General features: G+C 40.4%; 5 protein-coding genes across 11 annotated transcripts in view; all 5 read right to left on the bottom strand.

Annotated features, from left to right (window-relative positions):
* Positions 1–16,701: 16,701 nt before the first annotated feature.
* On the bottom strand, positions 16,702–28,715 carry si:dkeyp-69b9.3 (myocardin). 2 transcript variants are annotated; one of them, XM_041986850.1, is made up of 16 exons: positions 28,466–28,715; positions 27,417–27,555; positions 24,739–24,792; positions 24,029–24,084; positions 23,778–23,844; positions 22,930–23,055; positions 22,623–22,813; positions 22,388–22,528; positions 21,711–21,876; positions 21,421–21,613; positions 21,138–21,282; positions 20,360–20,959; positions 20,153–20,251; positions 19,866–20,003; positions 19,730–19,784; positions 16,702–19,629 (listed from the first exon to the last, which is right to left on the bottom strand). In XM_041986850.1, the coding sequence occupies exons 2-16, from the start codon at positions 27,454–27,456 to the stop codon at positions 19,208–19,210; spliced, it is 2,493 nt and encodes an 830-aa protein (XP_041842784.1). In that variant the 5' UTR covers positions 27,457–27,555; positions 28,466–28,715; the 3' UTR covers positions 16,702–19,207. The 2 variants fall into 2 exon arrangements, with proteins under 2 accessions (XP_041842784.1, XP_041842786.1); XM_041986852.1 differs by having other exon boundaries at positions 27,417–27,558.
* Positions 28,716–35,448: 6,733 nt separating this feature from the next.
* LOC121642288 (transcription factor Sp1) lies at positions 35,449–43,154 on the bottom strand. The gene is made up of 4 exons (XM_041988932.1): positions 43,129–43,154; positions 39,691–42,165; positions 37,641–38,055; positions 35,449–36,105 (listed from the first exon to the last, which is right to left on the bottom strand). The coding sequence occupies exons 2-3, from the start codon at positions 42,145–42,147 to the stop codon at positions 37,693–37,695; spliced, it is 2,820 nt and encodes a 939-aa protein (XP_041844866.1). The 5' UTR covers positions 42,148–42,165; positions 43,129–43,154; the 3' UTR covers positions 35,449–36,105; positions 37,641–37,692.
* A 207-nt stretch (positions 43,155–43,361) lies between these two features.
* ntd5 (ntl-dependent gene 5) lies at positions 43,362–50,864 on the bottom strand. Its single transcript, XM_041989047.1, has 8 exons — positions 50,732–50,864; positions 49,448–49,582; positions 48,852–49,043; positions 45,646–45,769; positions 45,139–45,215; positions 44,428–44,610; positions 44,042–44,239; positions 43,362–43,961 (listed from the first exon to the last, which is right to left on the bottom strand). The coding sequence occupies exons 1-8, from the start codon at positions 50,796–50,798 to the stop codon at positions 43,879–43,881; spliced, it is 1,059 nt and encodes a 352-aa protein (XP_041844981.1). The 5' UTR covers positions 50,799–50,864; the 3' UTR covers positions 43,362–43,878.
* A 681-nt stretch (positions 50,865–51,545) lies between these two features.
* Positions 51,546–59,756, bottom strand: dbpb (D site albumin promoter binding protein b). 2 transcript variants are annotated; one of them, XM_041988069.1, is made up of 5 exons: positions 59,144–59,756; positions 58,693–58,952; positions 57,558–58,007; positions 54,760–55,019; positions 51,546–53,849 (listed from the first exon to the last, which is right to left on the bottom strand). In XM_041988069.1, the coding sequence occupies exons 2-5, from the start codon at positions 58,880–58,882 to the stop codon at positions 53,634–53,636; spliced, it is 1,116 nt and encodes a 371-aa protein (XP_041844003.1). In that variant the 5' UTR covers positions 58,883–58,952; positions 59,144–59,756; the 3' UTR covers positions 51,546–53,633. The 2 variants fall into 2 exon arrangements, with proteins under 2 accessions (XP_041844003.1, XP_041844002.1); XM_041988068.1 differs by having other exon boundaries at positions 58,693–58,980; positions 59,144–59,750.
* Positions 59,757–61,316: 1,560 nt separating this feature from the next.
* Positions 61,317–71,196, bottom strand: part of si:dkeyp-69b9.6 (zinc finger protein 628) — an 11,116-nt gene continuing 1,236 nt past the window's right edge. For 4 of the 5 annotated variants that reach the window (XM_041987390.1, XM_041987388.1, XM_041987389.1 and 1 more), the window contains exon 3: positions 61,317–67,676. In XM_041987390.1, the coding sequence (XP_041843324.1) occupies positions 62,559–67,232 (4,674 nt within the window). In that variant the 5' untranslated portion in view covers positions 67,233–67,676 and the 3' untranslated portion in view covers positions 61,317–62,558. The remainder of the gene's footprint in view (positions 67,677–71,196) is intronic. The other variant, XM_041987392.1, reaches the window with a different exon arrangement.

Below are 71,196 nucleotides of genomic sequence, written 5' to 3' on the forward strand. Positions count from 1 at the left end.
CTCCATTTCACAAACGAAAAAATAGACAGCATTTTTGGACAGTTTCAAAACCCCGATTACAATGTAATACAAAAGATCCATAACCGCTATTACCAAGTATTCACCTGTATTCTGTGACAGAGTTTAACTGTCTTACCTAACCAAGTCTTTTTGAACATCTAAAAATAACCATGTACATTAATTATAATCTTATATACAACTCCTAATCATAACCTTTTGTGGGTGTAAGCAAAGTAGAAAAGTGAAAGGACTGTGGACCGTGGAATTTTAACCAGAAATCTCACACAGGTATAGCATCACCCATCAAACCTTCTTTACCTCTTTCACATGTCAAGAGAGGCAACTTTCAGCATCAGTGTTGTCAGTGGTCAACATCATTCATGACAACAGGAGTGGCAACACCATCAGTAACACAACAAGAGAGGTGAAATAGTAGAGAACTCAAGAAGGACAGCATAGCAATCATATGTTGTGCAGCTGAATGGTTTATTTTGCTTAGGAACCTTCCTAACGGAGTGAAATGACCCAGAAGTATCTAAGAGACAGTTGTTTGAATTCTTCAAATACCAAGGAAAAGAGCTTCTCTTGGTATTTTGGGACATTACTCTGTCCCACAATTCTTTCTAACTCCAAAGTGATGCTCTTTTATGTTTATCCAGGTGTACAAACAGTGATTCATAAATAAATAAATATGAGGACAGTAGGGTGAATATAAACAGTACTGAGTCATATTGTTCAACATCAAATTTCTCATTTTAAAGTAAAACCAGATAAATAAATAAAAAATACATAATTAAGCAAAGTCAGTAGATTTCCTTTTCTGGGAAAAACTATGCCAGTTCATAAATAATATGCTGCATTGTAGGTATCTGTCAAAGAAAGTGCAAACTGTTACCTGAGGCCGTAGAACAAAATTCAGATGACACAGAGAGTAAATTGGATTCATCCTCTGGAGACTACAAATGTCATGGCAATCTAGGCAGTTTAGCCAATAGTTGCTGAAATATCTTGGCAGGTGGTTCGTAGACCAAATCATTCTGTGGATGCCCTGAGGGTGACAACCCACTGAGGAACACCTACAGAGCTGCATACATTCAGGAGCCTTTCTTTTTGTGTTTGCCTTTACACTGCCAATCGGATCACTGACATATCACATATTAGGTGACTTATTAGCCACTATACAGCAGCATATGTCACTTGTGTTTGACAAACAACGGCAAAATGAAAAGGAATACACGGTGATAAAGAAGTCCAGGCTAAATACATGTGGCTTATCAATGGCAAGTATGAGTACAGCATGAATAAATAATGTATTATTATTATTATAATTATTATTAGATCAAGTAGTTTAGAAGTAATTAAATCTAAACACATAAGTTGCTTATTGTATGAGCTGAATATTTCCCACTCTAGCCGTCTTTGAATACATGTATGAAAACTGTTGTCTTTGTACCTGTCAGGCTGCTATAGTTGCATGTCAGTGCAACATGGTCGCAAACAACAAAAGGGACTAGTGGTGTTTTTGAATATAAATAATTTCTTCTACGATAATTAAAACACAAAAGTTCTCATTTTACATGATTGTACACACATACTGCAGTTCTAAATATTGCTGCATTTCTGCCAAAAGATCTCCATAAATGTTAAAAGCAGGAGCTTTAACAATGCTTTTTTTTCTCTCTTTTTTGGACATTACAGTTTCTACAACTATATTGACTAAATAATTCCTTGATAGTAAAGTTTGCAACCATTAAAGCCGTCCTAGGGTGTGTTTGGTAGTTTTGTTTTCCTTCAAGCCCAATAAATTAATAATTAGATACTGAAAATAACAAATCGTGACTTTTACTTAAATGAATTATATTCTGGTGAATCCCTCAAAGTCATTAAGCTTGGGAACCTGTGAAGCTCTATTACTACGGGTTGCTGCAATGTGCCGGCGTGTCTACCTGCTTTAAAGGCCTATTATAGAGACATCAGGGGAGTTACAGAGGCCGACAGAGACAAACAGGTCACCCTTACCTGGGCTGTTGGATAAACAACCCCCCCCCCCCAAACACACACACACACACTACACACACACCTACACTACTGTACCTTGCTTGTTTTCCCTTCGCTCCACCTCCATTTAACCCACCATCTACCCTCCTCACCTCTTCTCTTCTTGTCTGCCATCTGACTGCTTTTTCCCACCCTCTGTTCCTTATCAAGCACACCCTCTGTCATTCCAACCACATCTCTGCCATCCTACCTCCCAACCCTCAACACTACAAAACTAATATTAAAAGGGTGGCTGCAAATGTGTACATGTGTGTACATGTTTGAATTGTGGTTGGAAGAGAGCAGGACCATGTTACAATGACCTTACTCGCAAATCGTTGCCTCATGTACAGCAAGCATGTCCTTGTTGCAACACCATAATAGCTCTGAGCCCCAGACCTCAACACAGCATAAACAAACACACAAACCTCTCCACCGACTGTTTTTCTCTCACTCTCTTCTTCTGCAGCAGTGTAACATGCTCATTATCCACAAGTTAAAAACGTCTTTGTTTGCTTGACTTTTACCAGAGTGAAGCCATTATTCCATTTTTGTAGTTAAACGCTCCAGCTGACTATATCACTGCTTTGTTGTTTCGGACACCTTCACACAGGTGGATGAAGGAGGAAGAATATGCCTGCAGCTTGTTCTTATTTAACTGTCATAGAAAGGGACAATTGATGTCAGACTGTCGCCACAGCTTCAAAGATGCACATGTCCTTTTAAAAAGCCCTCGAGCTTTGGCATTTAACTTTAAGACAGGACAGGTGCTGTCATGCATTCAGCCGTGTGTCAGCAAGTCCTTGCATACTTTTATTCATGCATTCTCGTCTGCTGATGTATTATCACGTGCATACAGTGTGCGTGAATGCAAAGGTGTTTGTATATGTGAGTGTGTGTGGGTCTGTGCTACACTCGCATAAATCACTGGAGCTGAGCAGGGTGCTGGTGCTGTTCTCTCCATCTGTCTCTGTCTGCAGGGGTGAGGTATTTTACACTGATGATAGGGAGAATGGAAGGAGGTGAGACAAAGTGAGCCATGCTTGGGTCGTGTGGGATGGACATAAAAAATAAATGCTGTGGTATTGAAGGGCAGCGTGTGCATCATGTGAGCATGTGGAGAGACATAGGGGAAAGGATGCGTCAAAGCCTTCAGTTCACATAATCCGCATCACTGCAGGGCCTGTTACTCACTACCTAAGATCTGCTTTTGTGAAACAGACTCTGCTATCCAGTACTGAGAAATGATGCTCCATAAATGATACATCTGCAGGCAGTCCTTTGACTCCTGCAGATTGAATACTGAATATATATGACTGAATGCAGCTGTAAGCTCAAAACTCTATATTTTTTGTGTCTCAATGTACATTTAATCAGCAATTTGTACACATAAGCCTGATTCTTAGGCTAAATTCTTTGTTCCATCTGCACGCTACATAATCCTTAAACTCAGGGATTGGCTTTCCACTGGTTACACCTACCATCAATCCTGCTCACCTGCTCTAAACAGGATGAACCCAAGCAGAACAGCTCCTGCACAAATATATCTAGTACTTCCTAATCAGGCTTTCACAGTGAGGAGGAAAATTTCTTTCAACTGTATTCTAGTACAGAGATTTGTTCGCCCATTACAGACGACTGAGCCAATTCTTCTGTTTATGCTCCTTGTAAAAAGTGGTCAGTCTAGTCTTTACATTATGCAGCTTCAATAGCAGTAGAACTGGAAACGTTGCCCTGTTTCCAGCCTCTCCCTCAGTTATAAACACAAGAAAACTGAGAGAGTTTGGTGGGAAAACAATTCAAGACCTGGAACAGGTTCTGAGTCCTGTTTTATGAGTGGTGTTGCATCTCTCATCCCTCCTATAAATTTGGATTGCTGAGTTTAGAGAAAACTGAATGGCAGATACAGGAGAAACTGTTGGCTTATGTGGATGTCCCATCGAGGGAGAGAGGGTCAAGCTTGGTTGGTTTGGTTGTTGAGGTAGAGGGAGCAAAATGTCTCTAGACAGACAACCAGTTACTTGCCACTTTCAAGATTTGGTTCTGGGTTTTGAGATTAGCTCAAGCATGGAAATCTCTCCTTGGAAGCATTCTGGAGGGCTTAAAGAGGCAGCCGTGGAGCAGGAACTGTCGAACGGACAGAGCAGTGCCAGGATGTTTCTTATACAAAGTCAGATTTGGCAGCTTAACATTTTATAGCGACACTTTTACATGTCTGTTTCTGCATTTGAAGTCAGCCTCTGGTTAAGAGATTCAGTTTCAGTTATGTGAGATAATCACTTTTTTTGTGAATGGATGAGAATGCCTGCTCATTTCACAGTTAAATGCAGGAAATATTAGACCTGGCTTTGTCACTAAGTTAAGAAAAATCAGCCTTTCTACTTCTTTTTTACATTCTGATAATTACGTTACTTTATATCACTCCAGCTAGTTAAATGGCTGTTTTGGAATTTTGACGTGAGCGTTGGTGTGCTGACTAAAAAAACAATTGGAAGATAACAATCAACTTGCCCACAGCTCTAAGTACAGGAATGCTATTGTCAAACTGTGCACCTAAACAGGCATATTTAAGCCCACAGCAGTGATTGTTTTAGTGGCTACTAAATGACAAAAAGTGGAACATGCTTTTGGCTGTTTCAACTATGCATGGCTTTCCTCCTGTTGGCATGTTGGCATGGCTACACTGTGTACACATCTGTGTCGACTTGTCCCCATGAAACGACTACAACAATGCTATTTGCATCTGCATATTTACAGACTTCTGGTAAAGAGAAAGCTAACAGATTAGACACTGCTCATCATTCTTCAACAATCCTGCTGAAATTCAAAGTTTGAAAGAACTATTTATGTGATTCAAATTAGCATAAATCCCATGAACATTTATATTTCAAAGAATATTTCAAATTCGGAGAAACCATTTATAATATGTACAAAATGGTTTGTTCATATCATTATAGGGAAAGATACTGGTGTATAAGTGATGTATAGTACAAGATAGAAGAGACGCAGGCATGTAAATTATGTTTCATAGGGAAGACTCAGGCAGCTAAGTTGGTCTTTTGGGATTGTTTAGGGCTCACCCTTCACCTGAAAACTGATTAGAGGAAGCAATGTCGGACAGAAGCTAGGAACACTTTTAATGTAATAATAAATCAGTCTGATTTTAAGTAAGGTAAGTAAGTGGTCCAGCACATCACCCAGTGCAAAACTAAAAGATAAAATTTTTACACTTTGTTTTTTTGTGGACAGATTTTACCTTCAGACAGAGCCAAGTTAGTTCTTCTCAGTTTTAGTTAACATACGAATAAAATTTTTGTTTTATAAAATGTAATATTCTGGAGGTGGCTGCAGTATTTGTATTATGGACCGTTTCACAGCTGCTGTTGACAGTATACACAGGTATGCTCTTCAAATTTAAATTTAACACATCAGACGTGTGTGATGCTCTGTGGTGTGAAATCTGAATTAATTCCTTCTTACATTAAATAAAGATACAAAAGATCACTGCTGATTATTAGAACATCTCAAACAAGTGTTATCATGTACAGCATGTTTGCTCAGATAGAAACCCTGCATGTTTCAAGGTCATTCTAATCTGTGAGTGTCCAGTGGTGTTTCCAGAGCATATGGAATCAGGATGCAAGGGGTTTCTAATCCCTACAGTGTACGACCTTGAGAAATGGGAGCCCTTATATCCTCATTAACATGGATGAAGCGTGGCCATTGGGTGAACAAACCTATCAGCTTGCCCCGAGTCTCAACAAACAAACACACATGCATACATGCACTCACGCTAGAGCAAGCAGCCAGACATGCACAAACCTCCAGCATCTATTTTTCATTATTACAATGCTATCAGCTGGAGGCAAGGTTGGGTTGTGTTACGCTGCAGCTGCACGGCGGCTGAGTGTGTGAGGTGGGCTGTCATTGACACTTGGCCTCAAACACGAGTTGTTGCTACGGTATACAGGAAAGACCCAGCGGGGAACAGGAGTGGAGCGCTGAGCGATGCAGTCTAGTACACATCTTGCACTGGAACTCAGCTGTGTCCTTTGCAGGTACGAACACACAAAGATAAATACACACTGGCTAAAAACACACAAGACGGTTTCCAGCAGAGGCTTTGTTTTATCTGATTCGACTGTAATCTTACTTCAAGAAAACAATAACTCTCAGAAGGAAGAATCTACAGTTCAGGTGCAGGCAGTTGGATCATTTTATGTCAGTCCTGCCCTTTGTGATTTCATATCTTGTTCTATGAAAAGAGATTGATTTAATAGCATTTTTCTACTGTGAAATACTCAGTCATATTTATCCAAGGTTCTGCTGTGTAGATAAGCTGTAAATTTCTATTTAAAACTATAGAAGAATATGTCTGATTTGCAGTGGAAGTTTGTTGTAATGCAAAAAATATGCAGAACATCAGATTTATTCTTTACACATTTTTTTTATATCAGATGCTTTTTTAGGGTTTTTTTTTGTTGTTGTTCATTTTTATTTGTTTGTTTTTGTTTGTTGGGGGGTTGCCTTTACAGTTTAAAATGTGATAAATGGTTAAGAAAAGTTTGATTGTTCTATAAATTCACACACAGATGCAACATGTCAAGAATGTCAAAATAATAGCTGCAACCCCTGTTGGTGCTTGACATTTAACAAACAGGACAACACCGTGAAATTAAAGAAGACGAGATGCAAAATGATTTAATCATCTGCCAAAATGCAGGAGCATTTCCAATTCCTGGAAACCTTCAACATAAATAGCACCAGCATCACACTTTTAAAGCACTATTTTACATGAATTTTCATGACCAGCTGGAGGAGATACTGAGGAATGAGATGGGGTTGGGGGGTGGGGGGGCATTTTTTGTTGTGTGTCACACCATTTTAGATTTACTGTGAGCAACCTCAAGTGCACTCACACACAAGCACACACACACACACACACACACACACACAAACATACAAATTCTAGAAAAAAAAACAACCGAATGCTCTCTAATGTGATTCTTTTTATTTGACTTAAAAAAGATTTCTGATGATTCTTTTATTATAAAGATAAAACAGCACATTATTACGTTTGAATTCCACCTTTGACCAAACTGACACTTGTGACCAGGTTTCTAAAATTAATTTCTTTGTTATGTAGAGTAATCTAACAAAAACAACCTTGAGAATAAGATGATAGTAAAAAGTGCTTTTGAGGCAATGCAGCACTAAAAGAGGTATTTTGAGTCATAATAACTGTAAATTGAGACAGAATTGGCTTTTTTTTAAATTATTGTTATTAATAGAAAGTGTTTATTCTGTTTATGTCAAACTTTCATTTTATCTATCTATTAATGATAGAGGTCATAAGCAAAAATATTGATGTTGCTTTTCTTCACTGGAGCCAGCTGTCGGACAATATAGGTACAGGTACAGGTTAGGTATGCAGTTTATGGTAAAGCAATCATTTTTCTCACAGTGGTAATAACGAAGAAAGTAGAAAAGAGATTTTGTTTCTCTCTTCTTGACACCTGATTGGCAAAAAATAAGAAATACACACTTATGAGCAAGCGTATACTCCACGTAATCACTCTGACGGATGATATCTGACCATTCTACAATTAATAATTACAAATCAAAAATTTGCCTTCTCTGAACCAAAACAGATCATTTAAGGTTTACAAGAATTTAAAAAACCATCTGGGGTCATTGAATCCCTTAAAAAAAATTTAAAAAAAAGATAGAAAAAGTAAAATGGGTGTTGTGTCCTCTAGCCTAAAGAGGTTATCTGGCTGGTTTTAGTGCATAGTAGAACAGCCAGCACTTATGATAATATGGAGGTGGTTTGCAAGGGTCACTGTCACACCTGTGAGGGCACTATTAATACTAAACAATATATACAAGTTTTGTAGCCATGCATGTGGTCTTCCAGAGGATATTTGAGGCCTTGTCTGTGTCTACAAGACAATTCCAACCCACATTCATCACATAAACTGGCACGACTGCAGTAAACTGTTAAACAGACAAAGTCATATTAAGCAAGAATAAAAGACATTTTAATTCTGAAAGAACAGCAATTGGTCTTCTCTGTTCTCAAACACTTTTGCAGTGTTCTGAAAAGAAGAGGTGATGCAACACAGAGGTAAACAAGCATGACCCCACCGCAGCTTTTGCTAAACATCTTGTGAGCTTGTGAACTAAAATGAGTAAATATTCAAGTCAGTTGTTAGAAGATTAAACAAGAATTGATAATAACGACTGCATGGGTCCTCATACTATTTTAAATACAAATGAATAAAGAACTTTATTAAAACATTAGTATTTTACAATATAAAAAGTTAAATACAGTTTTGTATTACATCCATAAATTGACATATTAAATTATTGATTAATATGACAACCTACTACTTCTAGCATCATTCACCTATGAGCTCTTGTAAATGGAGAGATGTATTAAACAACACTTTTTCATCTTTTCACATTTTAATATTGAACATTCAAAAGATCCACACCAATTTTTGCCATAAAATTATGAGTTGCTTCCATAAAAATACAGTCCAGTAAATAGCCCAAAGTAACAGCCAATGCATGCTAAAGCTCTAAAGATATTTTCAGGAAAGGAGCACTTAAAAAGCCTCCAAGCTACTTTTTTTCTGTGTGTGTGCTGGTACAAAGTAATGTGTGAGCTGCACAGAGGCGTCATTTCAGGGAGATAATGTGAGAAACTGCAGCAGCAAATGATGCAAATGAGATGAACAATCTTCAGATGCCCCTCAAGTTCCTCATAGGATCCGACGCAGAGTTCAACATAAAGCAGACTGTTTGGGAGTATTCTTCTACTGTGTAGGGAAATTAAAACATTCTCATGTAAGAATTAACTGTTTCGAATTGATATTTTTGCAGAATGTAATTTTTAGCTAATTTTGAGGTCTCCAGGTGTTGGGACCATAAATGGAAACTTTAAACATTTTGCCGCACTAAGCCTTGACAGTTTGCCTTAGAAAACTGTAAAGGTGATTAAGCTTTTATTCACAGGGTGTGGTGAGGCTCAGCTCAGGGCTGCCAAGAAATTCATTTCCAGTTGCTGAGGATCCTGCTTTTGTGGCAAGAGTTAGTTTAAGCACCAATCCATCAAAAACAAGTTTTCCCACCTGTGTTGTGACTGCACGGAGCCTAATAATGCCACATTGGGTTTGTCTTGAAAATGAAACTACTCTCCCTGCTTATTTCTGTCCAAATAAAAAGAGGCTAAATATATGTGGTATAGAAAGACTACTTAGTCAAGCCTTGTTTTGGTGCTAATTAGTCCAATTAGCTTCCCCATCTCACACAGTTCTAAACAAAGGCAAGTAGCATCTCTGCTCAGCTTAACCAGCCATGCAGTTTGATATGTGGTGGTGCTGAAAAGCTACAGAAGCCTCTAGTTACAGACACAGACACAGGCTACTTTAAACAGTTTCAGGGCATCCTTCCTTCAGAGGATAAAGATGCATGCTGCCTTGTCTTTTGAAACATTCTGTGCATGTCCCTTTAGCAAGACTGTGACACAGAAACACGGCTTTGTGCATTAAGAGTCAGATCGCAGGGCGGAGGAAAGATTCCCACAGAAATCATTTCATAATAAGCTATGCTCAAGGACATGTTCCATATTGGTCTCTTGCACTGTGTGATAACAGATTTAGCAAATAGGTGTAAGCGAACCAGTTGGATACAGCTGAGCAGAGAACCACAAGCAAATTAGTTATTAGGAGGATACGAATAGTTAATTTTACAACAACAGCATCTTTATAACAGGGGTTTGTCATCATGAAACTGTCCTCATCTTCTCACAGCCCTTGCCCTTTTATGCATAATGCATATTAGAAGAAATTGGCATTCAGGTATATTATATATTTACAGAAAGATATTGATACTTAACTGTCTTCACAACAAATATCTATAGCAGACAAAAAACAGCATTTAAATTTTTCAAGTATTTCCACTTCAGGGTAGAGCAGCAGAAATAACTCGATAGTTTTTACTTCAGAAAACAAGATTTCTTTAGTTTCATTGAACTGTCATGTTTTCATGAGGTAATGATCAAGACATGTTTTTTTCTTTCTGAAGATTTGAAGCTGAGAAAAGAAATGAAAGACACTATATCTATCTATCACTATCACCATCTTTACACCGGCTGCTAAGACAAAGGTTTATTAAAAACCTAAGAAGTCTTTGTTATTTCTTTACTACATCTTTCTGAATCATGGGAAAATGGAGTTTAATGTCCCTGTTTTCTAATAACACCTTTTTTGGTGTCTTGTTCCTGGCTACAGCTGTTCCCAGAAACCAAATCCATTAAAAACAGTCCAAAAAGTAAAATAATTTTTTGTTTGGCATGCTAGAAAAGGCAGTAGTCTTCTGCTGGCTGTCTCACTAGGGTTGTGTTTTCTATAGCCACCGGACTAGAATGCTTGCTATTAGCTTCATATCACTTTTCTTCTTTTGCTGTAAGGTCTTGTTTCTCTGGCTTGAGTCTCAAAGAAAACTAGCCAAACAGTTAACAAGTTCACAATTGTGAAAATGTTAAGGTACTTACCTAAATAACACATTTATTAACATCAAGCCACAGAGTAAGAAGAAAGGACAGAAGTGTTATAAATAGTTTAACATTTGAGGACACTGGCTCTTTAGAAGAACAAGTAGAAATCATGAACTGTATAAATGGGGACACAATGCTTTTGTGACATCCACTGTTTTAATTTTTAAGCAAAAGAAGTGACAAATCTGGAAAACAATGAGTGGGTAATGCTAGCTTTTTTGCATAGTTAGCATTGTTATGTCAATGCTGATTAAGCTGGATTTGTTACCTGTGTCCAATCTTCTTCTTAAAACACCAAGAAAAGAAAACTTCCAACATGTTTAAGTCCTTTATAAATTCTCTTCATAGTACCTAAATTGTACTCAAAATAAATTAAAAGTGTTTCAAGAAAATGTAAAAGTACCTAGTAAAGAATCTAGATGTCTTAGCTGATGGGCCATTATGAATGTTATCAATTCCACATTTTCTAGGAAATTTAATATAAATGCTTTGTCTGAAATCACTCCCTCCAGTGAATTATTTAGCGTGTTTGCCATTTTTGTAATGCTTCCTAAATGTTAAGTGAGATTTTTTATATGCCCTTTACAGTGCACTCAAAGTATCCAACAATGCACAATGAAAGTAATGTAGAATTGATGGTCACTAATCCTGCAGAAATATACCAAACTGTGCTGTACTAAAGAAAAAAGGCTGACAAACAGATTTGCTGTAGCTCTAAAACCTAACTACAAATATAAATCATTTTCTTTTTAAATTTTTAATGTTTTTTTTATATTTTTCCTTTTCTTTATTCTCATCTTGGGAATATAAATTATTAATTAACCTGTTAAGCCCGACGGACCCACCGGTGGGTCCAACAGGTGTAAACACAAGTTCATGTGTGTAAAAAAGTTACTTTAGTGATGTTAGGATATTTTATTTATCTGTGTCTTAAAGAAGAATACCTAATGCCACTAAATCAACTCTTCAAGTGCATTTAGTCAGCAAAGAATTTGTTTAATAACAACTTTAAAATACGTATGCCACAAACAACAGCGCCACCATAACCAGTAACACCCGAAACAAAATGCAACACAACGCGTGATCCGTTCACTCCACCCAAACATATTGGGTATCAAATTAAACTAGAAAAGCTGCACTTTCATATCATACCAAGCATAAAAAGATATTCGCCAAGCACCTCACGTCAGTCTCAAAACAAACACAAAGCTAACCGTCGCATATCACAGCAGCCTTATCAGATAGCATGTTTATCACCAAATCCCAAAGCTATTCTCACAAACAGCCACATATTTTATTTCCTTACCTTTTTGTGGTCATTTTCAGTCTATCCACATTGTTCTTCGACCAAAACTCATAGCGTAGTAATCTATAATGGTGAAACTGCGTCATGCGCTAACATGTCATATGCTCCCATTCACAACCATTTTCTTGTCTTGTTGTGGGTCTTGGCAGTGTAAATAAAGTTTGGTCGAATTCTACATCTTACAAGCTTTCCGACGATATTTTACATTTGAACGACACTTTATCTGTCAGGTATAAATACTTGCGCGTAAACAAAGGAGCATCATTGCCATTTTGCTGTAGTTACGCACGTGGGCGCACCGGAAAGAGCGAATATCGAACAGCGTTCATTTCTTTGCTTCATTATAACTTTTATCCATTTAGAACGAAGGATAAAAGCCATGAACATGTCCAAGAAATTACAAAGAACCAAATACACCGTGTTGGAAGTTCTGGAGGAAAGACAGACACAGCACAATTTGGCACAGTTTGCGTATCCAAGTGGCCAAATAGAAAGTCCGCCTGGTCCAATCCACACTAAAACCTGCATAAAAGCTATGAGCTTTGTTCTGTTCTCATGAAACCTTGTACAGTTGTAGTCAAGGAGTTGCTGAATCCATGCAGTGGTATCTTCATGCACAGAATGATTTCAGTAATGATGTTTTCATCGGTGTAAAAAAAAACAAAAAAATTTGCTGAGGATATTTTTTTTTTACCTATGGTTTATGACCATTTACACAGGCATAATAACATTCACAATGTTTCTGACACTGGATTTATATTCCATAGGGTCTTACCTATCCACTGAGACCACGCTTATGTATATTGACCTAAAAATTACAGAGTTATTGTTGATTTAATTTGGGTAGGTCTGTTCAGGCAAACCACACCTCCAAAAACCCTTGGGCTTAAAGGGTTAATAATGACATATAAAAGGAGTAAAGGGTTTCTTGTACAAAATACCACAGAAAGATATTTGTTTCTACATGTAGATAATGTTTTTTTTGTTGTAAAATGCATAAGTACTCCGTATTCATTTATTTTGAGTGAAAATGTTGAAATACTCATGTTGCGTCACAAAAATACCTGCCAGTTTTAATTTTGTGTGTTAAATTACATTTCACCAGTCACATCATTTACATAATTTTTGGAGCTCATAAAAAAGATAGAAAAAGAACTCCTTTAGTGTCTTAAAGCATTAATTTATTATGATGACACATAGACTGTACAGTCCTCCTAGTAAAACTCCATTGGTAGTCAATTAGGTTATTGAGTGTGTGATTTTTGACACAGCAAATGCCTGCTATGAAAAAGTCTTCTTATAAGTCCTTGCCACACTGGAAGGGGAAGCCAAGCATTACTCTTCTCTAACTTTGTCTTGAGTGAGTTTCCTGTACAGGCAAAGATGAAAGGAGCCTAAGTGTAAAGCTGTTCTTACCACAAAAATCCATGAAGATAGGTAGATGATGGAGGCAACAATCCAGTCTTATCTTTATTAATTACAATTTGTCCAAGAAAAATCAGTTTTGAGAAACAAATTTGATTATTCCACATGTCTGAACTTGACAATTTACCACAAAAAAACCTAAAAATGAGTGAAACGCTCTCATTCTAGAAAAGGGGATATTTTTGACTTGCTAAAACTGTTTACCAGGTGGCGACAAACACAAATCAAAGTGAGGAATTTAGAATATCTGCAATATGCTAAGGATAAATATGTTTAGGGCTTCAGGCTCTTACATGTCCTATGTGAGTGTAGTATTCATACAATTCTCAGAAGAGATTATTTGATTCATTCTTTATCGTTTGGGTTTATTGATGTGGCATCCACTGGCTTTCTTCCACATCATACTGTACTCATCATAACTTCTCTGCAAGCTAACTGACACACAGGCTAAAGTAGCTGCTGAGAAATTAACATCCACCTACCTTCTCTCACATAGTTTATAATTGCAGAGCAAACCTCTCAGAGGAGCACCACAGAAATCGAACCATAGCGACCCTCTGCCAGTGATCAAAGCCTACCCAACCCTGGCCCTAGAGACGAAATGAGGGGGCTAGGAGGGAAAAGGGAGAGGGAGAATCCACACATACCATATCGCGTCTCAGCCAGAGCTACCTGCTTTACATATGAAGCACACCCTTTAATTCCCATGAAATCATGCAGGAAGCAGTTATTGCAACAGAGAGAAGAGGAGGAAGTGATGTGGAACGGCTAGAGGGGCCATGACAGAGAATCTCTCATTACGTCCTGGTCACAGATTTGGAGTATTACCCTTGTGAAAACACACACTCTCACCCTTAGGTGTAAGCGTCAAAGAGAATAGATAGGCTCATCTTATTTCATCCTTTTGTGGCTTGTCTCTAGACAGATATGGCATTGTTAGACTTATCAACATGTGCAGGTTTAGTTTGCTGTACAACCAAAAGACATCTTGATTAAGACCATACTGAGTCTTAGAAGAGTTTAAATGGGACCTGATACACTCATCCCAGCTCTGTATTGTTAATCTAAGCACTTTGAATGATTCACAGTTAACAAAGAAAAAAGACATATTAATCTCATTATGTATAGCCTCAGTTCATCCAGTGTTGGGACAAGCATTTTTAGTTACCATCACTTTTAGGCCCTTTCCCTAATAGCCCACTCTTTTCTGTTTGGTTGGCTTTGAGGAAGTCTTTACTTGTGAACATCACCTCAAACTCATTAGAGCAGCACATATATTAACATGAGATAAAGATCATTGCAAGATGCCTCAGGTAAATATTACACTCTTTGTTTACTTGTTTATTGCTGGATAATGATGAATTTAATCTTTCAGTCATGCAAACATAGCATTTTTTTCATTCATGTCCCACATTAGTGATGCACAGGTTAGTGATACTGTTTTTTTAATGAACAGAAACAGGATAAATGAGTAATTAAAAGAGAAAGTGAAGGTGGAAGGAGTGTCATTGCCATCCATTTTAAGTTTTGTTATTTTCTGTGTCACTTTTTGACCCAACCTGCCTGATATACAAAGTTGACTCAGAATGCCTTGTTTCCAGGTGTTACTAAAGGTCGGATAAATACTCACACCAGGCTGAGATCCCTGCTCAACCTCTGCAGGTCTTTGGTGTTGTAACATCCGTTCTTTCTTGTGGCTGGTTGGCTGAGTGCATTCCTATGTACAACCTGTTCAAGAACAACTAAGAAGGATGTTCCTTTTCCCACGAACAGCTTTCTTTGTGCAGCTGCAATTAGCCTTGTTTCCACCAACGGGTCTGGGATGGGATGGTTAGGGTGCAGAGATAATTTGTAAACTGTAATCTCGTTGTGTTCCCACAGCTAACCATAACCAAGCCTCAGCCGGATATTGATAGATACCTGGTCCTCTTACTCTGTATATACAAGGGCAGGGGGGGGCCTGGTTATTCCTCCAAAGGGGGGCGCAGTAGAAAAAGTTTGAGAACCACTGGGCTAGGCTAACATTTCTCAGCGGGGCGATACTGCCCCCCAGGGGGCATTCTGAGACCATCAGGGGGCGCTAGGAACATTTATCTAATTCTAATTCAGATTCATTTATCTAATACTTTATTACCAAATGGATGCAAAACCAACAATATTTGGGTGGACTTTAGGTGCAAAACTGTTGCTTTTCTATATAAAACTATTTTTAATAAGTAAAAATACTCACTGACTTTTGGATTCAGCTAAAATATTATCAGCTGGTCTGTTAAAGTAGAGTATTTTGTTTTATTCTTACCTTTACTATTTTTCATTTGTGCTATGAATCAACTGGCCTATACCAATACTTCATTTCTAAAAAGATTTTAAGAGTATGTCAAGGGTTTGCTTGATGTCTGGCTCAGACGGTAGAGCAGGTCGTCCAATGAACAAAAGGTTGGCGGTTTGCTTCCCTCTCCCCCAGTCATCTGTCATTGTGTCCTTGGGCAAGACACTTCACCCTCCTTGCCTCCAGTGTTGACATTACTGGTGTGTGATATGAATGTTCGGTGATGGTCGGAGAGGCCGTAGGTGCGGATTGTCTGCCCCCTTTCCGTCAGCCTGCCCCAGGGCAGCTGTGGCTACACATGTAGCTTACCATCACCAGGTATGAGTGAGGAGTGAATGAATAATGGATACAATGTAAAGCACTTTGGGTGCCTTGAAAAGCGCTATATAAATCCAATCCATTATTATTATTATTATATCTAATATATTTAGAATGAAATAAATAGTTGTCTCTGTAATTACCCTGTAGAAGTCTGTTTTATTTAAATGGAAAAACAAAACTGATAAAGAAAGTTGGCTCTGTGCTTGGGGCTACCCTGGAGCTGAGTGTGCAGAGAAAAATGCTGCACAAGTTGTAGAAACTATAAAACAGTTCTGCACACATTATTCAGCTAGTGATGAAACAATAGCCATTCACAACAGGAACTTATCTCAGTAAATAACACTATTATTTTGAAACTTTTCATTAAAAAATAATAATATTTTTCATTTAATTAATTAAATTTTATTCATCTTTTCTTCAATAGTCAAATTTGATTATAATACTGACATATTATGAAGACAAACTATCAGGCCTTGTCAGTGTTAATGTGGTTTCATGGTTATTTAAGAAGCACACTGGTATAAGTAAATATTTAAGTTACTTTGTGATCATCCATATTTGATAAGACATAATTTGGGACAGTTGAATCAAATAAGTGATTTGTAGCTTTCCCGTCATTCATTTGTTAAAGCTCTCAGCATGCCTGGTCACAGTCATGAGCTGTGATGAAAGGAATAGTGAAACAAACTGAAAATCTATTAAGACTTTAATTTTCTTGAGGCTTTTTAGATACATTTTGGACAAAAGTTATGTCTTTTGCACAAATAAGTTACATAATAAATAAAAGCAAACATTTCATTTTGTCTCAGGTTTTTGCAATGAGGCATTAATAGCAGCAAGTGGGGAACTGAATCACAGTTACCTAAAACGCTCCAGAGACTGCATTTGATGTTTCACATTTGTTTTCAAACAAATGCATTAGACCAGTTTAACTGTCTCAGGGGTGTTGCAGGAAACTGCTTCAGTGTTTGGAAATTAAAAAAAAGAAACAAGGAAAACACAAGTGTTAACACCAAAGCAGTAAAAGTCACAGAAGGTAGCATCTTACTCTCCTGTCAAACAATTTTTCTTTTTTTTTTTCTTTTTTGTAGAAGGCATTTTTTTGATTGCTATGATTTTCATAGCCATCCATACATATTTACATGTTTGTTTTTGGAGGGGTTCTGTAGTAAAAGCTTTAGAAGAATTGCTTAATCATAAAGCTGGTGAGCTGTGCTGAATTTGCCAGTAAACAGATAATCTGATTTTAATGATTCTCTATTTGTTGGTAGTTTATCATTAAAGGAGGCAACATAAAGGCAGAAACACAGCAATGTCTGAGCAGAAACAACATGACATAAACATATCTAGTATTGTGTTAGATCCTACAGTTCTGTGTCCTTGACGCAAACCTTATTGCAAGAAACACTTGACTTTCAATAATTAGGCAACAAAAAAGTTTTAGTGGTATTACACAGGGGTTTCCAGTTAGTTTTTAAATCCTAAAAATCATATAAATGTTTAAAATATTGATGGATCAATAAGAGCTCTCCAAAATGATTGATGGTAAAAGCAGCCGATAAAGGTCAGAGTATAATTTTTTGGTAGATACAATCCTCTATCTGAATTACATTTATATGGTACAGAAAAGGTTCATGGCAGCTAACCTCTGTCAGATTTTGATTCATTAATATCATTTGGTTCAGTGAGGCTGAGAATAGACATAAGTCACTGAATGTGTATTATGCAAACAATAATATATAAATATCTGCATGGTCAATAAATCATGTAGAATATAAAAGCAATATCACTGTCACCATTTAAAAAAATGCTATATCAGCTGTGACTGAAAGGCACCTGGTCACAAGTTTCAATCATTATTCTCTGCTAATTCTACAATGTTTTTACGAGAGACAAAGTTGGTCTTTTGGTATCATAAAATGCATACCAGCAATTTCATATGTCCAGTGACATATTTGTGGAATTAATTTACACCACAGGAACAGGTGTGGCCTTGGTGTTGGGTTATAAATGTGCTAAACTGACTTTGGTTGTAAAAGGTTAAGCACCCAGCATGGGCTACACACTGTTGGGGATGTTAATCAGGGAACAAAATGACCACCTGTTTATGCAAAGTGATGAGGAAACTCTCCCTCTGCTGATTGGTGTATTTGTGTAGGAGCTATTTTTGGTTGTGGATGCCTGATTTATTTCCTGGACAATGGTGACTTGAGCAAAGTATTGTGGTTGTTTTGATTATTACACTTGGTAACTGCCCCAGAGTTGCTGCCTGCTGGCAGTGAAACAACAGTTAAATGTCCGCTACAAAATCTGGACACAGACATTCAGTCTTTTTTTCTGTTTCTGCCATGTGAAGATCAGCCATAACACTTACAAGTAGGCATCCTTAACTGTCAGCAGACAAATAACTACAAGTTCATTTGGTATTAATGCTGATAAATATACATGGAAGCATTTGAATGTTGACATACAGATAAAAGCAGACTTGTGTGCACACTCTCACATCAGACAGGCTGAAAGTACACATACTTAAAACACATACATGAGCACATTCACTCAAGCACACACACAATATTTGTTTGTGGCTTCTGCCAGCTTTCTCCCTCTGCATGCCGACTGTGTGTCTGGCACTGGGGTTAAGGTTTGGAGTCACACACAAGCTGTGTGCTCTGTCTGGATTTACACACTCTGAATGGGCTTTATGAATGGCTGGGACTCAATGACTGAATCAATACCAGGGGCCACACTCAACCCAATCCTACAACGGGTTTTGGAGATAAGTCAGAAACAACATTATCCAAGCGCAGCCAGGAAGCATGTTTGACTTAATATGCCACCAGGTTTTCTTTTGTTTTGCACTGCAAACATTGTGCTGTTGAGTGTGTCAATTCACAGATATGATGCGTGTTTGCTGTTACTTACTGAGACCAGATGCTTTTAAAAAGCACTCTGCAGTGTCTGTGTATACATAGGTTGTATTGCTGTTTGTGTATTTGTGCTCTCATTGTCCCATCTGTATGATCTGATGACTGCAATGAGTCAAGCTCTCGACATTGCGTGGAGCCAATGACTAACAGCCTATTAATGATGGACAACAGAGACCACTAATCACAACTTTGTGCCCTCAGAAGAATGTTTACAGCCTACCCTGTTCATGGCCATCAAAAAGATGATGCACAGCCATTAAAATGGCTACAACATAAATATGCGCACTTCTCCCAAGTCCTCACCACTTCTCTATCAAAAGATCCAGCACTCGATTCACATTCAGATCTGAATCCAGGCTTAAATCATGCTCAACAAAGGGAGCTTTTGGCGGAGTAAGAGGGTGGAGGCCAGATGTCAGGGTTTCGAGCCAGTCAGCAGCATCAAACGGTGTCAGAGCCCGCCGTTTCCGTGACTTCCCAGTGTATGGCAGAGGGGAGGTGCAGATTGGGGGAGGTAGAGGAGCTGGAACAACCTGGCTTGGGTTTATTACAGCAGGAGATGGGGGAAGTTCCAGCAAAAGAGAGGAGCAAAGAGGTGAGGGCAGGAAGGTGTCATCCTTGTTGTGTTGCTGGGAAGGCTGGGACTGCTCGGTTTGAGTGGAAGGAGAAGTGTCAGGGGTTGAGTGGGTAGCGGACTTATGATCAGAGACATTAATGGAGCCTAGAATAATGACAACAAAAAGGATGAGACATTGGTAGAAATACGAGTCATTTAAATTTTGTTTTTAAATAATTAAACGTATTAAAAGTATTTAAAGTACCATTAAATGTAATAGGCTCATCCAGAATGTCATCAATGGACAATCGAGGGTCCACCTGTTGCCAAGAGAGAAAGGAGTTAATTTTCACTGAACAAAACAACTTCTTTGTGATCTCTTTTTGTCTAAAAACTCTAACCTGCGCTCTCTGTATAGCCTCCTGTAGTTCTTCCTCCAAGCTGCGAACACCAGGTAAGGTTTGAACAGGGCTTGCTGTAATCTGCACTGGCAGCTCAAAGTCATGGCCAATCACATCACACGGCTGGCTACAATACACCTGATTAGAAAGCAGGGGTAAATTAGTTGGCAGGTGGCAATGAAAGCATGTTCACATGTTTGAGAAATGATGTGTAACGGAAGGTTACCTTAGTGTGACTCAGAAAAGAATGATTTATTTGCATTTAAAGATGTGTGTAGATTGTTTACCTGAGTAAACAGATCCTCTGTTTGTGTATTAATTTCTGGCTTTCCTCTAGAGCATCCTGGACCCTGCTGCAGGAACGGATGAAGGGATCCCTCACAGGACTGGTTGAAAAGAAGTTGGTAGAAGCTCATTAATGAAGGTAAATCGTTATAGGATTAAGGATTTTCCAGACCTTCTAAGATTCAAAAGTCAAGTCTGTCTGTCCTCACCTCATTGCTGGTGTGAATGAAGCGGTCCCTAGGCCTACTCCTCATCCTCTCCCTCATCTCTAGCTCCACAGTCAGCTCTCGCTGCTGTTGCTGCTGCTGCTCACTCTCAGTTCTCCAGAGAGTCCCACACTGCAGGGATGAGGAGGACGACATGGGTAGACTGGGACTTGGAGTTCCTGAGGCAGTGCTAGCAGGTGCCAAGAAGACAGTGCTGGTGAGACCACACTGTTCATCTGCCAAACTGACTGACGCAGCATTTGTAAATGCATTTGGGACAGCACTCAGGGTTCCAGTTGGAACTCTGTTTGGAGTGTCACTTAGAATCCCATTAGGGATTCCCCCATCTTGGATGTACAGCTGTTGGTTCGGGCTGCTGCTGGGTGAATCTAGTCCAGAGCTGGGACTTGAGCCAGGGCTCTGGCTGGGTGGTAGTTGGGGGCAGGGAGTGAGGGGCTCCAGGCTGGTGCCCAGCTGAGAGAGGGAAGCAGGGGTAAGGGAAGCATGAGGAAGCTGGAAGGGACGAAGACGTTGCAATAAGGTAGGCTTGGTGCCAGAGACAGGGAGGCCCCGCTTACGCAGCTGCTGCCGCAATTCTGACACCTGAGGCAGGAAACAGTGGAGGTAGACGCTGAGTGGTGTTATGGACTGTTTTTTTTTGTTTTGTTTTGTTTTTGTTTTTTTGTTGTTTGTTCATATTTTTTGTTTTTAACAACTCATCTATCAAACATTTTCATGCTTTTCAGAGTAACTCTGGTCTGATAGGCATGCTTTTTCTTACTGTTAAATCAACAAGATTTGCAGGAAGAAGCTCAGGCTTTGATGCAGGGTTTGTGTCAGTGGGAGTGTGGTTTGTTGTAGCAGGAACAGGTTGGAGATTCAGTGGCATGGCTCCAGAAGACTTTACAAGATCATTATGATCTTTACTAAAAGAAGGACAGAGTCAGTCATTTTGGAAAAATATTAGAAGAATTGTTTTTAAGTTATTTATAAAAACAACGCTATGCATAGTTTGATCTCAGTGAATTAGCTGGCACTTGATCAGCACAGCTCTTCTTGCATACCTGGATATAACAGTAAGCTGCTTTTGTGGTTGTAGTCTTTTTTGTTGCTGTTGCTGTTGCTGCTGCTGTTGTTGTTGGTGGTGGTGGTTGTTCTGCAGGATTTGAAGTTGGAGAAAGACCTGCTGCTGTTTAAGGAGATGGGAATGAGCTGGGTCCACAGATTGAGTGGGGCTTTTCTGTTTGGCTCCCCCCACTGCAAACAAATATATTCTTACATTAAAGCTTACACCAGAGCAAAGGAAAGCAGTTTTCTTAAAAAAACATAGGAGAGCGGAGCATCATATCTGTACCTCCTGTCCCAGACCCTCCCCTCTGGTCTGGAGGAATGTACTGGTGATACTTGAGTTTCCTCATTTTGGGTTTGGTGTCCCGCGGTTTCCGTGGGTGGGAAAGATGGTTGAAGTTTAGGGAAGGGGGTAAAGATGAGGAGCAGGTGGGGCTGGGAGGGCAGGCTGTCTGTAAACATATATAATATTTACACTTCTTTAAACTGTATCCATGATGCGCTGCTGGTGATTAATTTAAAGAACAGCACATGGACAATGGCACTAGTATTTACCTCATGTAAAGGTTATATGTTTAAAGAAATGTGTAAATGCTTCACAAATCTCCCAATGACAGAGCGTGCTGGTGTGTGAATATGTTAACCTACATGGCAAATACTGAGCTCGCCCCAGAAGTACAAATTGACAGTAATGAATGCAGAGCAGCTTAGAGCAAAGCCTTGTATTCAAAGAAAAAAAGAAAACACAAGAATGACCGTGTTAGGTTAAAGACCTCTACAGGGCTCTTTTTATATTGCATATTGTACACCCTCTACGAATGCCTTCTTCACAGGAAGAACATTCACTCACACATACACATGAATAGTTCAAATGTTTGTATTAGTAGGAATTCCTCATCTTTAGGAGTCTGACTAAACAAACAGGCCCCTATTTAAAAAAAAAAAAAAAAAAAAAAAGATTACCTTTGGTAGAAGGGGAGCAGTCTGAGAGGTCAAATACATCCCATTTGCTCTCCCAGTTGTTGCCATGAAGTTTGATTCCCCCAGCGATGCACTTAAAGGCTGTCTTGTGCCCGCGGTTGCCGGGAGCAACATCAACCTAGACTGAAAGCAGAATATTAGAATATCAGATTGATTAGTCATCATTAACCACGATGGGCTAAAAGTAATTTATTAGACTTTTTCCCTTTATACTGACCTGTGCATGGCTGGGACTGCAGTTTGGGTTCAGGCCCACAGGGGAGCAATCACTTAGTAATTGATCACCTGGGAGCCCTGGCAATGAAGAAATGGCTGGTGATTGGTAAGTGCCATTCTGCTCAGTGGTTGTTGAGGAGGAGGAGGAGGAGATGTCATCTTCGAAGACATCAGCAGGGAAAGAAGCAAGTCCTGAGGAATTTAAATGTGAAAGAAGGCAAGGTTAAAATATTAGTAAAGAAGAGAAATGGGTGAAAAAGTGAGAGATTCTGAGTAACTAATCATGTGCCAGTTGTGTGTTGACTCACGGCTCTCCACAGGCAGCGGGCATTCATGCTGCTGCTCTGCAGGTGCAGGTGGACGTTGGATCCTCTCAGTGAGGTCCTGCGACTGGCGAGCCTTCTTCTGCCTCTGGGCCCCACTCACAGTCCTCTCTACGGGTGGAAGACAGAGGGAGGAATGAAAGGACAAAAGAGGACAGATGGGAGATCAGCAGAGAGAAAGGAGATCGGAGAAAGAGAAGCAACAGAATTTCCGAGCATATGTGATGTGAGCGTGCACAGCCGTCTTGCCACAGGCGATCAGTCCCAAATCAAACCAGCAGAGGCGTCGGAAAATAGTAAACATTTTTGCCCACAGGGAAATGTGTTCCCTTGGATTTTTACACACATGCTTACACACATGATTTTAAAAATGTCAAAAAGGACTATTAAGGAAATTAGACACTTTGAAAAGCCATCAAAAGAACAGCACTTTAAAATTAGAAATAAGGTTAGAGGGTGTGAAAAGGAGGAAGAAGAAAGACAAAGAGAAAGTGAGATGTCAGTATTGGCATAAAATGACTGGTCCCTGGATTGGAGAGTTTATCATGTGCTGTCAGTCACTGATATGTTTGCCGTCTGCTTAAAATGCAGCGGTACAGTGTGCAACAAGGTCACATTTTGATTTTACTGACAGCTGATGAAACACAAAGTCCTTGTTGCAAGATTTACACAGTTCATTTCCTCATGCAGCTACTGTACAGCAGGGCAGTACAGCTATAATATGAAACAGAAAGAATGCAAGAGATGGGGAACTGTGTTATTGTGCACTACGCCAGGGGCATACAGGATAAAGCAAGAGGGAGACAGCAACATCACTGTCAGCATGGGATCACCTTGTGCAGTTTCAGTGTTCAGACCACCAGGGGGCAACTTCTGAGTGGCACCATCATCAGTTAGACGCTGCATCAGGAAACAGCAGGTCAAACCAATGCTCAGGTCCCACAATGCAGTTCATTTAAGGGGGAAGCTTATTAAAATCAACTTTAATGTGGTGAAATTAATTTAATTTTCCTCTCTATATATCAGATCCTATCATATCCTGAGATTCTGGAAAGAAACTTGACAGAAACTCAAATTCACTCACCTGAGCTTCACTCTGGCCTTTCACTGCTTTTGGGTTTTGGCAGGTAGATTTCAGCCCTGTGCAGACAGACAGATAGGTCTTAGATTAAAATGCTAACTGTAGTAAAACAACATTTTTCTTAATCCAAACTAAAAATGAAATGTTTTTAGAGAAACTAAATGAACATGAGAAGAAGCCACAAGTGAAATCATACCTCAAATATAAAATCAACTTTCAACTCATCCCTGCAAATTTACAGAATAATCCATCACAGGGACACTTCAAGTGCTGGCTGACTCTCCAAATGTCCACTGCTTTTTATTTAACCTGCTTCAGAGAAGCCTAAAGCAAGATCCACAACATGACAGATTGGGATAGGGATTTCTTTTTCTAAACTCTACACAACAAATATCAGTGGATTTGACATATTTAGACATCTTTCGATAAAAAATGTAAACTTGTTAACTTTTTTTGTTCATTTATTCTGGAATTATTTAAGTATAATAAAACACATTATTAAACATCATTTATTCAGCTATTGTCATCCAATACAAAAATAGAAGAAAAGTTTAACCAGGTCTATACAGTGAAACAGTCACCAATCAATAATCCATCATCTTTCAGAGAAAAGAGGTGACTTGAGGATCATTAATATGAAATGCAACCAGCAGTCATATTGCATAGATGGATCAATCACAAGGTTAATGATACATACACACACACAGACTAACCTGAGTCTGCATTGATTTTACTGAGCCTTCGGTTCTTAATCCTCAACTGCAGAACTGAAAGACAAAAAACAATGAATAAGCCTTGTTTCCCAGAAGAAAAAAGAAAGAAAGAACACAAAAAGGGTATAACACTCATCCAGCAATGAGTTAGATTGATTTCATGAAAGAAAATAATTTTGGGGGGGATTGACTGTACTGAGGCACTGTAGCAAGGTAAGAGTTAAGTAATATAAGACAGCACACTCACTGTTAAATGATACGGCCTTGAAACTCATATTACCCATGACTTTGCATTGCATGTAGATTATATATCTCCTTGAATGCCTGTACACATCCACACACCACATAAATTTACATACACATAAAGATTCAGTACATACACAAACAGGTGAAGGTGGGTACAGCTGGGTCTGTGTTACATTTTGGTGATTATTGAGACCTGACAGATCTGAGGAGGGCAGGACTTCATGGGGGGGGGTTGAAGGCAATAACTATTTATCTCTCAGTATGTCTATTTCTGTTGGTCCCTTCCCCCCTTCAGCTGTCCTGCTCTCTCCACAAGCCTCTCATACATCCTCTCCTGCTCACGTCATGCTCATTTATGCCGCTAACTACACTCTTCCTGCTTTCCTGCCTCTCTGACAGAACAAAAGTTTACAAATCTGGTTTTAAGGCAGATTTTTACAGTGAGCTTTGTGCTCATAACAAGATGAATAGCAGTGTTTGTTAAGTTTTAAGCATTTGTTCTTTATTTGCTCTGGAGGCCCCACACAAAGCTTAGACTCTACTTTTAATCTCATTACATTCCACATATTGCATACTGTTATTGCTGCTCAGTGACAGACTTGTAAAGAACTTAGCAGGATAAGTACACAAAAAAAGAAATAATACTGAAAGCTTTTACTGAAAATGACCTGAAACATAGTCTCAGGCTTACAATACTCTGACGCTCTCAGGAAAACCTTTACAGTGTAATATTTCAGGGATATTCTGGTTGAGCTATTCACACTTTCAGGACAAATGCAACAAGATCATAGGCCAAAAAGCCTGTAGCTGTAATTTTACTATTCACATTACATATTAATGCTTACTTTAGAGACATTTGCACTGTAAACACAAAGGTCAACAAAAGCTGTCAAACTGAATTATTGCTCCATCTCAGCTGCAGTATGTACATACAGGATTTCAAACAGAGCAGTTGCCTAAAGACTCACGTTTTCCAGCAGCTGCTTGTATACCTAAGGGACTGTCTGTGTGTCATTTTCTTGCCTTTCTATTTTGCAGCCATTTACGACAGCTGCCTGGGAATTCAGCTGCCGCTACAACTTGTAGCGAAACTTGCTTTACATTATGCAGCGATGGAAAGGTTGTTGGTTGTCACAGTGTTAGTAGAAGTTGTGACATAAAGACTTTTAGAATTACTTCACACCTGTGAAAGGTTATTAACAGACCCATTATTGATTTATATTTGAGTGCAATTTAATTTTCAGAGACAAGTTTGACCCTTTAAATGGCCCATATTACATGTCTGTGTGTTATGTAAGTATTGGTACAGACTTTTGATTTGCTTTACTCTATGACAGCACAATGTAACACATTTGCATAAGGCCACAGACTTAATAAAAAAGAAAGTAGCTGCTTGAAAATCACAAATGTATATCTATAAACAAACTCTCTGATATCAAAAGATGGTAGTTTTATGACATGTGTCCCTACATCCCTGTCTGGCTAATGCTGCTGCACTGAGGCAAGTGTACAGATGAGGTTAATTTTCAGCCATGGGGTGGAACAAATAGATGGACTTCAGTCACAGATGTTGACAAGATTTCTAAAAGAAGTGAGTGTTTGACCATTTTATAACACCATTCACTATAGTCATGCAATGGCATTAATAAAGTGGTTAATTTGTGTCTGTAATTGTTTTTTGTTATTGTCAGTGTTTTTTATGATTTTTTGTTTGTTTGTTTGTTTGTTTTATATATATATATATATATATATATATATATATATATATATATATATATATATATATATATATATATATTCATTTATTAATGATCTGAGCCAAAACTGTTTAGTACTGGCTCAGCTTACTTGAAGAGCTCTTAAAGTAGTATTTAGTGCTCAGTCAAGTTATGGAAAAAATGCCATTTGATAATGCATGCCTGTGAGGTAGCTTGGCACACTTCGAACAAAGATGGAGCTGCAGCCAAGCACTGTAATTTCTGATCAATCAGAGACTGGCTGTTTTTGTAAGTGATGTCTGAGACAAGAGACAAAAGCTCTAACAATCATTGATTTTTCATTCATGAATATTTGACATTTTAGAGATATAAAAACATGTTTTAATAAAAATTGATTATCCTCCTGTCAAAATTTCCTCAATCACAACCAACTAGCCCATGTCCTGTTTCAAGAAATGTCAAACAAGCAGACATTTTCATTCTCAGAGTTATTCTTCTTTACATCTTTTCCACACATCTTTGTCTGACTAAATCCTTCCACCACTGATCACATAACAGACAGAATGGCCTTCAGTCAGATATTTTTACAAACACTTCACCTCTGTATATTGATAGCCATGTTGCAAACTGTGTCTGACAGGTAAAGCCACTGTCACAGTAACATAATTCCTTTAGTGCTTTAACTGGCATGATTGATGCCTGCTTGATCCTCACCTGAGCGGAGAAGCAACTTCTCAGAGTCCAGCAGAGTCATACTGGAGGGAGGCTGTGGAGGAGCGAGGAAGTGGAGCAGAGAGAAAGAGGAAATTCCTGGCGTTACCCTGCCAGGAGGAACGGGCCTCTCTGTCTCTTACTGCTGGGGATAAATTAAAGCAGCGGAAACAAGTGAGACAGAGAGACAGATGCTTGTTAATCCACTGATAGACAAAAACCAATATTAATAAAGACGTACACAGCACTGCAGAGATAGACTGAGGAGGAAATGAAGATGTCTTAGACCTACAGGAAGACCAAAGTCTATGGTGAACAACTCTGGCAACAGAATGTTTCCCTATAGACAGCCTGTCATAATCACACAGTCACAGAGGCCCACCCACAGTCAGACACAGAGCAAACGGCACAGAATTAAACAGACAAGAGGCCAAGCTAGGAGCCAGAGGAAGACGAGTGGAGTCAAACTTGCATGAGTGGCAGAGACAGGAACCCCAGCAGATACTCAGGCGTCATGGCTGGAGGACGCTGATTGTGATGGACAAACATGAACTCACAACACCTATAGCATTGCACAACACATTTCAAAGGTGGCAGCGGGACTGAAAATGTGTCAAGCACCTAAAAGAAGGAGGGCTGACTCTCAAGTAAAGAGAGCTGGGAATCTACATAAGCTGCATTAGTGTGCACACACAACCTATTTACAATATTGATTTGAAGTGGCCAGCAACAGAACACCCAGAGGAAGCCTGTTTGAGGTGAATGTACAAACACTCACTAACAAAACTACACAAACATGCGTTAGAACAGCTGAGGTTATGCATACTAATTCAATATAGTGCTTTTCCTATTCCCAGTTCAATAAACACAAGCACACATGTCACTTATTTATAACATAAAGAGTCCAAAATGAGGCCATATTCTTATTAGTGCAATCTAATAACAAGAAGTTGATTGAGATTTCATGTCTAGCAGGCATTATTTCACTGCAGGGCACTGAGGCACAAGAAGGCACAAAGAATAAAAGGAGGAGAATGAAAGAGAATACTTACAGGAAAGGGAGAATTGAGTCCCTCAGGGGAAATTGGAGTGGATTTAAGATTAAATTGAGAGAGGTGAGAGACTGAGGAAGAGAGGGAGGGAGAAAACTTTGTAGTGCGTTTAATGACGATTTCTTTCTTTCATGTTCTTATATCCTTTTTCTTCCTTTTTTTCCACACTTCTCAGTTTCTCCAATTTTTCCTACAGGTGCAACTGCAAGGTGGAAAAGGATCTGTGGTTTTATCGTCCCCTTCCTATAGAAACCTCTCTGCTTCTGCCTCGCCCCATCTGCCCCTCTCCCCCGTCCACCCCAACTCGTGCCAACTGTGAGGGACTGTCAAACTTTGCCCCTCCCCCATCATAACCTCTTCTCCAGCCCCCCTCCACTTTCCTCCCCCTCCCTCATAGCCAGTCACCCTCCCTGACATCTGCTGGCTGGTTGACTGAGACAGGACAGTAAGCCTTTCTGCGTTTGTTTGCACTTGACTTTGACAAAAGTGAAACCTCTAATGAAGTCAGTGCAGTTCCTTAGTGTGAGGCGCTGAAGTGCCACATAATGTGACAGATAAAAAAGTGAAAGCAGGATAAGGAGATGGTTTATTACCCAGCAACAAGAGAAGCCCAGGAGTGTTTTGGACTCACATCAAATCATGTACTGCAGCAGGACTGGGGGCTCATATGCTCCTGTCAGGATACCTTTGGGTCACTCTCTTAAAGTGATTTAGTACTGTGTGTACATGTGTGTGTGTGACACCGTAGAAAGTCACAGGTCAGTAAGTCAGTGTCTGTCAGTATACTCTACTGTATGCATCAGTCCTAGCACCAAGCTAAATCACCAGACTTTTACCTCCTTGATCAAGCTTACCTGAATGGACATACACATGGCACATTTCTTCTCTCTCTCTCTCTCTCTCTCTCTCTCTCTCTCTCTCTCTCTCGCTCTCTCTATGTGTGTGTGTGTGTGTGTGTGTGTGTGTGTGTGTTCGCTCTTTACACGTGTATATGAGTGGCTTTGGGCTGCAGAGGGGGAAAAGCGGGGGAAGTGAGGTTGTAGCTGAGCACCTGTTCCATTGGTTTGACAGACAGGCCAGCGTGTGCTGGTTCAGCAGGTCATAGAGAAGAGAGGGGAGGCAGAGAGGGTAATGCAGGGAAGACAGAGAGAAGTTGCCGAAGAGGGGAGGACGGGGACGAGAGCTGATAGGGTTGCAGTCATTTTATCTGATGGGGAGAGAATGACTCTGATGTGGGGATCCACTAATCAGAGAACATGGGGCAGAGATAGCACTGTATGGGCCAATTAAGGTTACCATGGAACACAATGGAACAACTAATGGGCCACAAAATGAATGGGAACCTAAATTTAATAAATGGTCATAGACAGAAAGCTATTTCAGGATCCATCCACCCACTCTGTCTGTGTGGTTATAAAATCTTCCCTTTGACAGCCTTTCCTCTTATTCACTGTTAGTGCATTTCCCACACAGTACACACACATAAACACTGGCAACTCTGAAAGGTGATGTAATTGCTTTTTTCTCCGGTTACTCACCACAGCTACACCCTCTCCTCTGCAGCCAGGACTCTCTTTCTGTTTAACACCTGTTACTTTATTTCTTTCTCTCCTTCCCTTCTACTATATCACACACACAACCAATCACATGCAAACACAGACACCTTAGTGTTAATCCTACACTGTGTCTGATGAGATAGGAGGCTTGCACACAGTTAGCCTTTCTCAATATTATATTTATTTGTTTGATTCGGTGATTAATCATCTTTTTTACATACTATATTTTATTTTTAAAAAGTGTGTGGAAAAAAGTACACACTAAGTTTTTACATATGATTTCCTAATAAAAGTAATATTACCTTCTATGTTCTGACTATATCTTATAAAAGGGAAGCAGAACCTCAGATGAACAATGATAAATAATCTATTGTACCATATAATTGTTTAACTAAATCTAAACCAAAATATAGAAGAAGTGTGTTACAAACAAAGCAAACTCTTACTGCTTCCATTTGAATTATGAGGGTAGGTGGCAGCCAGGTAATGCAAACCAAATGCACTTCATTAATTGATCATCGGTAAGAGTGAACATATTCATAAAAGCAGAAATGTTACAAGCTTGCTTCTTTGGAGCATTCAGCTGTGAGCAATGTCAAGGAGAGAAAAACATCAGCATTGATCTTGAAGAGGCAACTGTTGCTGCTAAACAATCTGGGAAGAGTTATAAGGACATTTCCCAACAATATGAGACAGTGAGAAAGATCATTCACAAGTGGAAATACTCAAAACAGTTTCCAAACGTCCTATGAGTGGACATCCCTGTAAGCTCAACCCTTGGTCTGACAATGTGCAATGATTAGAGAAATTGGAAAACAATCCAAGAGCAACAACTCAGATTCTACAGGCCTCAGTTAGCATGCTAATTATTAAAATAATAAACATGTGTTTTTAAAAGGGTTACAGAAAAAAAGTCATCTCTCTTGAAGCATCATGGCAGCACAGCGTAGGTTTGCAAGTTGCATCTGAACACACTACAAACCTTCTGGAACAGTATCCTTTGGAAACACAACACCAAAGTGGAGATGTCTGAACAGCACCACTTTAAAGTTCTCAAGATATGGCCTGAAAATAAAATCTCACATTTTTTCAAACCAAATCCGATTTCTGATTTTGATCTTTTGTTTTCTCTTTCTTAAAAACTTATTAAAAACAATAATAAACCTATAGCTTTTGCATGTAAAATATGTTTGTTTGTTTATTTATTTATGTATTTATTTTATGAATAAATGACAGCAAACAAAAAAGTAAATGTCACAACTTTTTCACTGGCTTCATATCTTGCATAGTGTTGCAACCGGTTGCAACACTACTGCATCTGTGATCTCTTTCCATCTGGATCCTTATCACATGGGAAATAGGAACTAGTCAGGCTTCCCCTGACTCCATGCCGAAGTGTCCTTGAGCAAGACACTGAACCCCACGTTGCCTCCTGATGTGCCTATCGGGGTATGAATGTGTATGTGGTTGGGTGAATGTGACCTGTAGTGTAAAGAGCTTGGAAAGCACTATATAAGCACAGTCCTGATGTAGGTCACCTCTTAATGAGAATTTGTGGGCTAAAGTTGTCTTCTACATCTCAAAGACAGCAACATTTCTCACTGCAGTTACATGCACAGCTAAAAAGCAGGCGTGAGTGATGGCTCACTTCACTGTATATCTGTTAGTGCTTTCAGACAAACACTGTTCTGGTGTGGAGGGAGGGCTGAGTGCGCAGTAATTGTGGTGCACATTAAAGAGGAAAAATCCAGATTTTCAAAAAAATAAATGGTCATAAACGGAAAATTTGATTAATCAAATTTTTATCGATTCATCTCTCAGCCCTAATTACAAGGAACCATTCAAAGTTCAGACCCAAACAAAAACCAACAATTTTTGATGAGAGGAAGCAACATTGTGAGTTAGAATCTCTCCACAATGATATAAAAGCCTGATAACATCATACAGAAAATGTTTACTTCAAACTATTTATGCTAAAGATGCTTTTAAATCATTGTTTCTGCCTTTTGACTTAGTTTTTGTTAAATAAATAGTGACAGCATATGTCAATAAATCAGTTGTTTCTCTGAGATTATATTTTAATTTTAAGATCTGTTGGAACCAGATTACTCATTTTTAAATAATATCATGAAAGATAAAACCTTAGAACTGAAGGAGGGTGTAGTTTTCCTTTTCATTTCTTTGTGTTTGTATTTGACCACGAATACATGATTTCATATTTATGTAAAAGCCTCCTCTTTTCTTCAGCATATCTACAGAGTTCAAGTGTAGATCCACCTCTTCAAAGGCTCACTGTCTCCTGCCTTTCACCCTGGAGTACATATTCCTCCACCATCTGAGAGAGCTGAGACAGCATCGAGAATAGACCAAACACATGCAGCTCATCATGAGTGTGAGTGTGCCCTCACATGGTTGAACACTGCAATAGCAGGACTGCGTGTTAAAATTAAAAAAGATTTTCAGGGTTAGTTTAGCTTTTCATCATTTTGGCTCTCAATAGCAATAATGGGACTTCTGTGATGTAACAGAGCAGATATACAACAAACATATCAAAGGCCCAAATGTATCAAAGAGAAAAAAAAGCTGAAACATACCAGGCTAACACACTTCATTACATCTGTTGCTCTGCCTGGTCATTCATCACTGGATCTATTCTCGTCCCCCTCTCCACTCCTCCTCTACCTTTATCACTTCAATCACTTGGCAGTGTGCCTTGTGCCACTCAAAGGGTCCACTGCCCGTTCCACTTCACGCAACACAGTCACACACACACACACACCCACACACACACACACACACAGAGGCTAATTTCAAACACACACTCTCCGCAGACTTCTGTCCTCACTCTGTCCATCATCCATCTGTCTGTCAGTCACTGCACTTTGAAGCTCTGTGCAGTCTGGAAAGGTAGACACGGAGGCATACGTACTGTACAACACACACACATGTCCAGCTGGGCTGCTGATTTCACACACTCTGCCTGCTGAATATTCATCATCATGATCATGCAGTGAGGACCTTGTAGGCTAAGCAGTGCAGAAGCCCAGCGGTGTTAATTAAGGGGGGGCAGAATCTGTTTTGTGTCGGTCTGTTCTCTTTCTTTCTGACAGAAGAGTACTGATTTAACAACTAAACCCTCAGAGTGACCCAACCAATATGGATACAGCACTTCAATATGCATGTACAACAAGGGCCCGTCTTTTATGGTAAAAATAAGGTGAGGCTCATCTCTCCCAAAAAGTCAAGAAATTATTAGACAGAGAATAATTCTATATTTAATTTTCACATTCATCTTTTCATTTTGAATAAACAAATCTTTTTTTTTTTTTTTTGTAAAACAAACAACAAAAGAAAGCAAATATTTCTTTCTGGACAGCACCTTGTTTATGGAAGGCTTTGCTTATTTTAGCAAGACAATGCTGAACCACAATCTGCATGTTTTACACCAGTGTGGCTCCACAGCGAAATGAATCGGTTGTACAATAGCACAACCTGCTGTCCAGCCATGTTGAAAACATCTGCCACAACTAGAAACTGAAAGCATGACAATTACCAGCCTCTTTGACAGGTTTAGTCAAACATTTTACTTCACAGACCAAAGTATTATAAGATGTGATGCTAACATAAGGCTTTCCCTGCTGTTTTGACCTTGTTATTAAATTTGAAACTATGATTTAGTTAAAGGTAAATAAATAAAATCTTATCATTTTCAGTGTTTTCATTTTTGTGTTATTTTCAGTTGCTTTTGGTCCTTATTTTCAGTTAATTAATGTATAGCATTTGCATTGCCTTCTGTTTCCAGATCATAGACCAACTTTTAGTTGATTCTAGCAGTTTTGTGTATAATTTTATTGCATCATTTTATTATTGTCAGCTCTTTGTAGGTCTGAGAGAAACCTCTGCACCTCCTCTGTACATGTTGTGCAACTGACAATAAAAATGACTTTGGCTTTTCTATTTCTTGTATTTACTGAATTTTCTTTTCCAATATTGTGCACAGGGACAAGACTTTCTTGGAAGTAAGGGGAGGCAGAACTGAGTGGATTTACTTCCTGTGTGTCATTTTATATTATCACATCACTTAACATGTTTAGCACATAGTGATAAAATTATTTCACGAAAACTTAAAGAGCATGTGGAAGAATCACATTGCACACTCTGATGAAAAAGGACAAACAATCTTGTAAAGACAGAAATCAGCCAAGCTGAACCAGGACTCATTACATTTATTTAACAGATGTTTTTTATCCAAGGTGACATAAGAGTGAGAAACATATAGGGAGCAGTGTAGGGCTCAGAAACTTGCCCAAGGACATTTTGTTATGTGGAATTGGTAAAGTGAGGATTAAACCAGTAACCTTCCAGCTGAAGTATGATGACTCTAACTCCTGATGTGTAGCCACCCTCCAGTCAGGTCAGATTTTTTAAGACAAGTTCGTATCTTAAAATTGCCTCTCTGAAATCATTACTCTTGTCCAAGCTGGACTTGAAAAGATTCCTTCTCTACACTTGGGGAGGTGGCAGACAGAATGTGTTTGTATAAAATAATTACTGTAATTACGTTTCTATGAGGCTCTTGTCTAATCAAGCGGATATTTCTATCATTTGGCAGTTTAAGTGCCAAAGTCCATACTTCTACTTTCAACAGCCAATATGTCTTTGTGGTGTCAGAAGTGTAGTAAAAATTTAATTTTGCACTGTTTTGCTGTATTATGTGTACATGCTGAATGTAAACATCTGCTTTTACAGTTGTACTGGAGCAAACAGGCCTTCTCTCCAACAGCACACTCTCCATTCTCAGATAAACTGCTTAGTTAACCTTTGGCCCCCACACTCTGCACACCTGTCTCCTTTCACTGACCCGCTGTGAAATTGAGTCTCCTAAACTAAAACACAAGGCCAAGCAGTGGACTGGAGCTTCTCTATTTGTGCACTGTAGAGAAATAAGGAAAGGAATAGTCATGATCATCCACTCAGGTTATTTGAGCAATACAGTATTTAAAAACTTCTCTTGAGCTCCGCTTTTTTAGGCTCCACGGCTTAAATGGAGCAGAAAATTGAAAGAGTGTAAAAAACAGAGGGCTGCATCACTAACTCAATTACTCCCTGGAGGCAGTCCAAGTGGCCAGCTTGCACACCCTACCACTTTCACGACTCTTTAATCTTTTTTTATCACAAAGACCCAAATAAAGTCTCTTCTTTGTGGATTAATGTGGAGGAAAAAAAGTCAAGTCAGAGGATTAGTTTAAATTAAATGACAGATACGGACCCTTGCTGTGGTGCTCATTACCAAAAAGAGTTGTAAGTGATTACCATCTTTTTAAAGAAAAAGTCATGTTAAACAAATACTTAAATCTTCAAAGTATCTTAATGAAAAACACATCAAAGTGGAAGGCAGATGATATAGGGAAGAGGGCAAATACTGAATTATAGTTGTGAAAATTTTATTACAATAAGTTAACATGAAATCCCATTTTTTTAAAAACTCTGAATATCTTGTTTAGGTTAGAATAACTCAAAAACATTTGGTCACACTCTTACAGGATGTGGATTAAATACATAAAATTAACAGCTTCAACTAAATTAAGAAAAAAAAATATTTTCACTCACAATGTAAAAAAAATATTTCTGAATTCAAATGAAACAAGTGCAAATGCCTCACAGTGTCTCTGACAGTAGGAAAGATTATATCTTCCATATGAGATAGTGCAGAAGTGCAGCTCTTACAAACAGTACTCTTTATATATATATACAAGAGTTTTAGTTAGACTAAATAAGCTTCATTTTTATGAGCACTTTAGGGTTTTATCACAGATTGCATGTGAACGCAGCTTCACAACAACATTTAACATGTTAATGAACAATTTGAACTCACATAAGCTTTCCCTTTGTATACGTATCTTTATTCAAGCTAGAAATCTAATTCAAAGTCATGTTCAACTTTAAAGGCTTACATTTGGCCCATTAAATGGAATAGGAATTCTATACATTCATATAAATAATTTGCCATTACAAAACCAGAATAAATATTGCAAGTGCTCCCTTCTTTGAATGTTAAATAAAGTTGTAGCATAACTATACAGTGTGTGCAGAATTATTAGGCAAATGAGTATTTTGATCACATCATCCTCTTTATGCATGTTGTTCTACTCCAACCGGTACACGCTTGAAAGCCTACTACCAATTAAGCATATCAGGTGATGTGCATCTCTGTAATGAGAAGGGGTGTGGTCTAATGACATCAACATATCAGGTGTGCATAATTATTAGGCAACTTCCATTCCTTTGGCAAAATGGGTCAGGAGAGAGATTTGACGGACTCTGAAAAGTCAAAAATAGTGAGATGTCTTGCAGAGGGATGCAACATTCTTAAAATTGCCAAGCTTTTGAGGCGTGATCACCGAACAATCAAGTGTTTCATTCAAAATAGTCAACAGGGTTGCAAGAAGCGTGTTGAAAAAACAAGCCGCAAAATAACTGCCCATGAACTGAGGAAAATCAAGCGTGAAGCTGCCAAGATGCCATTGGCCACCAGTTTTGCCATATTTCAGAGCTGCAACATCACTGGAGTGCCAAGAAGCACAAGGTGTGCAATACTCAGGGACATGGCCAAGGTAAGGACGGCTGAAAAACGACCACCACTCAACAAGACACACAAGATAAAACGTCAAGACTGGGCCAAGAAATATCATAAGACTGATTTTTCTAAGGTTTTATGGACTGATGAAATAAGAGTGAGTCTTGATGGGCCAGATGGATGGGCCCGTGGCTGGATCAGTACAGGGCAGAGAGCTCCACTCCGACTCAGACGCCAGCAAGGTGGAGGTGGGATACTGGTATGGGCTGGTATCATCAAAGATGAGCTTGTGGGACCTTTTCGGGTTGAGGATGGAGTCAAGCTCAACTCCCAGTCCTACTGCCAGTTTCTGGAAGACACCTTCTTCAAGCAGTGGTACAGGAAGAAGTCAGCATCGTTCAAGAAAAACATGATTTTCATGCAGGACAATGCTCCATCACACACATCCAAGTACTCCACTGCGTGGCTGGCCAGAAAAGGTCTAAAAGAAGAAAAAATAATGACATGGCCTCCTTGTTCACCTGATCTTAACCCCATAGAGAACCTGTGGTCCCTCATCAAATGTGAGATCTACAGGGAGGGAAAACAGTACACCTCTCTGAACAGTGTCTGGGAGGCTGTGGTTGCTGCTGCACGCAATGTTGATCGTGAACAGATCAAGACACTGACAGAATCTATGGATGGCAGGCTTTTGAGTGTCCTCGCAAAGAAAGGTGGTTATATTGGTCACTGTTTTGTTTTTGAATGCCAGAAATGTATATTTGTAAATTTTGAGTTGTTATATTGGTTTCCCTGGTGAAAATAAATAAGAGAAATGGGTATATATTTGGTTTTTGTTAAGTTGCCTAATAATTATGCACAGTAATAGTCACCTGCACACACACATACCCTCCTAAGATACTAAAACTAAAAAAGCCCCACTCCAACTTCCAAAAATATTCAGCTTTGATATTTGAGTCTTTTGTGTTAATTGCGAACATAGTTGTTGTTCTATAATAAAACCCTCAAAAATACAACCTGCCTAATCATTCTGCACACCCTGTAGTTATGACCAATGATCAGCCTCTCAAGACCTTTTCCTTTAGTTCAAAAAGTTAAGTTTCCATCTCGGATTCAGAATTATCTAAAGTTGACACGGTGGAGCTGTACCATTCGGCGCTCTCCTCTTCCTCCTGCACTCCTGATGCACCGGCGCCTCCCCCGTCCCTTCGGCCACCTCCTCTGTCTCTTCTCTCATTCAGCATTTCCATGGCCACCTGGTGATACGGGTGTTTGCGTTTGGTGTGTCGACGTAAGGTGTTGCGTTCGGCAAATCGGGTGTGGCAAAGTTGGCACTGGTAGGGTTTCTCTCCGGTGTGCACCCTTTGATGGCGCTGGAGCTCACCCGCCTCCCTGAAGCGCTTGGCGCAGATGGGACACACAAAGTTCCTCTGGCCTGTGTGGATGTGCTTGTGTCTCTGTTGAAATAAATGATAAGCATTTGTAAAGTATCAATATTTGAATGTGATCTTTTGTAAATATGCAAAACATGGGGTTGATCATTGTCACTGTCTTTCTAAAATCTATCACTTGATTTAACAGTTTTCTTCCAATCCAAGGAATTTTGTTGTGTTTATCAGCTGTGCATTTGGAGTGTTGTGGAAAAAACGCCCCAACAACCCACTGTGAAGCACCTGTACAACAACAGGGAGGGTGAATGATTACCTTGTACATTAAGTAACTGGAAAATACCTCCATATAAATGTGTAAGCATGTAACAAATTATTAATAAGTTGGTCATTTTAATCAAAAGGTGTAACATTATAGTTTACTACTGGCTGATAACACAGTTAAAGATAAATAAAAGTTAAAAAATATGAAGCCAGGGGAAGACAGCTAAAATTTTCAAGAAAAACCATAGATAAGATTAAATTTACAAGGAAAAACAAACATTAATTTGTAAGGAAAATAACAGGAAATTACAACGCTTCATTTTGTAAATTGAGATGAACCTTCTCCTTACAAACGCTACTGCTTGCTGTGTATTACGGCTGCAATAGATGACCTAATTAAACCATAATTTGTAATCAGATTTGGTAATGAGGACATATTTGTGAGTGTGGCACAGAATCATGACATCATACGTATCTGGCCATGAAGACACAGTGCTCTAAATCAGGAAGAAAATCACTTGATTTGGAGGAGGTGAAGACTTTTCTAGATCAATAACAATAACTTACTGTACAGATGTAAGGCTGTACGGTACATCTAATTAAAACGGGATTTGTGGTGCAGCAGCAGCAAGACACACTGCAATAAATCACACTGTTGGGCTTTCTCAGTACTGTGTGCAGGAGGCGTCCTCTGTTTACCACTGAGGTCTGGGCTGCAATGAGGTGATCCTGCCTGCAGAGTGAACTTTGTTTTTTACTTTTGAATTTGTGCCTTTAATCAAAATTCCCGTATTCTTTCTGTGGAAAATAATGACTATATAATAAATAAAATGTTTGTTGTTTTTTTCCCATAAATATATGTTAAATATATATAAATATAAGTTTTTTTATTGCAGCTTTTCTGTTCAGTATCATTGAATATCCAAGATGTTATTTTATGTTGTTAATTAATTAGATAAGTTGTCGGTTTTGCACTCAAAGATGTGTCATATGTCATTTACCTGGTCTTTACAGCAGAGTCTCATAGAAAAATAGAAAGCATGCATGAAACAGAAAACTATGCGTTTCAGAAGCTATATTTATTTTGTAAATATATTTTAGAAGAATCTGGCTCTTGAACCCAATCTATTATTTGTTCGCTAGACAGGACTTTGTAGCCAGAATTTAAAAGAGCATAGGAGTTGTGTTGTCAAATTTTGTTTTAATACAAGCTATGATGTTAAATTTAGATATCAAAAATGACATATGCAAAATTTATCAATGGTTTGACCTTCAAAACATCCTCAAACTCAGTTAGAAACTAAGATAGATAGATAGATAGATAGATAGATAGATAGATAGATAGATAGATAGATAGATAGATAGATAGATAGATAGATAGATAGATAGATAGATAGATAGATAGATAGATAGATAGATAGATAGATAGCATGTGCTCACCTGCAGATGACTGGAGCGTTTGAAAGCTTTGCCGCACTGCTGGCAAACATGAGGCTTCTTCTGCGAATGAGTGATGGCATGACGCTCAAGATCAGAGAGGTAAAAGAAGATCCGTGGGCACAGCTGGCAGCACAGTACCCTGCGGGAGCCCAGAGTGCTAGGAGACCCTGCAGGTGAGAGGGGGTCCAGGGGGTCCAGGGAGTCAAGACTGCCTGAGGGGAGGATGGGGCCAATGGGAGGGGAAGCAGGAGCAGCCATGTTAGAGAAGTAAAGATGGTCGTCCAGAGGTAAATGTTCAGAGTGGAGGTCTGAGGAGTCAAATTTAGAGTCTGAGGCTGGTGATTGGACCTCTGCTTCTGAAGTAGGCTGTGCTAAGAGGTCATATGCTGCAGACTGTGGTTGTGGAGAGGATGCTGCAAAAGCTGATGGCTTGTTGTTTTCACTTGAGGCTTCTTCAGCAGATATGGCTTCACTTCCAGGGTTTGATACAGAGTAGCTGATCTGAGTTTGAATAAAGGGAGCTGTGCTGGGTTGGTCATCCTGCAGGGCAAGAGTGGATGAAGGGACAGTGAGAGAGGTGAGAACAGGGCCAGAGGTTACATTATTCACACCGGACAAGATGACAGGGGGGTTGTTGGGGCTCAGTCTAATGACAGGGTGAGACAGCATAGGCAGAGGTGATCCTAATGTGCTGACCTGACCAGAGGACAGAGGAAGGCTGGCAGGAGCTGAGGTTGTGGTAATCTGGGACAACTGACCAGTCGAGGGGTCAAGGACAGCAATAGGGGTGGGTGCGGTGGTGGAATCACCGGGTGAAGAAGGTACAGAAGAGAGGAGGAGAAACATAGGGGTAGAAGCACCAGGTGAAGTCTGAGTTACAGAGAGAGGAAGAGAGAGGCCAACTGGAGCTGAGGAGAGTTGAGAAGAAGAAGAGGAAGAGGAAGACAGGAGGAGAAGGGGAGTATTGGCTGAAGGGTTTGTGAGGATGTGAATCGGCTGGGTGGGTAGTGATATCCCAGAGGAAGAGGACAAAACTGGATTAGCCTCCTGAGCAGGTTTAGTGTTTAACTCTGTAGCTGCTGAAGGATATGAGTTTGTCATCAAACTCGTAAAGACTTCTGGAGCTTTTGTCTCATCAATACTTTTTGATGAAAAATCGTTGGCAGGGACTGGTGAGGGGTAAAAATCATCAGGAGGTGTATTTAGTGCATTATCTAAACTTTGGCTTAGGCCAAGATCTGCCTGTGTGGCCAGATGTGATGGCCCCTTTCCCCCTACTTCTGCTGCATTAGCTTGATTTGTTTGCAGGCCCTCTGACGTGGAAGCATCGACTTGTGGCACTTTGAGTCCATCTGGACTGAGAGTGTACGGGATTCCCTGGTCATCAATGAGCAGAAGGTTTTCAGGATCACAGTCTTCTGAGGAAAGAGACGTAAGGGCAGAGGTAGAAAAAAAAGAGGGAGACAGGAGAGATTCCTCAAGCATATCTGTACTGCTCAGACGCAGCTCAGAGCCCTCATCATCGTCCTCTTCTACCATGTCTCTGTCCCCATCACCCTCATATTCGTCCACCTCCATGATCAGCGAACTCTCACAGCCAGGATCGTCCAAAAAACGTCCACACCTCTTCTCTCGACTTTCTCTTTTCTTAGGTAAACTTAGGTCCAATGGTTCTGTCTGCTCCTCCATGTTTACTTCATTAAATGTTCTGAAAGATTTTAAGTTTATTTCTTGCAAAATAAGAGGAATATTTTGCTCAGTTTCTCTAACTGTATATTCCTCCCTAATCCCCTGATGGCTCAGTACTTGGACTGCATTAGTACTGGAGATAAAACCAGTTTCTGACCCGTCCATGTGAACGATGTTAACATCTCTCATCTCTATTGCTGTCTCCTGGAATGATTCTGCTTCAGCTTCCTCCTCAGTCTTTTGACAGGTATATTCTATTATCTGTTCTTCATCTTTAACAGCTGATATATGGATTTTATTTCTGTTTTTTTCTTTGATCAATGCTCCAGCAGAGACCAAAACAGGTCCCCTAAAATGTGAGCAAGCACAGTCTTTGGTCAGGCTGATGGCAGAGTTTGTGATTGGTCTCTTGCACCGTGGGGGAACAACAATTTTTATCCTTATTGGTTGCCTACGCAGAACAGGCACTCTAGTCTTTACTGTAATTGGCTGTCTGAACCCACCAATCTTACTTGTTTCCTGAGAGGCTGGCTTAGAAGTCCCGCCCACCTCTGGCTGTTCCCCATTGATTGATTGAGCATCTTGCCTGATGGTCCCTGCTGCTTTGACAGGGCAGGACTTGAGGCTACCTGGTTTGGTGCTGGACGAGGTTTTATCCTTTCGGTCCAAAAAAACCTCTGTATTTGGCCTTGATCCCTCTCCACACTGGCTGCCATTTTGGACTTCCAGGCTGCCACTGGTCAGGGCTGAGGCCAACTGAGAATCCATTTTGGGGCATACCTGTTTCTATTTCCACAGAAAAACAAAATTTAAAAATAGTTTTAAAAAACTCAGAAAGCAAAATTAGAATTAAAGAAAATAAAACTAAAGATTTCTAATGGCTGACGAGAGAGGAAGGTAATTAGACACAGTGCTGGTTGGAAAAACTAAGTGTCTGGTCATTATTGGGGTCAAGCCAATACGCATCATCGCTTTTGAGATTTAACTGTCTATGCAATAAGCTGATATGCTCCCTAAATCCCCAGGCCGGAATGATGAGCGGCACATATCCTGACCTTCTTCCTAAACATTAACCCGTCCTTATCATTAAGCTGCTTAACCTCCATCGTGCTAAATTATAACTCAGCTAATTTCTAACCGAGCCGATCATTCAGAGAACAGAGCCGGATCATGGGGTCCGACTGATGCGTGAGAAATAGCATTTCCCATTTTATACTTCCACCATCCGCATGCAACCCATACGAAGAACGATTTGGTTTAAAATTCGCATCATAATATTAATCATATCCTAGTTGGCTTCCATGAACAAGCTCGTTCTAAAATATTTCTGGGAATAAACGGAGGAGAACTGACGGTGGAGGACGCCATTACGCACAGTCCTAGGTCCGAAATGCCAGTATTATTATGGTGCGTATGCGCCTTGACAGCTCTCGGACCTGGGACAACGCCATCCCTAACGCGTCAGTCGCAGCAGAGAAATATGGATATTTACACACAGTCGCGGTGTGGATCGGATCCATCCCCTCGGCAGTGGATCTTCCTCGGACCTACAGCCAGCCATTTTAAGAGCTGAAGGTCCGAGACGCCGAGAGCGCAGCTTCAGGACAAACTTTCCCGGCGCGCTGTCGTTTTATTCCAGCCCTGTTGTCAGAGCCGGCGCGAGACGCACCGGACACGCTTTCGATACATTTAAAACTGTATTTTAAACTATACTCCACCCATACACTCGCTGCATTGGGACTGGCTTACCCGAGCTGAGGATATTTCCGGAGGACCAAATATGACTGTGCAGTGTAAAGGGTGATGCTGCGAATGCTGAGGGAGGGAGGGGTCAAAGGGAGTTGCTATGGTGTCGCAGCCTACCGGGTCCGACCAGTAGCCATGTTCAGCCTATGAGTACTGTTGAACCTGCAGCCTGCTAAGGAGGGTTGTGGAGTCACACAGGAGGTCTTCTTCTGCCATTAAAGAGCCAGAGAGCCAACCATTTTATATCATTTTATTTAAAATCACTTACATTGTAAAACTTACAAGCCTCAAGACTTGATGCGTCAGGCTGAACAGTAGAAAGTATAGATCACACAGTGAAATATCACAGAGTGAAGTCAAGAAATGGGGCCCATGAACCTACGCACCAGCATGTGTATAGAATGTATAGCATGTATTAATACACCATACAAACATCATAACGAAGGCTTACAGTGCGGGTTGCTTCTACAGCATACACTGGCTCAAGCTGGACAAGGATCAAAGTAATACTTGTTATAATTATGCCTGTGGGGTGATAGTATGCAGTGAAAAAAGACAAAAGCAGCATTGAATTCCACAAGGCCTTAAGCACAAGACTTCTTAAGACACTGATTCACAGGAGCTGTGGAAAATACTTCAGTGTCTAACAGTTCATAATTGTAGCAAAGAGGGATATGACTGCAAAGTGGTGTGTTGGAAAAGGTTCATATTGTTCATAGTGTTCATACTGAGTGGTGTGACGGGTTGAGGTCTTCACTCCACGTCACCAGGTTCACACGCATCAATTTCTGAGACCAGCCGATGAGGGAAAAGTTTATATTGCAACCATGTGGGCTCTGGAAAACAAGACAATGCATTAATATTAAACAGATATGGATCAGAGATAAACACAGGTAGGTTGGCTGTTTGTGTTTACCAAGGTAGCACGCTGGTGGCTGCAGTTTTCCATCAAAACAGGTCTGGGATGCAGTGAAGCTGCATTGCTTCCGAGGATGCTTGCAGTAGAATGTCACATTTTCCCCGTGGGGAACCATGGCATCTGTAACATCAAATGGCCAGCGCTTCACTCCACCGATCACCACACGGCTTCGCTCAGCAGGGATGACACAGCGAGCTGCGGGAATGTTCAATAAGATGTAAAAATATCAGGAAAAACTGCAAAAACTGGAAAATCTGGAATGATTTCTCTTGTAGACTGACACATCTGCATTTTTTTCCTGAATGACCAACTTCATTTTCTCAGACGCAATCATCCAGTAGGCCTACTCAATTTGTCGTGTGACCATTTGAGTCATTCCTCACCTCTACAGTGTGGCGGTGATGCGCTCCAGTTGCCATTCAACAGGCATGTGATCTTCTGAGGTCCATCCAGCAAGAAGTTCTTTTTGCACAGGTAGTGGATGTCAAAGCCAACCTCATACTCAGTTTTCTGAACAGCCACCACATAGCCCTGTTCCACCTCTGTGGGAGGCCTGCAAAACACCACTGATGGAGCAAGAGAAGCAGATTATCAGCCAGTTTAGCTTTACTTTACCACTGATATTTAAAGTTTAAAAAAATAATTAATAACAGAAAGGGAAAAAAGACATTGTCCCTCAATTATCCACGGCTTGAAATAACTCCATATTGTGGTTTTAAAACTATCTGTATATTTTCTTCATTTTAATAGTCTTTTTCATAGTCCTCATAGAAAGATTTAAGGAGTATCCAGACAGCCTTTCTCAGTCTTGTGTCAAACAGGCCATGAAATCCCTGCTTTAGCCACAAGAAGGCAGTAAAGTACTGCAGAACAGAGCAGCAGCTCTTGAAAGTTCTGCACCTGAAGGGGTTTGTATGTTTGTCATATCTGCTCACACATGCGAAAACAAACCAAACCAACACTTATTTGCAATCACCTTACTTATTCACACATGATTCAGTCTTTCCTGCTAACCTTCCGAAATGTGTAAAGTCTTGCTGAGAGTTCAGAGGATGTAACGTACATGCTTGTTCACACAGCCAGTGCACACTTACTTTTACAGATGGGGTGAGGATTCTGCCAGGTCTGATTGTCCTGACAGAAATTTTCACTGCTCCCAACAATATCTGCCCTGCAGGGGGGGAAAAAAAAACAGCAAAGTGATGTAGACAGATGGTGGAGTGGCATGTACAGTATTGGCAACTGAGAAGCTTCATGGAAATGAAAGCAACTTTAAAAAAAAGGTGTAAATGATTCATTTTCCCACTGTGTCTCTTTCGGAGTGTTTATGTGCACAGTCCTGGCTGACACATCCACTCAGGCTCATCTTTTCCTGTGAGATGAGTCAGTGTGTAAAGGGGAGTCAATACAAGATTAGACTGTAATGACCTAGTTAGCTCAATGGAGGAATAGTCAGCTGGGAGATCAAAATGAATTCCCTGCCATTCATCACTCATCACACTATCTCTCCCTTCACTCTCTCTTTTCTTTGCAGTCCATCGCTCACTTCCTCAATTTCGTTCTCTGTATGTAGCATTTCAGCTTCTCTAAGCCCCACTCACCCAGACAGGCAGCTGTAGCGGATTGAAGTCCCTATGGATGCGTCACCATGGATGCTGAAGGTGTTGATCACATCCTCAGGCAGTGGGCAAGTTGGGGCAGCAGTGTGTTCAGGTGCCTGAATCTCTGTAGGTCAAAAAAAGCACAGAAATAGTCAAAAGATATAAAACATTTGAAACAGAAATATTTAGAGCCTTTTTTTTTCAAGTAAAAGAATCACCACTGCATGATAAAAGAAAAGGAATGAATAAGTAAAAGGAAGGAAAGGAAGGAATAAGTAAAAGAAAAAAATGTCAGTATTTAAACGCAGCATTTCAAGAGCCACTGTATAAATACACTCTTCTTTTTTTGGTCTTTGTTGATAATGAAATTTGCTCACATACAAGAGTTAAGTACAAATATAAGATATTTTCATCAGTTTTGTACATTTACTCCACTGCAGGCAAAATAACTCATTTCAGCACCAGTATTTTTATTTACAATTACCAATTTTTAGGTTAATAAAATGCTACTTAAATTGTGATGCATCAGAATTCAGTCATATTCGGCACTATAGGACTATATGGCAGAAAACGAGGGGTTCGTTAAATATTTTTCTCTACTCTAAGTAGGTTTTGTTATTGATATATAGTTTGGAATTTGTGTAATCATTCACAGATAAATGAGTATATTCTCAGGTAGATATCGCTACTTTTACTTGAATAAACCAAATACTTCTTTAGCTGTTATTAAAACATCCAAAACTGATAATAATCCAGGTCAGGAGCATGCTGCTCACATGCTAATCACAAATCACTATTTAGTATGTAAATTTAGTATCTAGTACTTATTCTGCATAGTTATCTTTAGTAAAGTTAATTTATATTTTTTGCCTCTTAGACTGATGGAGAGGACATCAATGTGCCCACCACCACTGTGCCTTCATGTTATTTTGAGATGTGTGAAGCTTCTTTGGGAGAGTTGCAGCAAACAGAGTCAGTTAATGTGTGATGCGCATGGTGATCCAACAGTTATACAAACTTAATATGTTGCATTAATAACTCCTAATCATACAGAGGACACAAAAAACATCTTCAATTCGGTTCGCTTTGATGTGATTTCAGGTGATATCTGCTATCAGGTAAGTAAAAAAGAAAAAAACAATAAAGCAACTAGAACACAATGAAACAGACAGATAAACACGGGGTAATACATGTCCATCATGTTACCTTGTTTGAATGTGTCAAAAGTGAGCTTTCTGTGACCCACAGAGGCGTTTCACTTGATGTCTTGTTCTATTTCAGTACAAATAACCCTTCTTAGGTAATAAATCAAAGTTTGACAAGCAGGTGAAACACCGCCTCAGACCGCTCCAAGCTCACAGCTATAAGCGCGATTGTATAACACCTGGCACTGTTCATTCCTGGGAGTTTGAGGGCCTCATGCGTGCTGAAATATAAATATCAAGAGTGGTGCTTGGAGAGAGGCTGAAGTGACCTGAGCTGCATCAAGCGGAGGGTTTCGAAGCTGAACACAGCTTTGAAAGGTAGAGGCAGCTTTTGCCTGAGGACTATCTTAGGAAACTAAAACAGAGAAATGTTAGTATAAGAATGTAAAGGCACCTATGGGAGAGGGAGAATTATGAGTCTGGCTGCAGATGAGAGCCTGATGCTGAGTTCTTTTTTCATAAACCGCCCCTCTTCTGCCTCATACTGCTGCCACCCACACAGTCTTTGTCATCAAACTGCACTAAAGCAGGTATATCAAATTCATCTTTTTAAAAACTATAAGAGTAATTTTTAAACGAAGCACTGCAACGAAAACAAACCAGTCAGGATGAGGCCAAAGTTGTAATGGTCTACCTGGATCCATGAAAGATTTTGTGTTTTTACTCTGCTTTTCTTACACATAACATACACAAGGATCCATCCACACAACTCGAACTGAACACCCTAAAGCTGCATCCTTGTCCTTGGCTCTCATTGTTGAGAGAGACCTTATCAGAGGCCTCAGATGGAGAAGGATGAGAGGAGAAAGAGATGAGAGGAAAAGAGGATGAGAAGAGAGAGCAGAGGAGAGGAGAACAGGGAACAGAAAGGCCTGAAGCAGCGTGAGCAAGAGAGCTCTCTGACTCTCCTGACTGTGATCTGTCGCCCACACACACACACGAACAAACTGTGTGACACATGTGCAATCCACCCTCCAACACAAACACATCCAATCTATCCTGAAAAAAATACTTCTCTGCACAAACATACACACAGCACACATGCTGCTTAGTGCCACTTTGACGGGGATCTGCTGCCCACTGCCTCTCGACAGGCATGAACGAGCTCAGCTCACAAATTAATACACATGAAAAAGACATACAATGTAAACACTCTCGCACATTCAAAACCCACCTATTTTCTGTCTGTCTCTCAGAGGGAGGATACTCTATGAAATGGCTGAGAATTGTAAACTTGTTTCACATCTCTGAATAGATAAGAAAAAAAAATCCTGAGAGTGAGACCAGCTGGGTTGAATATCTACAAGAGAGCGTGTTAAGGTGCATGATAGCTGCTGCAGGCCTCAGATGTTAAAAGCTGAATCAAGCAACATTTAGAACATATTTTTAGATGCTGCATGTCAATTAGAGCTGTCTAATAACTAAAAGGTGTTGATGGTAAAGTGACTGATGTGGTTTTATAAAGCAATAACACCCTCCATAAGAATAAATTCTAATACCTTCCTAGTCAACAAATTCAACAACCTAAATCATACAAATAATATCACAGAAACAGTGCAAATCCTTCAGTTCACAGTCAGATGTATGTGACCGTAGAGATGATCTATGAGCACAGGCTTGTTTACACAGGCTTACAATGCCTGTTTAAACTTATCAACAGTTCAGCAGCAAAATCTTCAGAAGGCCGCTCTGAACACTAGTTACCATGGTGATGGGGAGAATAGGTCGCAGTTGTGCAATGTCTTAAGTCGACATAATCACAGAGGGGTTTCAGTCCTTTATATCTCTCTCTGTCCCTCTCTGTCTTGATTAAACACACAAACACAAAGAGCAATGTTCATTTCTTGCATATTGTACTTTAAACACCATCTATCGTTGCAAATTAAGACAAACAGCTCTGAATCATAGAAAGTAATGTTAAATTATTCAAATGGATGTTTTCTACTCTTACTGTATCATATAGCAACGTGACATTAAAATAGAGAGGACACTCAAACCCACCTGTGCAGATGGGCTCATCTCCACTCCACTGTCGGTCACCCTGACAACGGCGGACAGTGGCATCCAAGCCATTCTGCAAATTGAAGCCTGGCTTGCAGCGTACTTCAAGCAGGGCAGAAAAGGAGTGAGTGGGAGAAAGGAGGCGAGCTTCTGAGTTTTCACTGAGGGGAAGAGGCCAGGGACAAGTACGACCTGAAGAGAAAATAGATTATCCAGAGGGAGGAGACAAGAGAGGGAAACAAAACAATTCGCAGAATGCGCTGGATTGTTTCCTGCATTAGACAAATGAAATGGTTAATCACTCTGATAGAGTGCTGATGAGGTTGTATAACTTGGCTGGTTGCAATCACTGTGCCCCATTGTACAGCAAACAAACATAATAAAAAGCTTGTGTTCAGCACCACAATTGCATTTTTAAGGCCAGTTTTGTGCATGCAGGGCCTTTATTTTATTTAATCTTTTACAGAAAGAGACGCACATGCACCAATGTATGTTGGCACAGCTGCGAGATACACACAAACAAACACACTTTTAATGACTGAGCCCACAATAGTTTTCACAGTGACAACTGAGGACACATGCATACAAATAGTTACCTGGAACCACACAGCTGAGACCACACTGGCCGTCACACAGACACTGGCGTTTGTTGCCACAGTCACTGTCAGATCTGCAGGGCCGAGGACACGTCCTCCTTCTCTCCTCTCCCAGAAGTCTCTCCGGACATGACCCTGTTGTGATACCCACACACTATCACACCACTGAAGTAACTGTCCCATTGTTTACCTCTATTCCATTCATGGCCCTTTGTAAAAAAAAAAAAAAAAAAGCACAGCCTAAGAGTCGTAAAGAGATTCTGTTTGCCAGTTCTGCTTTGTTTTCTGTTTTAAGGAGAGCAAATTCAGAGTGGGTGGCCAGGCAAACATTTGCCACCCAAGTTGCCAAATGAGTGAGTATTTGGATGGCAGGCTTTGTTTCCCCCTGCTATTCAGCAATTGATCTTGTTTTTTAATTGGAAAAGAGGGACTAAATAACGCTTTTCTCAGTAGACATACTTGATCAAAATTAAAATTTGTAACAGTTGACAGGAGGGCTACAACACTGATTATTACCATTTCTTTTCCACATGTATTCCATGACACATCATAAAATCAAACTATCCACTTACTGTAGGATGCACACTAACTAACTATTAGCACATCCTCAATGTCTTGAACATTTCAGAAGAAGGGAGGAAAAACAGGAGACGGGCTGTGCTCCCCTTTCTCAACAACATTCTACGCAGAGCACAAGTGACCATAAACACGCATCTGCTGCACTTAAACGCACAACTTTAACCTGGAAAAAAGATAACATCACACACCTGTTATATGAAATAATTATTGATAATTATAAAGCATGAACTAGTGTTATGGAAAACCTGTAATCAACTCAAAGGTAAAAAGTACCCATACTGCATTAGCAAAATCTAATAATGATCAACGACTTAAGCTTGTAATGGAAAGAAAACGGCGGTTGTAGGATTGGTAAATGTACTGAAAAGTTGTTGACTGGCATTCATGCATGCAAGTTAAGCTGTCCTCTAATTAGAAATTAACATTACTGATTCAAATCACCTATTCAAAACACACATAGACAGCCTGAGTAGTACTAATAATTAGGTTAAACTGAATGGAGATAATCAAACCCTGGCAGCTTAATATCCAAACACAATAAAGCATGCAACAACAAAAAAAATAGGTCCAGTCTGTCTGGCAAAGTATTGTTTAAAGACGCTTTATTATTGTCCATTTATTCCTACTGTGTAGTGATAGTCCAATAGTGTTTATTGTATGTAAAGGTATAAGTTGTGTCTCAGGTGTGAGTGATGGAGGGCTTACCTGAAGCCTGCAGGGAGACCGTTCCAGTCAGAGCCCACAGGGACAGCAACAGCAGTGCAGCATCCATCCTTCAAGCCGGGCCTAAGAGAGGCTATGAGTGAGGGACACACGGACGCAGCACATTTAAGGAATGGGGTGGAGGGGTGGTGGGGGGATCCAGGGAGGGGGAGATATTCAGAGAGGGTACAGCCCAGGAGTACACATCTGGTTCGTGTTGAGAAGGAAAGAAGTGAGGAAAATTCCACTCTGAAAGACCTTTCACCCATTTCTGTTGAGACAAAGCATTAAAGGGGATGACAGAAGCATGATTGCTGCAGCATATCACAATAAACACCCAGGAAATTATATGTAAAGAGGAAATTGATGGATTTTTACCTGATGAGTTTGATAGATTTTTTTTTCTTCCAAACCAGTGTGGCTTGTTGCTGTATCAGAAGAATCTTTACTCACTTCACAACTATATTCCATCTCTTTTTTTATCATATATGTGAGCACATCAGTCCCACAAATGTAGAACATATTTAATTTAAAGTGTAAAATACTCCAGAATTGGGCAACAATGAGTTTATTGGGCAATGGTGCATATTTGAACTGTGTGGAATGCACACAATGTGAACAAACATGAAGAAAAACTCAAAACAAGTAGTCCCAGACCATCCCAAGGCATGTCATAGTGTCATTATCAAGCTGAAATTTGACCCCTGTGACCCATTCTTCCCCTCAATACTGGCTTTCATTCAAGCTCAAGATTAAGTGAAGCATGCAAGAATAAACTTGCAATAAATCGCTCAAGAAAAAACAGTGCAGCAGTGAATGAGAACAATCTTTTATTGGTGTTTTTGGGAAATTTCAACTACATCCAAATAACCAGCAGTGACTGACAGGCTGGGCACCATGGACACTACTGATGCAACAGGGCAGTTGATCAGATAGAGTTACTACAAGATTTATCAACCACATCTGTGAAGATATTAGAGACTAAATCCTGTTGGGAGAGCAAACAATCACTGAATGAGGTGATAAAAGCTGAAAGAAACCAACAAGGAGCATATCAGCAGGGTGCATAGTCCACACACAGCTGAGGAACAGAAGAGGTCGTCATGAAAGGTAAAATAAGTCTGCATGAAAATCATGTTCAAGTTACCGAGCAACGTTAGTGAAATCCACGGGCAAAAGATGGTGCAAGTAGTTTCCAGAGCAAAAGTGAGTGATGCCGAATGTCTGGGGGTGAGGGTTTTTTTTTCCTTCCATTTGAATAGTCTTTCTGAGGAACACTGAAGATCAAAGATGTGCAAGGTGCAACAGATCATGTTCATCCAAAGAAAGAAAACATTCAATAATATAAAACATCAACAATAACAGGGATAATCATCATAATCGTAACAATAACAATAGCTGTAATGATAACTATTCATCATGGTCATTAAAGGGATTAAAATCACACTCTATTACTAGTCACCCCTCCCCTAGGAACATATCATAGTGTACCATGCTCCTGTGTAGGTGTTGTGGGAACACAGAGAAGTTAATAGATACCATAAAAAGTAGGTAAACCTTGAGGAAGGAGAAGTATGGAAAAAAAGCACTAAATAGCAACAAGCTTTGTGGATAAACATAGCAGATTTTGGCTTTTATTTCTCCCAGATATCTGAGAAATTAATACCATTCCACTCAATGGGGGTACTCAACCCATCTCCTGAAATACATCAAATACATAAAACAGTATAGGCCTGTCCATTATACACAACAGAACTCCGCACAATCATAATGCTAATTAAACTGTGTTCATTTAATACAGTCAAGTAAGGATGTGCATCTTACTGGGAGGATTGATTACCATTTCAGAGTACTTTACAACACTGAGATTTAAATGCTCCGTGTACTGCTGAGGTACATGAGAGGACAAAATGTAATGGGAAGAGTTTTCACATAACTGTGAGAGCAGACAGAAATAGAGACATGGATATAGACACACAGGAGCAATTCAAAGAGGATGCAGAGGTGCAGAACTACCTTGGGCTCCACAACAGGCTTACACCAGCACAAAACACCAGAGTAGACTGAGAGCACTGGGATAGAAGAAAGAGATCTAAGTATGGAAAAAAGATTTTCCAATCAATTGAAGTTACCCTCAAGGTGCAAAGAGTAAATATTGTCGGGAAACTAAACACAATAAAAAGAAAAAGCTTTTCTATTAGAAAATGAGCACACAAGACGTGGTCAAGTTAAGTGTTGGATAGAAGTGTATACAGGGTGTCGCCTCATGTCTCTCATTCTGTCTCTCTCAAGCATGCCCAGTGACAGATACATGACAGGAAAAAAGTAAGTGCTTGAGTAAAATCCAAAAGATGTTGAAATATACGATTTTAAGAAGATAATTTTGCTCTCTATATTACAGTTGTTACATACGTCCTCGACCCTGCTGCTGCATCGCGACTATAATCAAGTCAGAAAAATGCCCATCGAATTGCTGATAACTTCTTAGACATCTCCGGACATATCTAAATTAAAATATTTAACATAGCATTCCCCATCTCTGTGTCCCGAAAACATGTAGAAAATATACAAAATTATTCTCCAGATTTGCTCTCCCTCTAAATTTTTCTGAAGTATTATAAAAATATACAATTCTCCAATAACAAAACTCTTAAAAGTCACATCTTTCCTCTGTTAAATTATTCTCTCCATCGATCACTTTTAAGAGCCGACTCCTTGACAAAACAAGACACCTGAGCTTCAAAACACAAACCTTCTCCTTGCCTTATACATTCATCATCATAATCACCACCTTCCTCATCATCATCTGACCCCATTCTGTCCATCATGTCGCCTCAGAAAATCAGAGTCTTAAATTTAATCCAGTTTATATTCCTCCTCTTCCTGATTTTCCTCCACACCACCATCACTGGTCAGCAACACGGTTCTCGTATTTGCTAAGGATGTTGCGACACCGGCCCAGTTCCTTCCGCATCTCGGCCACTTCCTGTCGGAGGGCGGCGTTCTCCCTCTCCAAGTAGGCGGCGCGCACAGATATTTGGTTCTCCTTGAGACGGCGAGCATCTCGGGAACGCTTTGCTGCCTCATTATTTTTATGCCTCCTGGTCCAGTACTTCTCATCCTAGAAGAGGACAAACAGAAGCAAAATATTTAGCTTATCTCTGGGTCTCTGGGAGCCATGCATCTTTTTATCAGGCAACTTAAATAGAGAGAATACTTGAGGAAAGGAATCAATGAATGCTTAGAAGTGTGCAGTGTTCTTATGCAGCCAATCTCCCACCTTGTTATTGGGAATGTGGGTGTTTGGCTGTGAATGAGTGTGGGACATGTTTCTTTCTTCTTTTTTTGGAAAGGTGTTTGTTCTGGACTAACTGTCTGAGAGCACATAAAGTTTAAAGTAACATTCCCCCTGCCAATCAAATAAAAACATGCTCAACTAAGATTTCACTTTTTATTCACAGTGAAATATTTCATACTCTCCTCAAATTACCGATCCAGAACTTAGACACTTCGTGCTAGTAAAAAATTTAATTCAGCTGAAATAAACTCGCTGATGTACTGATAATTTTACAAACTCAAGTGTTGCTTTTTCCTCATGTTTTCAGTCTTCCACAGCCATTGCCTTTTATTCTGTCCTTTGTTTGTTATATCTGGTTTGGTTTTTCTCTTTAGAATCAACAAAAAATCTGCAAAAATCACTTATTTTACAGATAAAATATCAGAAGAAACAACTGTGACTGCCCATTTCTGGTTAAATGGCTCTCAAGTTAGTTATATCTGCACTTTGTTACTTATTTATTTTGCTTTTGCTCATTTATAAGCAACAAAAACAATTATTTGATTAGATCTGTGGTCTGATTATAGGACAATAATTTGGGCATGTTTTGGGCAAGACTAAACCTTCAGTTAACAGTATTTATTTAGTCACTAAATTAATCATATAGGATTAATAAAGAAGTCAAATTACTTAACTTTTAAATCACAAAGTACAAAAAAAACAGCAGTCTCTAAATTTTCTATATTGGCCTCACCTTCAAGTCATCAGGCACCAGGATCTTGCGGGCCTTCTTGATCATTGGCTGTGGCTTCAAATCTTCTTCACTGAAGGAGTGTCTTCTGGGGTCAAAGTTCGGGTGGTTTTGGGCACCGGAAACACTCATGTCTGAAGAATCCATATCAAACATTCCAACCACATCTGGGCCGCTGCCTGTGGGCGTCAGAAGAGGTGGACAGGAGGACGAAGAGGAGGAAGAAGGTGACTCGCAGGAGTCGTTCATACTGGTCTGACTCCCTGGAATTGAAGGAAGAGACATCTGTGTTACATGCTGTTCACTGTTACATTAATGCAATATAAACTCATATTGTCATATTTAGAGACGATAACACTAACTTAAGCCTGACAAGTATCTGCAGCACCTCAAACTGACCACCAGATGGAAGCAGAGGGTTTCGCTCTATGTGTTAGAACTAAATAACACTATATCCAGTATATAAAAAGATATACAAGATGTAATTCTTGTACATCTTTCTGCATGCACATCAGCTAAAATAAAACCATTACTATAATTTTCATAATGCTCCTCTATAAGCCCACTGTGCTAATTATAACCAGAGCAATAACTACTAATATCTGATTAATCAGTGAATGATTTTAGCAACTTTTTAATGAAAGAAATTACTTAAAAATTGGCACAAATTTAAACCAAAATCCAGAACTAATGTGACTAAAACAATTTAACTTGGGAAAAGTTATGTAACGTCCCCTCAAAACCAGTTTCTTTGCATGGGGCCACCGTAGGGCTATACATTACCCCACCCCCTTTAGGGTTCAAAGCACCTTACTCAACTGTCTTCTGATCCCTCTGAAAGCACCATCGAATTTTCCCCTCGACTTCAACATGACCATACACAAACAGCTCAAACTTGTTATAAATTTGAGCGAAACACTGAACTGTATATCTACAAAGTAATGTCAAGATTAGTGAAAGCTCCTTTCTCCATTTATACATTAACAAATTCCATTAACAGAGACTTAAGTTTCACTACACTAGCTTATTATATTAAATTTATACCCATAAATGATATTAAAAGTATATAATGTGATATAAAGGACAGAAAACCCAGCAGCTGGAGAAAAAAAGGTTGTTATATATGTACAACCATACGCTAACTATGCCATCTGTTGATCTGTAATATAAAAGAATATTAACATGAATAATGTCTACAAAATAGCCAGATGAGATGTAAACTATACTGAATCCTAAGTTCTGTCACAGCCTGGTATCATGCTGTTTAAACTCAAAGGCAGGAAGTAGTTAGAGCCACCACCTGGTTCAGAGTTTGGTTGAAAGAGAAACCTGGACACCCTTTTCCAGCTTTTTGGGCAGCTTTGGAATGCAGACAGGCAAAGTAGATTTGGTGTGTTTTTGTTCACGTGTCCACCCGCCTTAATAACATGAGGCTTTCATTTTTGAAGAAATGGTCCAATAAGTGACCACACGCTTTTCCTGGACGTGCACAGCAGCATTCCAGCAAGGCCTAAGGTAACGAAAAGGCCTGTCCAACATTTATGAAGCAGCGTTTTGGTAGTCTGCATGTTAGGATACAGATCCTCCAGTTTCAAGGTTTGGAAGGGATGAGGTGAAATAGTCATTCAATTTCAACAGTTAACCCAAGCAGAATAACTTTCACTATTTTTATTTATTTACTTTTAGTTTTGTGACAACAGTACCTAGGTTTTTACAGGTAATTCTAAGTTTTTACATAAAGTTATCGCACATTAATCAAATGGTATCAGTGTTTTAACATGGGTTCCTGAAAGATTAAAGATCTTGAGTTAAAACCTCATAATAATAACCATAATTCTATTCTTGATATCAGTTTTCTAAATCTTATTCATTGGTGATCATATGTTCAGTTTTAAAGTCCAGAAGCACAGGGAGGGAAACTCTTCCTGTTGCTGCCCGTCCCTCCCCCTGTGGGCTCCTCCTACATGTCTACTGGCCCTGCCCCTAGTTCTCTCACTCCAGTACTCCCAGCCTCCACACGTGTACTGACGCGTGCACATGGCTGTGGCGTATGAAGTGGGGAGAGATTTAAAGACACGCAACCACAAACACTTCACACACTTCTCTCCCTGTGTCTTTTTCTCTCATAGTAGTGTTTTGACCCTGCTGCCCACTAATCATTGGCTGGGAGAGAATGCTGATTCTACTGTACACTGCAGTACATAGATCACATGCCAAGCTACAACAAACCTCCTTGTCACTGCTATGAAGTTGACTCATCAAAAAGCTCAGGACATTTTTGTTTGTTTGTTTGTTTATTAACAGCTTCTCAATCTTTCAGGGTTTCCACAGCTTTTATTTCTCCTCAATCCCTTATCACACTTTTACCGCACTCTATAGGAAAAAATTAAAGACAAATGGTGTTTCAAGTTAAATTTGCATTTACAGCCATGTGGTGCACTTAGAGCCATTTCATGCCTTCAGTTTGACCCCACATCCCAGATTCGTTCTTTTTTTTACTGTAGTACTTGTTTTAAACTTTGATGGGAGATGAAGTGCTGAATCATAAGCCCATGGGAACACTACAGCCTCATCACATAACCTTGTTTGCATCTCAACCAGTATTGAACAGTCTCATATCAGTGGCAGGGGACACTGTGTCTCTTTCAGCTTGTCAACACTGCAAAGCTTGCAGAACCCTCTTCCACAATTGCTGCTGTGAGGTGATAAGGATAAACCTTAACAATGAACTGAGGTTGTTCATTTCTACTCTCTGGCATAGCTGACCCTATGTTCCCTCAATAACACTTCTGCCAACTCACCGTGCAGACAGTCGGTTCCTCCCCCAAGACCCTGTGGCTGAGCCACCTCTAGACCGATGAGCGATGGGGATGAAGAGGAAGTGGGTGACGAGGATGAAGATCCAGGTGGGGATGATGGGGGTAGGCACTGGGAGCTCTGGTTGGGCACAGCTGACTGGGAGCTCTGTGAGGGGATCTGGGCTGAACTGGAGCTGTTGTTGCTGTGCATGCTGCCCATTCCATTTTCTGTCAGAAACTCCTCCAAGTCCATGTACTGCAGCTGGAAGAGCCCCCCATCTGCAGGCACGCTGCGATCCCACAAGAGAGGCCCAAGAAATTGGTTGTAGCTTCCTCCTCCATTCCCTCCACCTCCTCCACAGCCATTGCTGCTATTATTGCTGACTATTCCATTTCCATTCCTCATGGGGCACACTCCCAAAGAGTCCTCATCAAGGTCCAGTCTGACTTTGTCTGCCAGAGAGAAGAAAGCACAGGATGAAGGCCGAAGAACTCCACTTTTGGTGTGAATTTAACAGTTTTCAACACATATGATGGTTCTACGAACAAAGTAGTAGCTTTTGACTCTGCAAATTTGTGCAAAACTAAATGGTAGCAGGTGCATCCATAAGATGCACTTCTGTAAAATCCCCCCTCGTTTCTCCCTCTCATACGAATCACAAACACACACTCACAGATGGACCAGATGGTAGCTGTGTTGCAGCATTAAGCAAGCGCCAAAACCAATTTGTTGTCATAACATATACGTAAGCTCCAGAACAAATCTCTCAATAGCTTTTGCCATGTTTAGCAGAAAGAGCAAAAATGCATGCCTGCATTCAGCAGTGCAGCTAAACCAAAATATCTTAACACTAATTGTAATCTGGATCCTAATTTTCAGTTGCAGCACGGATTATAATCCAAGCGAATCCTCATCCAGGTCATTGAGGAGTCATCTTAAGCATGTGCAATGGTGCATGAGGCTTTGGTGCAAAATTTGGTGGCTTTAAGAGTTAAATGACATATTTACTAAGTGGATTGAATGAAAAGGTGTGATTTATTCAAGTTCATTCTCCTTTTCTCCATTTCTGATTTTCACTTAAAATTTAATCAACACTGTCAACATACAATTTTTTAAACAAATTAGGAAGTTTCTCACCTTTTGTGTCACATGGGTTTTTCAAACGGTGGTCTCCTTTCATGGGGTGCTGCAGGAGGGATTTCAGACCAGCCATGGAGTTGACGTGCCCCCCTGTGAGGGAGCCTGCAGGCTGAGTGCAACTTCCAAACTGAGGGCTTGCCCCGGCTGGGAGGTCAGGGCTCGGAAGCTGAGAGAGCTGCCTGGACATCTTGGAGCAGATGGGGTCGTGCGCACACACCTGGGGCACTTGAAGGGGGGAGGCAATCTAACCAAAGTACCTACCAATAGGACAAGTATGTTGGATGACTGTGTATGCAGGGGAGGTGGGGGTGAGAAGCAGAAAGAGATAGGCTGTTTTGAGATGCATCCATGCAGAATAAAGCAACTTTTGTATTGTAATTATACACAGAGTTAAATATGCAGCTGTTAAATATTCATGACATACTGGAAAAACACGTGCAACTCTTACCTTTCAGCTGTAGTTATGTCGATATCCTTATTTCTTAGTAGAAATATTTTCCTCGAAGTATTCCATTGCTTTCGGATGTTGTTAAAGCTATTCGATAAATCAAGCTGTTATTCTCGGTGAACCACTGTGGGAGTACAATCAGACCAAAAAAGCAGGAATACTGTCCATAAGAAATGCAAAGGCGTAAAATTGACAATAAAGTCGCACAGTGCACGCGCAGGAAAATATCACGACTAAAACTTGTCGAAAAGTATCCCGAGTTAGTTGTCCGGGGTTCAAAAGCAAGATTCCCAAAAAAATTATTTCCTCCCGTGAAACAAAACAACCGTGGAGAAACAGTTTGTACTGAAAAACAACGAGAGCAGTAACTGTGTTGGTCAGATGACAAGTTGTATTGCTGCTTCTCTCCTCTGCTGTCGCGCTCTGCTGTCCGTCAGGAGAAGGAGGAGGGGTCGTTTCCTCTTTCTGTCTGTACTTTTCTTTGCATCCGGTGGATGCAGTCACGGGCGCACGGGCTTGGATCTGTGTTTGGGCCGCGCGACGTCCACGTCCGACCGTTCTCTCCCTCTCCCTCTCAGCTGGAACAGACACGGGTAGTTCACGTGACGTCACACCTCGCGGAACAAGCGAGAGAGGCGGGGCCAGCTTTGGCAGATCTCTCAATTTTCGCTCATTATTTATGAGGCAAACCTACCCTCGTGCGCACCTCGAGGAGAGCAGGCTGTTTGTTTTGTCTGACAGGTACAGTCGGTGTGACTTTCTCTGTCCATACCAGAAGAACGTAGGCAAAACAGTTAGCTTCGGGGTGGTGACAGAAAAAAAGCTGTTTCTTATGGGTTATTACTAGTCTTTGGCATCACAAATAAACAATTTCTTTATTCTGAATCTTAATGACTCTGAATTTAAGTCATCTCCCTTTGAACATATTTTGGCACATTTTCTGTCTGTAATGATTAGGCCATGCTTAACGATTTTTCCAATTTCCTTGTAATCCATGGAAAACGTGAGTCGGCCGTTTTTTCAGGCGAGAGGAACGCTCCAGCACGTTGCCTCCCGGCATACAATAGCTGATCGTGCTCACGTGTATGTGGCACGCGGAGACCATGCCTGCCCGCTCGCGGCTCTGGCGCTGATTGGCTCTAGAAAGTACTCGCTCCGCCCTCCTCGAGCAACCATTGGGCAGAAATAGGTCGAACATACCCGCCCGCTCGGATTCCCCCCGTGCATGCCAGTGCCGCGTGAGACCAGTTCGAAAGGCAAAAAAAGCGCGAGGGCTGTCCTGTCTACTGTACAGTTGCAAAGCACAAGCAAAACAATGCGCGCCGCAGGAATTCACCTATCTGTTTTCCTCCAAAGTCACACAGGCAGAAGTTGATGTAAATAGATTATAGACAAGTCATCACACAAAGAAACAGGCTGACAAATTGACCTGAGAGCAAATAGTGAGTATAACAATGCTGTCAGCTGCAATTTTAAACCCTTTCATGGAGCATTCCGTTTGAAAAAATGTCAAATTAAAAAAAAAAAAAGTATAACCAACTTTGAGCAGTTGACACATATTTTATGCGAGAAATTAACTTTAAAGCCTCATACACCCGTATAATTGCTTACATCTTTTACTAATCACATCTAATGCTAAATTAAATAGATTTTTGGTTCCCTTTTGATATGTCTTCATTCAACTTCCATGATCACCTTGTGATGCTCACTGATTCTGTTTACTTTGTGGCTTAAATCCTGTAGTAAACACTACAGTTGCACAGTTCACAGTCCTCCAGCACTCAGCTTCTTCAGTCCACACTAGATCACAGTTTAATCCATGTGACTGCCACACACACCCCACCAGGCCAAGAGCATTACAATGATATGCTTACTGCCATCTTGTGGAGCTACAAGTGAGAACCTTTAAAACAAGGCATTTTTTTCAGTGAGGTAGTAATATTGGGTTAACCTTTATTCATTATCCTGAAGTAATTTTGCTAAAAACATTAGCAGCCAAGTACTTAAATGAAATTTATTGGAATATCGACTACATCCTTATTATTTAACTAAAAAGAACAAGAAATTAAGTGGCAATGATAACTTACTCGTGTTCAATGATTACCAGATTTGTACCATGTTTCAAATATTGCTGTAGACAGACTGTATGAAGAAACGAAAGGAAAACAAATGATTACACTTAAGGTTTATTCATTACTGAAATATAATCAACTACTGACTTCTCAGTAAATAATGTGATAGAAATCTACTAAAACTATTTTCTTTAGAAGGAAAAAAAAACAAGGCTTGACAGGGGTATGAACATTTTTTGTGAGAATAAAGTGACAGAATGTACTTAAAACTTATTTTTCTTTAGAAGAAAAAGGCTTGACATAATTAATATGATTGCAACTCAGCAAAAGTAAAATGTAGAAGGGGTAAGTATAAGATTGGCATGAAGACTGGGTTACATACATAAATACATGGAATATTACATTTGTTTCTATAATGATAGGTCCTTGTCTTAAACACACTGTGAAGTACTGTAGAAATAATCACTGCTAAAAAGAGCATACAAATAACATGAGATTAACATGTTACAGTACAGTCAACTTGTTTAACCTGTTTTCAATCTCTTGGTATAAAAGCTAGGAATATCTCAAATAACTGAAGTGAACAACATAAGCAAGGCTTCTTGTAAGATTCTTCATTTTGGCAGGAGGGGTCATTGTTATGCTAATTACCAGCAACCTTGACATTTAATCTATGTGATTAAATCACTTAAGAGTATAGAGCAACTTTCAAATCAAGTTTACACTACAAATGTCTGGGGGATATACTGAATAAACCATCACATACTGTAGGAGTGATTTCACAACCTCAGCAAAAAACTTGACCAGAGAACAAACATGCACTGACAACAAAAGATCTTCGTCCCCATGTCCCTACTCCTAATAAATGCACTTTACATTAAAAAAAATCCTCAGAGCCTCTAAGTGAACAACAACAAGACAAAATACACAGCAGAGACATTTATCATACAGTAAGAGGTGTAGCAGGGATTTTAGTTATGGGGAAGAGAGATACATTAGCAAGTCATTTCACCTAAACTGGTCTAGTTAACTGCACAGTGTCAGCCAAGCATAGTGTCAATGCACTTAAGGGGTTATTTAATGATCCTATGGAAACAGTCACGTCTTTGAAAACATCTTCCAATATAATCTGGAAGAATCTCAGGTGATATTTTATAGGTTGTTCTACAGTAGTTGTTAACACACTCATTCTAATAGTCAGCAGAATAGATGCAACAGAGACACAAGTCAAATTCTCCAATAGGCAGCAGATGCCTTTCCAAGTCCCTTTTTTCTCTCATTTTTAAAATTGAAAAAGAAAAAAAATCCTTCATGTATGCCATCCTTTTTAGACACCAGGATGTTCAGTATCTGTATGGTCCCTGTAGGAATGGCGTCTCCTCGTGACTTTCATGGGTCCGTCTTTCTCCTGCTCTATTGGAAAGCTTCAGCCTCATAGCATCTCCTCTCTGCAGTCCTTGAGCCCTGCGGCGGCAGGACACCTTGTGCCTGTGAAGAAGCGTAGCATTCCAAAAGCGAGCAGAGCAGTGTCGGCAGGAGAAAGTCCCTCTGGTGCGATGGGAGGCCCGATGGATGAAGGCTGCCAAAGGCCTGTGAGACTGCTTCCCACACACACTGCACCTTAATCGCTCCTGAGTGCTCAAGGCTTTTCGTGGGTGCTTCACTACCATGTGGATCAGCACTCCCGCTTTACGGGAAAACACAGAATTGGGGCATATGGGACATCCAAAACGTTTCACAGGGACTTTGAGGGATGACAGGATCTGGACCTTTACTCCACCAGTGTTGACAAGCTTATAGCCCCCACCACCTGATCCTCCTCCTCGTCTAATTGTCAAACGAAGAGAGCCGTGTTTTTTATTCAACTGCCCTCTTATTGTACAACTTATCCTTTTCTTCTTTTTGACTCCATCGAATCTCACTAAATCTTGGGACTCCCATTTATTTTCCCTCCAATTGCTCCTGTCGGACTTTTTTTTTTTCTTCTTGTGTCTTCTCATGTCATCGTGGGACAATTGGATGTTGCAGTCAAGGTGTTGGTGGGACTGGGGGTCTGACAGATGATGAGGATGATGGTGGGAGTGATGATGATGGTGATGCAGATGATGATGTTCAGTGGAGGGCAGTTCCGTGAGGGGCTGGAACGGGGCTGTGGTGTGAAGCGTGCGGCTGCGAGATCCTGCTGGATAAATGTGCTCTCCTTTCACCCCAGCCGGGGAATGCGGGTGCTGCGGAGGCATGATTGTTGAGTTGGGAGGCAGAGGCTGAGAGTAAGATGGAGCATTGGAGGCAGAAGATTGGGCTGCTGCAGCATCATAAAAGAGCGGAGAGTAACCAACTGGTGGTTGTGGGGGTGCCTGTTGGTGGCTATGGGTGACAACAGTAAGGCCCTGCCCGTGGCCTTCAGTGGAGGGGGCCATCTGAAGCAGGGCATTGGTGGCAGCCTCACTCTCAGATGCTGACTGGTTAACATCACTCCCACCTCTGTTGTCTCCAGACCCGCTGCTGCCCTCTTGCGGGTTAGATGGTTCAGCACGGGTAATCCCGTGCTGGGACTGCCTGTGTCGAGTGAGGCTATTAGAATAAGCAAATGCTTTCCCACATACCTCACAGGAGAGCTTTTCACCTCCGCTTTCATGAGCAGTTTGGTGATGGGCAGTCAGATGGAAGTGATGACGGAAAGACTTCCAACATATAGCACAGGTGTAGAGTCGAGGAGGTGGAGGGGGCTGTGGTTGGGGTGGAGGCTGCTGCTGAGGGTTGGTGTCTTGAGGCTTGACATCTTGAGTATAGGGGTAATAGGAGGAGGTGCTTGGTGCTTGGTTCTGGTTCCTGTCTTGAGCCACGCTACATTGAGGATTTGGGTTAAAGCTGTTAAGGTTCTCTGGAGCTGGTGTCGTGGGCACCTCTTCAAGCTCCCCTTTCTGGTGGAGTTTGCTGTGCCTCCTGAGACTCTGGGAGTAACCAAACTCTTTTCCACAGATGGTGCATTTATAATTCTTTGCTCCAGAGTGGACCGTTTGATGCTTGCTGAGGTGAAAAGCCTCTCTGAAATATTTCCCGCAAATAGTGCAGTGATGGGGCTTTTCTCCAGTATGGATGCGGTCGTGCCTGCGTAGGGTCTCACGGCGTGCAAACCCCTTACCACAGACGCTACAAAGATGAGTGCGTGGTAGCCCACTGGGCCCCATTCTGGGGGTGTATTGCCTACGTTTTGGAGGCTGTCCACCAGCTGCAGGATCTTTCTTAGCTCTTGGCTTGCGTGGACGTTTTGGTTTGGCAGTTGGATTCTGTGGGTTGCTGCTCATAGCCTCCTGGCTCCCACCACCTCTGAAATTCTTATCCAAACCAGACGTGGAGGAAGGTGAGCCTAGAGGTCCTAAACCAAGACCACCTAGCAGGCCTCCTATGATGTCTCCCCTATCATCCCCTCTATTTCCACTGTTACTAGCTGCTGTTATTGCAGAGATTGCATTATTGACAGAGCTAGTGACATCATCCTCTGAGTCATCCAGAAGAGAGGAGAGGGGCAGGTGGGGCTGTTGCTGTGGATGGTGGTGCTGGTTGTGGCTCTGTGAGTGTGGATGCAGTGTTGGGGCCAAGGGTGCCTTTCTCAGAGCTGGGCCCGCCATCCCACTTCCACAGGGGGAGGCACCAGAGTAGCATGGAGATGGATTACCTTGAGAACGGTGGTCATCATGGTAGCCTGTGTAACGATTCCGAGAGTAGTCAGTGGGGTATTTACCATCTGTTCTGTCCCTGTCATTTGAATTCCCTCCCCTTCCAGACTGAAACAGACCATCACATCCTAAACCTGATTTTGGTTCTCCTTCCCCCACAATGATTACACCATCCTCTTCCTCAGTTTTCCCATAAATAACCCCTCTATTGCTCTGATAAGTTCCCCCTCCTCCATTACCTCCGCCACCCCCTCCCCCAACACTGTCCTCACCATCAGTTCCTGTCTTGCTGCCCCGTTGTTTGGGTCCCCTACCTGGCTTGCCGCAGGTGCCTGAGGCAGCATGGTTGAGAAGAGAAGTGCTCTCACGGAAGGCACGTCCACAGGCGGGACATCGAAATGGCTTTTCCTCATGTATCTTCTCATGGCGTGTCAGTGACTCTCTACGATTAAAAGCCCGAGAGCAGGTGGAGCAGCCATATGGGCGAGCTGAAGAGTGTATAACACCATGTTGCAGGAGGTGCCCTTTTTTCTTAAAGCCTTTGCCACAATCAGGGCAATGAAATATTTTGTCTGGACTAGGACAAGAATTGGATGAGGGTTGGCAAGTTTCTTGGGTCGAATGGGGAAGGCTTGGGTCGGTCTGTGTTTTAATGTGAATAGGGTTTGGGCCTGTAGTGGCAGTATTGCTAGTACCTGCTGTAGTTGGCTCATGCATGCGTAAATGCCTACGAAGGCTTGAAAGTTGAGGGAAGCTTTTGCCACACTCACCACAGCTATAAACAGGCTCTGTATCAGAATCTGCAGAGTTTGGTTGCATTGAGCTCTGGTTATCAGATTTAGAAAGCTGAGAATCATTAGTAACCAGTACTGAGGCAGCAGTGGAAGAGGGAGCAGAGGAGGAGGAGGAAGAAACTACTGATGATGATGAAGATGATGAGGCAAGAAGGGACGATGGGTCTCCGCCCATATTCGTCATACCAACTCCACCGCCAATTAAAGCCGGGGGCTGGCTGTGACTAAGCCCTCCATTACTATTAGTGCTAGGATTACCACTGTGACTACTGTGGCCATGGCTGCTACTATTATTACTACCGCTATCAGATTTTCTTTGCGGCAAATAACCAGCCATGGCTTTCTTCCTCCTACTGCTACTGCTACTATTACTACTTCCACCACCGCTGCTTTCCCCTTTACCATCTTCTTTAGATAAGGATAAATGAAGTGGTAAGGGAAGGGGCAAACCTGCTTCTTGCTGCATTAGAGAAGCTATCTGATTTGATGAGAGTACAGGAATGCCCTGGAAGTCAAAGCCACCCAGTGATGAGGGCTGGGAACCTGGGTGGAGTGGGTGGTGAGGATGAGAATGAGAGTGAGGATGAGAAAGGGAGTGAGGTGGGAGTTGTTGCTGCTGGGGAGGCTGCTGTGAAGCCTGCTGTGTTTGGGGAGTGGAGTGGCCATGTGAGTGAGAAGAATGCAAAGCAGGAGGCGGAGCAAGGCTATTACTAGGCTCCACACCTGTTTGACTTAAACCAATCCCTAAGTGGTTATGGGTTCCCTGTTGAACAAGGAATTGTTCTAAACTTGCATTAGCAGGCACCCCAGAAAGAAAATACTGATTAGCAGCTAACATGCAACTAAACTGTTGGTGAAGGCTCCGTGCATCAGACTGGGCCCCAACCAACTGGTGTCCCAATGAACTGACTGCACTGCTGCTAGAGGGATTGTTAGAGGTGGCCACAGAGGTTGAAGGGGAAGGAGAGGAAGAGGAGGGACCAGGTGATGCCTGAGGGACAGAGAGGCCGGGATGCAGAGGAGGAGGGGGTGGAGGTGCTGATGTTACTAATCCTCCTAATCCCCCAGCACTCCCACTACTGCTACTTCCCCCAGCAAAGTGCTCAAAGCGACCTACACCTGGATGTAACTGCTCCTGTGCTAGTGCTGCCTCAGACGGGTGGAAAGAGCGCAGGAACTGTGGGTAGCCTGAAGAATGGCTTGAGCTGCTGCTCATCTTGCTTGACTTTGAACGAGAGCTCTGAGATGAGGAAGGCTGTTGTTGTAAAGGTGGGGGAGGAGGGGCACTCATCTTGGCAAAAATGGAGGCAGAATCAGAAAAGGCGTTACCTCTAGACCCCTGCAGGGGGCCCAAGCCAAGTCCAGACAGAAGAGCTCCAGAAGACTCAGCCTGCTGCTGCTGCTGCTGGAGTTGGTGCTGGTGAAGTTGCACTTGCTGCTGATGTTGTAGCTGTCGATCTAAACCGAGGCCTTTGAACTGGTGGGCCTGGTGCCCACTTAACATCTCTATAATGTCCAGATTGTATTTTCCAAATTGGAACATTTCCCACTCACTGGCACATGGGGGTGCAGGTGCCAAACCTCCAGCGCTAGGAGCGGCTACAATGATCCCACCACTCACTGGTGAAAGACAAACTTTACCCTAAGGGTGAGGCTATGCTACTACTTTCTTACTTAAAAGACAGCTTAAAGTTCATGTCTCCAGATTGTTTATCTCTGATGCTGCCACTCCCTGTTGATCATACACTGCCCACACTCTACATCCAAAATGAGTGGGGTAGCTGAGATGATATACCAATGATCAAAGGGTAAAACTGTCTTTTGGTGGGTAGATGGGTTCCACCTAATTTCAAAATTGCTTAAAATACTTTTCATTAAGAAGCAGTTCAAATGATGACTTCTTGTCTCCTTTGAGAATTACTGCGTTGACATTTTCCTTCACCTAAGCAAGATTCCTCATCCGTGTTCAGCCGAGAAGTTCCTATAGCTGAAAACACACAATTCAGAAAGGGAGAAAAGTCATAGGGTTTGCGTAGTATATAAAAACAAATGGCTTACTTCAATAACTAACCAGCCCTTAATTTTGAATAAAAATGTCCCTCCAACTGAGCTGAATCCTTAAAAATAAAAAATAAGAAAATTGTTGTCTATAGACCTATATATGGAAGCATAATCCCTTAAAATAATCTACATTAATCTACAGATATTAAGCTACAAGATAACATTTAACAGAGCTATACAAATCAAGATTGAGATTGTTGAATTTAGCATGGTGTTCATGACTGTATCCAAGCTGCCTTTTCCTGCAACGTCATTAGATAAAAAATTTCATTCGTGCTACATCAAACGTCAGGTACCACTTGTATATATAATATATTTATTACTGTGAATTAAGTTGTAGCACATAAAAAGTGAAAAATATGACAAAAATATAATCAAATTTCTTTTCATATTGGAAAATTTTACGTTTTATATTAGGTAAAGATAGTCAAAGCTTTCATTCATCTCTATAGATTCTACCAAATTTTACAGCCACAGCAATCGACAAAGAACAGTTTACCTTCTGTAACAACTTACCATGATGCAGTTCTGCTTGAGTGCAGCACAACTAGAACTGCTGCATAAATGCCAATTGTTTTAATTACTAGGCTCATATTTACTTTAAAGACAAAGTTACTTTGATTAATTTTCCTATGTATGGATTTAAATGCTCAATATTTATTTAATACAAGATAACTTGTGGATAATTTAAATAATAACTAAATAGCTATAAAATAACATTTCTGTACAGTTGTTATATAATCAAAATTTCCTTTTCAAAATTAAACCATTTCATAATCCTTAACCAATCAGGAGTTGAAAATGTTGTCAAATACAGGTAAAGAGTACCAATGCCTGTTTCTATTTAATCCAATCCCATTTTAAGCATCAAACATGCTACACTTATATTTTTCATTTATGTTTAAGGTCTGATCTCAATTCCCACCTTGGCTCCAACCTGTTGTTTTGCAGCAATAAGGCGGCTTTTTACTTTTGGGGCTCTAGGAGTGGCAGTAATGTAGCCATCAACCCCCCCAAACACCCAGGCTGAAGGGTTAGATGGTAGGGCTGCACAATATATCATAAATTTACCTTCATCGCAGCATTAGCCTTTGTGATATACATGTTGCAACAACTTCCTAAACTGTGATAAGTAGTAGTCCTTAATTGCAAATTTTAAGGAAGTGGCATGACGCATTCATACTGTGTGTGTCAATGGCAAATGAAATGGACTCTTACTGTCCTGGATACCTGCTCCATGTAGATGCTAACGGCTGCCGTAATAGAGCACATGGAGTGAGCGTGTTGATGGTGGAAGGTAGCAAGAGGAGCAAAGAAAATGTGGATGCAGAAGAACTTAAACAAAACAGCACGTCATCTATTTCAAACTTAGAATTAAATCACTACAAACACTGGTACTCCGCAAGACATGTCGAATACTTGTGCCAAACACCAGGCCACACATTTTATCTCTGTGGCCACCTACACTACAACTACAAGCAGCTATAGACAAATCCCCCCTGACATTTTGAGTGTTGCGGTGCCACCTTCATTGTTAGTCCTAATCGTATCTGCCGACAAGGACAGTGCTGTAAATATCTGGACTGATGATGTTAGACAGTGATCCGTTACTGACGATGGCATCTTATCTGGCATTATCAAAGTTATTCTGTTTTTCATATTCGTCATCTGTCCATTAACGTCTAAAGCTCTGCTTTGTCTGACAGAAACTGCTTTTAACAATCCACACTGGAGTGTAAAACGCATCTCCTTTATAATTTACCAAATATTGGTAAACAAACATCTTCAAACTTTTGCAAAGGCTGTCAATTTTCTTGTTTTTTTTTTATCTCTAGTCTTTAGGCTGAAGGACATCATAGGACATGATCTGTCTTGTGTTTCTGACCAAATTATTTTTATTGAAGAGTTACTAAAATCATTAAAGCAGCTTTATTTATTTATCACAGGTCATATAATCATCAAAACTTTCAACAGTATTATCACATATCGCATGTTTACCTGATATCGTTCACTCCTACTAGATGGCCACCACTCCTTAAACGCCAAAAGAAATGAGCAATTTATATCTTAAAAATGGAAGAACAGGTTGGAGAGGCAGTACTAAGGGAAGGAATTCGGGTTTGGAGTATTTATGATTTTATAACATGAATGTAGGACATTTACGTAGAATCATGCCATGGTAATTCCTACATTTCAAACTATTTATTTAAACAAAATTTTACAAAGGTGGTGGGTATACCACAATGTCTCAATAACTTGCAGTGTGTTAGTTGTCTTGGTTTGATGATGTCAAAAAACAAGCCAGTGTTTCCCCTAGCATTATACTACTAGAGGAAACACTGGGACTGGGCTTTAGCATGTTTATTTCCTTCTCTATTATTAAACCAAGAACTTCATAGTGGGAACGTGCACAGCTAAACAAGTGGAATCTAACGTCAACGTAGTCATTTCTGAGTAATATTATGGCTTAAAATGAATCCAATATCCTTTGTAAGTTTTATTAACATCAACATCTTATCTGAGATGTGAACTTTATGAATATTTAGAGCAACTTCAGTGAATGAAATGGACATTTAAGAAGTTTTTTCTTGTTCAGAGCATTTTTTATTTGTTTATTATCGTCACCTTATATGGAAAATTGATCTGCAATTTTAAATGTTTTGGAAATGAGTCTAGCAGTGAAGTCTCACGTGCCATATACTGATAATTTCACTTCATGTGACTTAATAAGCTACCTCATGTAACTTTATTTTGCACTTAACGCCTGTGCCTTATTTAAAATGAGAAGACGTTGCAATAATTATATTATATATTAAATCTTATGCATGATACTCTGTATAGTTTTATATTATTTTATTTTTACTCTATTTCATCTCATTTACTATACGTTGTATTTTCTCTTATTATGATTGTTTCAATTATTCCATTTATATTTTATTCTGTTTTGCACTTACTGGAGGGCTTTGTAATTTTGTTGCACTTGTTGCAATGACAAATAAAGTTCTATATTCTATTCTATATTCATATTTCCACTGTAATGCTGTAACAGATAGGTTATGAATACATGATTAAGCACAGCTCATTTTAAGGTTGAGATTTACACCCTGTTCATTAAGCCTGTATCAAAGTTACACATATGCAACTAAAGAGTCAAAACATGCTATTTATTTGCTGATAAATGTTTGTTGATGGATGGACAAATATGGGTCAGTCTGCCCCCCACACCCCCAAAATTGTACACTTTAGGAACACTTTGACATTATACAAAAAGCTGAATATCCTTAATTTTTTGTGAGTAGTGTGTATAAGTGTATTGTGCATAGTGAATAAAAATGGTGGGTAATTACCTGAGCAGGGATAATGGATGTAATTACAGTGCCAGGATTTAAAGACGACTGTCTTGTACACCCAGTCATGTTGCAGCTCCATATAGTTTACAATTCATT

This window comes from Melanotaenia boesemani, chromosome 6 (assembly GCF_017639745.1).
Source record: "Melanotaenia boesemani isolate fMelBoe1 chromosome 6, fMelBoe1.pri, whole genome shotgun sequence".
Taxonomy (NCBI): Eukaryota; Metazoa; Chordata; class Actinopteri; order Atheriniformes; family Melanotaeniidae; genus Melanotaenia; species Melanotaenia boesemani.

Excerpts from the sequence above, each read along its gene's own strand:
- si:dkeyp-69b9.3 (XM_041986850.1), bottom strand. The coding sequence starts at position 27,456 with ATGACTCTGCTGGACTCTGAGAAGTTGCTTCTCCGCTCAG. Across the intron at positions 22,529-22,622 it reads GCAGTCCCAGCCATGCACAG|TCTAGGTTGATGTTGCTCCC; the intron begins GTCAGTATAAAG and ends TTCTGCTTTCAG. Across the intron at positions 21,283-21,420 it reads CAGCTTACTGTTATATCCAG|TAAAGATCATAATGATCTTG; the intron begins GTATGCAAGAAG and ends TCCTTCTTTTAG.
- LOC121642288 (XM_041988932.1), bottom strand. The coding sequence starts at position 42,147 with ATGGATTCTCAGTTGGCCTCAGCCCTGACCAGTGGCAGCCTGGAAGTC. Across the intron at positions 38,056-39,690 it reads AACGCTCCAGTCATCTGCAG|AGACACAAGCACATCCACAC; the intron begins GTGAGCACATGC and ends TTATTTCAACAG.
- ntd5 (XM_041989047.1), bottom strand. The coding sequence starts at position 50,798 with ATGGATGCTGCACTGCTGTTGCTGTCCCTGTGGGCTCTGACTGGAACG. Across the intron at positions 45,770-48,851 it reads AGATGAGCCCATCTGCACAG|AGATTCAGGCACCTGAACAC; the intron begins GTGGGTTTGAGT and ends TTTGACCTACAG. Across the intron at positions 45,216-45,645 it reads CGCTACAGCTGCCTGTCTGG|GGCAGATATTGTTGGGAGCA; the intron begins GTGAGTGGGGCT and ends CCCCCCCTGCAG.
- dbpb (XM_041988069.1), bottom strand. The coding sequence starts at position 58,882 with ATGTCCAGGCAGCTCTCTCAGCTTCCGAGCCCTGACCTCCCAGCCGGG. Across the intron at positions 58,008-58,692 it reads AAACCCATGTGACACAAAAG|ACAAAGTCAGACTGGACCTT; the intron begins GTGAGAAACTTC and ends TCTCTCTGGCAG. Across the intron at positions 55,020-57,557 it reads AGGAACCGACTGTCTGCACG|GGAGTCAGACCAGTATGAAC; the intron begins GTGAGTTGGCAG and ends CTTCAATTCCAG.